Raw genomic sequence first — 72,089 nt, forward strand, 5'->3', positions numbered from 1 at the left:
CTAATAGAGGTACTGTCACAGAACAAAAGATAAATTACATAATTTTAAAAATTTTGTTTCATTATTTTCAAAAAGATACAATAACAAATTACAGTAACAGAGTTTTGGTACCCTTTTTAATACAAATGATTCGATTGATTAGGCAATTCTAATTACTATACCAGTCATGACTTTAAGGGTATCTAAAACATGGCCATTTTATGACAGGCTGAAAGAGCTCTGGAGACACAGCAGGTGTTTCGAAACTGGCACAAGGATCCAAGGGCTCCTGAATCCCAGCTTAGCACTCCAGGCTTATTCCATTTGTTATCTTTGAGAGTTACATACTCTCCAATGACGTTTATGTTATTAATTGATTTAATCAATTTTATTTAGATAGATTAATCACATACAAACCAGTGCCTACTCATCACAAATTCCAAACTGATGGGTCATTACTATATTCATATTTAATACACAGACTTTTACTGACACTCAGGAAAGTCCCCCTGGGTCAGTTTATATATGAAGATGCTGATATCATTCTGATCCTCACACACTGATCTCTTCTGAACACCCAAACATTGGTCTTCACCTCCTCTTCAGCCATTGTTTAATAGAAAAAGGTCTATCATAATAATAATATTGAGTGCCTAATATGAACCATCACTGAGGTCAACACTATTCATTGGCTCATGGGGCTTATGGTCTGGAGGGGGAAATCACTTCTCAGGGATGGCGATTTCAGTTTTCCTCTGTAGAACTGCTAGAGTCCTCATGACAGTTTTTCTTTATTCTTTGGGTTGTTCTTCCCCAGTGGGCTTAGGCAGGTGGCCCCAGCAAGGAAGGTAGTGTACAAGGTGTGGAGGCGTGATCAGGAAAGACTCACACTGCCCCTGCCAACATTTAGGTACCACCTTGCCTTGCCAGATCTGCCAGCCTTCATGACCTCCACCTCCCCTCCCCCATTCTTGGCTACTACAGGTACCCCCAGTACTTCAGACATAATGGAACCCCAATTGTGCACCAGGGTGAAGGCCTTTCCCAAAGGGGTTCTGGGATCCATGTGATCTGAGGAAAGTGGCTGGGTGTCAAAGTGTCCCCAAAATTTCTGCCAATTGGCAAGTTCCATGAAGGTTCTGTGATATTAGATATGGTTTTGTTCAAGGTTCCCAGGGGCTCAGTCAGCCTAAAAGTCTCATTTCTGACTTAGCCAAATACAGTTAATGACTAAAATCCATAACCGAACCAATCTAGGTTTAGCATTAATATCCATGGCTTGGAATACAGGTTCCACTGCTAAGATTATTTCTTACCTAATGCATGGAGAATAATCATTACCCAGTATGATGTTTAGTAAGCTTTTCTCACTAGAGGCTCAGTTCTGTTATCTGTTATAGGGCCAAGGTAGCCTAGATCTGAATCCCAACTATGTGAACCCCAACTATACCTGAAAATTTACTTACCCTCTTGGGAACACAGCTAGAAAAGGTGAAATACTGTGGATTAAAACAGATAAAAGTGTATTTTGACCACAAGTGGCAAAACAATGTCATCCATTATTATTCTATTATTGTATTTTTATGTTTAGAGTTAATATTGTTATAATTATAAATACTTTCAAATTCCTTAGAAGAAAAGTATCACCTCTGGCATGTTATCATGGATAATGGAAGTTTATATAGAAAGGACAATGGTTTATATAATCATCTGATCAATTGATTACTACTACCTTTCTCAAAATAGATAAAGTGAAAAAGAAAAATATGGTGCCCTGTGATTATGCATGTTTGAATATAACGCAGTCAATGTGTATCCCATACTCTACAACAAGTTTAACCTGGTCATTTTTTTAACCTCCCATTTATTCAACACTAAGATTTATGTGATTGAATTTTTGGACCACCACCTCCAGCATCATAGAAAGATTTTATTTCATATAGTATTTTAAATTTGGAAATAAACATTGGGATGGTCTTTTGATGAGTCAATTTGGCTAGACTATAGCCCCACCAAACACTAATCTAAGTGTTGCTGTGAAGGTATTTCGAAGATGTGATTAAAATCTATAATCAGTCCACATTAACTAAGATTAGCGTAGGTAATCTGAGTGGGCCTGATTCAATCCGTTGAAAAGCCTTAAGAGCAGAGCTGAGGCCTCCCTGAGGAAGAATAAATTATACCTGCGGACAACACCTGCAGTCTGGGCCTTAGAGTTCTCATCTTTCCTTCCTGAAAGCCTGCCCCAGATTTCAGACTTGCCTAGCCAGCCCTACAATCTTGTAAGCTAATTCTGTGCAATAAATGTCTCCTACTAATTCTGCTTCTCTGGCTAAACCTTGACTGATACTGCCATGAAATATTTATTTTTTTCTTTTTTGCATTAAATCTAATTGTGCCTTGATATTTAAGATAGAAATTGCTCCATAAGGGTTCTCTTTATTATGGATGAATTGAGTGGGGCTCATTATTTTCTTAGATGTGAATATGCTTTTAATTCAACATGTTACTCTATTTTGCTATATCTTTCTTACCTTTCCATTTCAGAAGGAAATATCAAGCACAGATTCAATGACAACCTTCTTTTGTAAATCAACCTTTTTTTGTAACCTAAAAAGAACTATATTTAGTTATTGCATATGTATGAAAAAGAAAACCCTCATGTTTAACTGGCACAAAATTGAAACTTATATATAAATAAAAGATGTTTCCTATGGATTTATAAGTGAATTTTAGAAGGCCTTAGATTTTAGAAATGGAATTGCAGTATGAAATCATTTTATCAAAGAGAAGCAGACATTGTCATAGCTTGGCCAACTAACAATCTAATTTTAAATGATTCAGTAGTAAAATTTTCAGAACTTTCCTAGATAGAATTTCTTAAAACTCTTTCTTAATACTAATAGTTTTTTGTCAAGTTTCATTTCATCTTGAACTAATCTGAGTACTTCTAAAACTAAATTATAGTTACATGCACATAGGCTTTGAGAGCTAATTTGAAAATATTTAATAAGAACCCAAAGGAAACAGGATTTGAAACTAACCTTGGATTTTAATTTAATAGAAATTATTATTCATGACAAACTTTTCTAAGATAAGATGCAATAGTCTCTTAAAAAAAGTCCACTTTAGAAATGTTAAACATTTATTCATTTTCTTATTGGGAGCTCAATTTGGTTGTAATAAGAATATGCACAAATAACCATACTTTTTGATATTTAATATTACAACCCAAAATTCAAGGTTGGTTTGTTTTCATTCAGGTCAGGTACTACTGTAAAATAAATTAATTTTAATTACAAAGGACTAGTACCAATAGATATCTAAGAAATTTTTTACCATTTACCTGCAATAACAAACATGTGCTTTGTTATTTTTAGTTATTATTATAAAAACTGAGTTTTCAATGAAGGCAGTTGAGCAGGACTATGGTTGTCAAAGTAAATTTGAATTTAGTAGCTTTTTAAACTTAAACTAAGAATCATAGTAGAATAAAATGTCAAGCAAGTGAAAACTTTTCTGTGACATATACATAAATATTTTCATGTAAACAAAAGCAAAGATCAAGAAAAAAATTAAATTAAATAGGTTTATCAGCAACAGAAATACATAGATTAAAAAGGTTCTTTTATTTTACTTCATGCTTCCATTGAACACAACTGGCATAAGCAGAGCAGTAGGAATTAGATGAATCTTTACATGTTCCTCATACTCTTCAGGGATTACATACAATATAGACATCTCTCTAGGTGAAAAGAAAATATTAGACTAATTAGACTTCTGAAAGTCATGACTTTCAATTAAGTCACTCTGTTTGCTCTACTGTGAAACTTTATGGTTTATAAGAATTTTGCCAGTTGAAAGAAAGCAGAGCTGACACTGGCAAGATCCAGCAGGAACACAGGTGGCAGCAAATGAGGCACAACGACATGTAGATTTCCTCTCAATGCAGACCACCCGTGCCTAGGAGATAATGGCCTCTAACCAAAACAAACATGTTGGGATAGAACACACAATATGTAAGTAGATGTATTTTCTACGCTTCTTGAAGTGTGTCCCAGCGACCACCTGAGCCAGAATCAGGCAGAGCACTTGACAAAATAAAAATGTGCATTCCTGGCCCCAGTGGAAGACCCTCTGGGGGCCCAGGAATCTGTACTGTTTAGCTCCCCTGGGGATAACTAAACACATGTTAAAGTTTAAATAACACTACTCCAAACTATTCATATTTGGGATTTCTCTTGACTCTTTCTTTTGACCACAAATATTCTATTATCTCTTCCATGCTTCCTACTTACTAGCCAGAAGGAAAAGCAAAAATTAACAACCAACCCATTTCTGATTATTTCAGTCAGCAGTGAGAATTAGTAGTGGTATTTTTTTCCCCTTAAGAGAATATGGGGATTAGGCAACACATGATTTTTGCACCTAATTTCTTGAAGGTGCACCATAGTACTTGTTTTTTAAAGCTTTCAAAATGTATATGCAATAAAAATGTCCAAAATGATGTGTAAACTGTCATCCCATCAAGATTATCCAGTGTAAAGAGAACTGCTGTTCGGCGCTGTTGCTGGATTCTCACAAAGGCCCCTCAGTTTTCTTTCACCAACATGGAGCACCTTAGCAGGCACTCGGAGCTCTCACCACGTGGAGCACTGCCTACTAAGCAGCGTAAAAGTACCTAAAGACTGCCCATAAAGTAACAAAGAAACGAAGCTCAGTTTCAACTCCAGCCACAACACGAGTCTTATGACCTACCAATGTGTAAGATGAATACAGATCATGCTGACTTTCCTCAGAGAAAGTCTAATCAAAAATATTCCTATTGAAATCCAGTTTATATTGAAAATGGAAAGCATAATACATTTCAACGTGCTACTACTATCTACTACAGTGCTTATGTCCTATAAAATCCCTATGGACAAAAACAATTTTACCTGTGAATAATATAAATTAGAAATTAAAGAGGTAGGTGACTATCATCTGAAGATGATCCCAAAACAACATGTTGAATAATATGCTTGAGTCCCAAAAGAGCTCTTTAACTGGACGATGAGTTCTAATACCGCTGCAACTTTCCTGGGTCTTTCATGATGTCATCAGTCTTACAACGTCCTAACTCCGGATACTGTGCCACGAGCTCTTCAGACATTCAATTTTAAAAAATAGCTAACGAAGTAAAATGTAAAGAAGTAATACTGGAGACCAAAGAATGATGCTGAAGCCAGCTGGGCTCTTCAAAAATCCATACTCTCATTTGGAAAAAAGCACATTAGAGTCATACAGGACCTTAGAGATTCATCTGATCCAACTCTCTGGGTTTACAACTAAAGAGAGAGTAGCTTATTTTTTCCACTGGTTCACAAAGCACTAAAATTCTGAAAAGATGCATAAATCCATAGCTAACTTACCTATTTAGCCCATGATGTAGCCAAGAGGCTACACTTTCAGCCCTTACAGCCTTAGTCTGCAGCCCTATCCCTATGGGCTGTTATGAAGTGGGCCAGTGGTGACCAGGCCCTGGATGCACTGGGGGTCAGATAGTCAGTAAGGAAAAATAATTTGAAACTGAAGACCTGCCCTATTGAAACTTGCTTTAGGCTCAGACCAGGGTTTATTTTCCCTTCTTTGTAGGAGACACACCTCTGAGCATGGTCACAAACTCTATCTCTTTTAGGACAAGCACTGGGGCAACAACGCTGTTCTTTCCAGAACATTTAGAACCAATGCAGATGGACAACTGGAAACCTCCAAACCCACAGGGGCAAGACCTAGATACAGCTGCAATTCTCAGTAATTGTCAGTCACTTGTTTTGCAAATCAGAAAATTGACCTTATTTCCTTTATAGCCTTATTTATCTAAGGTGTTTTAAGTTCCACTTTAAAAGGTGGTTGTGATCTTATTTTTTCTTTTCCATTTTCCAGACATTCTGTAATGATTTCATATTACTTTTGGTAATAAGAAAATAAAGGTATTTTTAAAAAGAAGGTTATAGTCTAAAAAAAGTTAAAGGATACAGACTTTCCTCTTGAATGTGAAACATCTAAACTGAATGAGGTGTCTGTGTGGCACAGTAGAACAGCACAGTCTCAGGATTCTGACAGATTTTTGGATCCCAGCTCTACCACTAACCTTAGGCAGGATTTTAGTCTCTCTGAGACCTGCATTCTTCATCTGTAAAAGGGAAAAATATAATACCGACCTCAAAGGATCCTGTGAGGGTAAAATGATGCGCAGTGCCTGGCACATGGTAGGTGTCCATAAATGGCAGCACCTTCTCCCTACACCAGGCGAGAGCCCTTGAGTAAAAGGAATTGCCACAGCCTGCCACAGCCACCCTGCTCACTGCATTCCCCTTTTAAATTTGCAAGAGTGTTGTCTCCTCCATTTTGCCCTGTTGCTCTGAAGAGTTGCTGTTGTGCTTAGAAAAATTTCTACATTTTTATGACCTCTCCTTTAAAACTGTAGGTGCAGATACATTTTTTTAAAAATTATCTTCCCAGAAATGATAATGCACATGTTTCCTAAAGCACATGTGCATGTATAAAAACATGAACACATTCTGAAAAATATGACTGAATTAATTTGTACATTGTTTCTTAAAGTGCACCAAAGTAAATAGTAATGACCTTTAAAATGTCACTAACCCCCTTGGGTTATTTTTTCTCAATAAAACTAAATATTTATCGACTGAGATGTATGGGTTTTTGGCTCCAATGTGATGGCAAAAAGCAGCAGTGTCTTCCAGAAAAAAAAAATTGATAAAATCAACTAAGCATATCTTAGCAGCATACAGAACACCTACAATTCAATGTAACTGCAGGCTCAATTAAGCATCATTCTGATTCCTACTAAAAAAAACAAAATCAATTAAAAAAATATCTCTCCACTTTTCTTGAACCCTGGAGGTAAAATTTGTGATCACTTTCCTATTGTGTATGCTTGGTAACAAAACCATAACTAATTACCATTCTTTCTTTACACTGCAGACACATACACAAACCCTATAAAAAACAATAAGTGTAAGTGGAGAAGCTATGTGAAAGAAAATTCAAAGTCAATAAACAACAACCATCACCCAAAATGTCAGATAGCTCCAATATTCACACCACTGTCCGATGTTCCCCACACACATATACGGCACTGGGGCGTATCCGTCGCTTCGTGTGGCCAGGGAGCTGCGGCAAAAACTTGAAGGACTTAGGCATCATGTCCAGGCAAGCGTCATGGAATTTCTTAATTCTCCAGTAGTAGATCAGTGGGTTCAATGCAGACTTGAGGTAGCAGAGCCAGAGTAGCCAGGTGCTAATCTCAAAAAAGTTGTGCTTATAGTAAAAGTGCTTACTGAACGTTGCCACAAGGCTGTAAGTGGTGAACGGGGCCCAGCAGACAATGAAGACAGCAAAGAGAATCAAAATGGTGGTGAAGGCACGTGTTTTAAAGCCCATGTCAATGCTCACCTGGAAGGGTCTCTGCAAACTCATGAGACCCAGTTTGCTGGCCTGCGTTAGGCATATACCTTCAGGGTAGCTATGGATCCTCAAGGCATTGTGCCGAAGGGTGTTGAGTATGCCCATAAACGAATACAGTATTACCAGGAAGGGTATGAAGAATGAAATGAGAGAAATCAAAATCACATAAGCCTGGTAGCCTGGATTGGTTGTGTACCCAAACACACATTGGGGGGCTCTGGAAGGTATCTGCAGGTCAGGGTTTCCTACAGCCAAAGGGAAAGCTACACAAAAGGAAGTTGCCCAAGAAACTGCAATCAGAACCTTAGCCCTATATGGATTCAGCTTATCCTGCCTCTGAACTATAATAAGAAACCTATCAATGCTAATGATGAGCAGGATGGCCACGCCCTCTATCACAAACAACCAGAAAAACATAGCAGATACTCTACAGAAGAATTTCCCAAAAATCCATCTGGTAGTAAGAATAGTTACCAGGGCAAAGGGCATGTTCAGCACTGCAAGCAGCATGTCTGCAAAAGCCAGGCTGGCAAGGAGGATGTTAATTGCGGATCGCATGGCAGCTTTTTGGTAAACCATGAGGCAAACTACCAAGTTCCCAAGAAAAGACACAAACAGAATAAATATCATTATAGCAGAAAGGATGATCTGGAGGGGGAGGTTTAGGCTCTCAAAAACTGCTGGTGTTGGGGTCATAGCTGTGCTATTTGCTGTCAAGGGACTCAAACCAGTGGGAGCCATGGTTTCAAAATTATATCGAAGCAGCGGACTGATGTCAGGATGCTGGAATGGTGGAGGCACAGTAATATTCATGTAGGTGTTTTCAAAGACTACAAACGTAGTGTTGGATGCCCCAGTATGGGACGCAGTCAACACTGCTGAGAAGACCATGGTTTCGGCAGGATGGAAGATGCAGGCAGAGATGCAGGCGTTCTTCAAGCTTTTCAACACAGAGCAGTATCAGGTTCCACTGATAGGCCTGGAAACACATTCTGGAAAATGGACAATGAGTTCCATCTTCCACAGGAGTCCTTTTGCCTGAAAACAAAATCAAACACAAAAAGGAAATGAGAAATGAGATTTATAAATAACAACATTTGACTTCTTACCTTTCATCATGAAGGATCAGTTTGCTCTTTTCAACCCTCCCTACCATACTTGTCTCTCTCTACACTCCTGTCTTTCTTGTCCAGGACTGGCTTTAAGAATAAAGAAAATACTGATCTATTTGTTCAAAATACCAATTTTACTAGTTACGCTAACTTTTATAGTTTAATTTCTTTGCCCCTACTAGATTTTATTCATCTTCACATATTCATTTTGCAATGCAACACCTACCTGGATAAGATGTCACACTAAGGCAGTGGCTCTCAAACATAACCACAAAGGGGCCAATGGGGAGGGAGCGGTAGTAGTTGGAAGGCTTTACACCATAATCACCATCAGCCTCTTTAGAACTACTCTGAATATATACATAATTCAGAATAAAGCCTGCACTGCTACATAAATCAGCCTCAATGCAAGTCTACCTCAAGAGAAAAATTAAATAGACAAATGTGTACCTTAAGCCTAATGTAACAGATAAAATTGTGTCTCACCAAGTAAACAAACGTATTTCCATACAGCAGTAGTATACACTTTAAAATATTTAGTTTCTTTGACCATGTTGAGGAACAAAAACAAAAATGGAATGGAGCCAAAGCACAATCATAATTTAAAACATGCTTTTTAAGTTGTTATATTTACAAATATAGTCATAATATCTTTTCTGTGATCAAAACCTCCCATTACTATAAAAAATTCTAACTCAATGCATTCAATTATTTACTCATCAAATATTTAACAACCTACTATGTGCCAGGCACTAAAGAGAAAAGGATGAACAAATGATTCCTTGATTTCTGGTTAAAAATGGCAGACTGACCATTGACACTGTAGCTTTGAAATCACACTGAAATGATGATAAAGGGATTTTTCTTTTAACAAAATGTGTAAATCCAAAAGGACAAGAAGTATGAATGAAAGACAGACACATCAGTAGATAAGGAATTTTTTCTTTAATGTTTTAAGGAAAAAAACAGCTGGTGTTATGTTAACTGACTTAAAGAAAGCAGAACAGAGAACAACTTAACCAGGGAAATATGCTTTAAGGAAACTGAAACACCCTGTAGATCCCCAAAGAAGCTCTGGATACCAGTAACCACAGAAAGTGTGGGAAGAGCTGAAAACTGGAAAACTGACTGCAAATCAGAGCCACTGGAACCCCACTCCGCACCTAGTTCTCCTCTCCTCTGAACAATCACATGAAAGCATACACCCCCATTCCAATAGCCCAAGTCTATGGCACAATCGAACCTGACAAGCACCAAACTCAAAAATATCAGTACAGGGCTGAAAACAAGGGGACTGAGTAAATGCACATTCACCTTGAGAACCTAGTTCCTTTTTCCAACCTGTTCCCAGGCTGCCAGAAGCTGGGCATATACTACCCATGCAGAAGACTGAAGGGCTCGTCTTTTTCAGTAACTAAACAGCCCCAAAGGAGAAAAACACTAGATACTAACATTTGATGGCAGCCCAAGAAAAATGCCAGCTTGGTGCTCAGTCACCCTGTATACTGAAGCCCACCCACTGCCAAGTGCAGCCCGTGAACACAGAGCTTCTAAACAACTTTTCAGTGCCTATTAAATATAAATGGTCAATTTCCCTAAGATATAAAGAGTCTACAAAGGGATTAAACAAAAGCAATTTTGTAGTTAAACATTAAGAAAAAGAACTTGAATTTAAAATATTAGGAAACTACTTAAAAGCATGCATAGACTTAATAATGCCTTTGCCCCTCTATCGGTACAGTGCTCTTCATTCATTGTACTTGTGGCTCACTGGAATGTAAATATTCCTTGGCCTTTGTTCTTTTCTTATTGAGAAGTGTAACAACCAAAGCAGTGTTTTTTTTATATTTCAGCATATTTTGGGGATACAAATGTTTAGGTTACTTATATTGCCTTTGCCCTACCCGAGTCAGAGCTTCAAGCATGTCCATCTCCCAGACACTGCACACTGCACTCATTAGATGTGAATATACCCATCCCCTCGTCTCCCCTCCCACCTACCTGACACCCAATGAATGTTACTACTATATGTGCACTTAAGTGTTGGTCAGTTAAGTCGGTTAATACCAATTTGATGGTGAGTATATATGGTGCTTGTTTTTCCATTCTTGTGATACTTCACTTAGTAGAATGGGCTCAGCTCTATTCAGGATAATACAAGAGGTGGTAGATCTCCACTGTTTTTTGTGGCTGAGCAGAACTCCATGGTATACATATATCACATTTTGTGCTTTTTGAATGCTCACAGTAACTAGGTTAAAAGAGTCTTTCCTCTCAGGACTTCTCCTCAAATACCATTGTGCCCTGAAGTTTCTTTGAATTATATACAAGATTAAATAAAAATTTTATACTTAAAATTTGTATTTCCAAAGGAATGAGACAGTAGCAGCAGGAGAAAAGCAGATAATTAGCTCAGGTTGGTATTAATAATAATTACACAACAGTCCTAACATTAAATCTAATCTAGACTAGTCTTTATCTGCCATTGTTGGAAATGCTTACCACATTTTCCAACTAAGAAAAACTTAAATTATATGTTATATGTAAATGTGTACATCAATGATATATTCACACATATACACTCACCCCAGAACTCATGCCACGGTTATTCTACCAGTTCTGAAAGGCAGAGTTAGAACAGACAAACTCAGCAGATTCCCTCGCTGGTTCCCCATCTACGGAGCAAGGGCTATAATGGTAGGAAAGGTCAAGTGCAAACTCTAGAACTACCTCTAACTATGAGAATAGTAAACCAAAAGCAACACTTCGTTCCTGCAGAGACTACAGAGATTAGGGTTAACATCAAGAACTTGGAGGATGAAGGTGATCATTCCTACCACATTCTCACTCAAGTTGCCTATTTGGCCTTGTAGAAAACAGATGGATTTTGGAGAGTGCAGTTGCTGTATCAGATGTGGTTTCTTTGCTGAGGCAAATCAACATATTCCCTGGCATCTGGTATACAACTATTGATCTGTCAAATTCTGTTTTTCTCTATATGTGCTACCTAAAGCAGTTTGCCTCTAGATGGCACCCTACTGTCCTACTTCAGGGCTCTATCAACCCTCCAGCACAGTGTCATAATCTAATCCACAGGAAACTTGGTTGTCCTTCCGTTCCATAGAATATCATGCTGTCCATTACATGCTGGCTGAACAGTAAGTAATAACTACCTTTATACACCTTTGTAAGGCACATGTGTGCCAGAGGGTGGGCATTCCTAGAAAAATTCACAGGCTGCCATCTTTGTAAATTTTCTAGGGGTCTAGCAGTATGTCAAGATATCCCTTCTACAGTGATAGCTGGCTCCTCTTACCACTAAAGAAGAGACATAGAACATAGTAGGCTTTTTTGGATTCTGGAGGCAATATACATCTCATTTTGGTGTGGTATTCTGACCCATTTACCAAGTAGCTTGAAAAGCTGCCAGGTTTGAGTAAAAAGTAATAATAAGGGAAGGCTCAGCAACATTTCCAGGCTGCTATGAAAGCTGCTCTGCCACTGGGGCTGTATGAGCCAAAAGATGTACTGGTGTTGTAAGTGTGGCAGGCAGGGATGCTATATGGCATTTGGCAGGCCCCTTAAAGGTGAATCATAGCACAGACCTTTAGGATCTTGGAACAAAGTTATACAGCATAAGTGTTCCACATAAACTCGGTACTGTCTGACCTTCTGAAGCTATAGAGCTGGGGTGTGTACAGAGCATTTCAACTTTAAGCAGAAGTGGTACACATGAAATCAGGCCTGGCAGGTACTCAGGGCACAGTTAGGCAACATGAACAAGCAGCACAGATTCCCATAGCTCCTACTCTTGCTATAATGATTCTTTAAACTTTACCTATGGTCTCACTGAGAGGAGTTTCTTATGACCAGTTAACCAAAGAAGAAAAAAATTAGGCCTGATTTATAGATGGTTCTACATGATATGTTGGTGCCACCCAAGGGTGAAGAGTTGTAGCACATCAGCCCCATTGAGGGGCCTGAAGGACAAGGGAAAACCTTCCGGTGAGCAAAACTTTGAACAGTATACCTGGTCATTTTGAAGAAGATATGCCAGAGTACAGAACTACATTCATTCCTGGACAGTGGCTCATGGTTTCACTGGCTGATCATGCAAATGCTCACCAAATAGCAACCTCAGAGAGAAGGAGCTTGATAATCAGGTAGATGACGAGATGAGCCACTCTAGGGAGATCAATCAACTTTTTTCTCCACTCCTGTCTTTCCTTAAAGGGCTTATGAACAAAGTGGCCATGGCAGAAGGGATGGAGGTTGTACACAGGCTCAGCAATATGGACTTCCACCCATCCAGACCAATCTGTCTATAGCCACTGAGCACTCAACTGGGCAACACAGAGACCAAAACCCAACTTATTGAATATATTAATAGCATCATCTCCTGGGAACATGACCTGGTGACAGGTTGATTACATGTATGACTTCCATGATTGGAGACTTTGTTCTGATTGGCATACATCCATATCCTGGACAATTTTATCAAAATAAACTGTTAAGTATAAAATCAATATGCTTTGTATCCTATGACTCCCTTCTTTCACACAATAGCCTACATATATCAGAGAAAAATAATCAGAAAGCTAATAATCACATGCACTGTAGTTACACATGTGGAATAAAAACAGTGGGAACTCAAAACACTTAGAATTTTGTTGTGTAGGTACCCAGAATCATAAAGGAACAGATGTAGCAAGATAGTAAGTACTCACAGGGGCAATGTGTATTCTTAAACAGAATAACCTCTTTTCTCCTGAGTTTTGTTAGGGAGTATAATATCAAAGAACTGTCTTAAGTTCTTTGAATATATGGTAGCTTTTTAAAATTTCACAGCAACTCTGTAAGATTATTACTGTTATAATCCCCATTTTAAGAATGATGAAACTCATGCACGGAAAGGTCAAATAACTTGCCCAAGGCCACACAACTAATAATGGGTAAAGCTGAGATTTAAACCTAGGAAGTCTGCTCTTAGCTGCTATACTATGTTATAAAATTGAGAATAATGTACAGAAATGTCACTGGTATGAGAAAAACATAACACCTAGTTTGTTTTCTTTTACATATCACACATATTTTCAAAAACATATTACTACATTTAAAAAGCAATCATAAGAAATATAGGAATGACTAGGAAATAAATCAGGATTATGTTTATATTTTTATGAGGATACTCATGGAAATGTAGGGCTCTATGCCTTGATTACAAAAGTCTAGGTCTGCCAAGAAACACATGACATACGGAATCCAAACATGCATGGAAAATTCAAATACTTTTTTTCCTCAAAAATGAGATTCAGTAAAAAGGAATCTTAACAGTGCTGAATTTGTTCAGTGTTTCCCAGTGCAGATGGTACCAATATCTGGTTTAAAAGAAAAAAAAATACAATAAAGCTCCAAAGTAATGAGATTAATTTTCACATATGGTCTCTAAAATCAGAATGACCACCTTGTAATCACAACCTCACGTAAAACAAACATACTGAGAAAGTGAAAATTCTAAAATCCTAATAGAAGTGAGTATTTAGTAAGTCAAATCAAAGATTTCTTCACACCAATTCTTTCAGTGCCCCAAAGGATTTCCTGAGGCTGCAGTAATATAAATGCTAGCTGTTTTTCAGAAGAGTTCACAGGCTGAAGTGTGGAAGGTTTCCATCAATCTCTGCAAAGCAGCCCTCCTCAAAACTGGAACTGCAGAGAAAAGGTGCAAAAAGTGGGACACCTGCATTGAACTCCAGTCAACTACACAGGGTCAGCTTCTTTATCTCTTCCTGCCACCTCGAGTTCTTCAAGATAGTTTTCTCCTCTTTCCTCTCCACTCCTTTTTTTTTCTTTTTCTTCTGTTTTCTTTTTGCTGAATCTCTCCCTAAAAATTTTCAAAACAAACGTCCATGTCCAGTCTCAGATAAGGGAACATCCTTGGATCCAACATCCATGCTGGAGTATACTGGCTTTGCCAGCCCATTAGGATCGTTGTCTCTCCTACGACTTCCATCTCTTTCCCCTCCCCTCTAGGAGAATCCTGCTATCCTTGCCTCACCAGTTCAGGGCCCCAAGTGGCCCAATATTCAGAGTGCGTGCTAACTACCTCTATGGCTCAGATTGCAAGTCCTACAAAAAAGACAGGAGCACCACACTATAGCCCATAGCCTTAGAAAGAAACTCATTATAAAAAACTCTGCCTGGATGTTAACACTCATTAGGCTGCTAAATGTATACATGTTATGTGTATGTATGATCAAAAATCCTTTCATGGCTCAATAAATATTTTCTTCTCTTTATATGCAGTTTGATTTGAATCATTTTCTGTATTTTTCTCTTCCTTTCAAATGCATAGTAACCTACATAAAACCTAGAAACTTCCACAAATGCTAAGAAAATGTCATCTAAGCATGGCCCACCTGAAGACTTTCCTGACTTCATCTCACTATAAAGATGTCAAAAGCAGAGAAAACATATCTGGGCAATAGTCTTGATCCTTCCATTTATTAAAAGAGATATTTAGGCAAGTCAATGAACTTTCCTGACTCTGGTATCTCAAAAATGCAGACATAAAACCCCACTATAGGGTAGTTATGAGAATTAAATAAGATAGGTGAAGTGAATTATATAATAAACTACAAAGCGCTATCAAAATGCAACATATTATAATCATAATGTTCTACAGACTTTCAACTATTTTATACAGTCAATATCTTTATTATATACTATTGGTAGGAGTGTAAACTAGTATAATATTTTGGAGGGTAAGCAAGCAGTGTTTTTCAATATTAAAAATAAACAATTTAGGCCAGGCGCGGTGGCTCATGCCTGTAATCCTAGCACTCGGAGGCCGAAGCAGGCGGATCGTTTGAGCTCAGGAGTTCGAGACCAGCCGGAGCAAGAGCGAGACCCCGTCTCTATTAAAACATAGAAAAGAAATTATACGGACAGCTAAAAACATATATATATAGAAAAAATTAGCCAGGCATGGTGGTACATGCCTGTAGTCCCAGGTACTTAGGAGGCTGAGGCAGGAGGATTGCTCGAGCCCAGGAGTGTGAGCTAGGCTGACGCCACGGCACTCACTCTAGCCCGGGCAACAGAGTGAGACTCTGTCTCAAAATAAATAAATAAATAAATAAAAATAAACAATTTAAAAATAGTCTAGAATTCTATATTATAAAAATAATAGGATAAACATGCAAATAAGGATGTGCATTGCAGCATTATTTCATAGTGAAAAACTAAACCCCTTCTAAATGCTCAATCAGATAACAGTTAAATGAGCACACATACTAGGAACACCATGCAGCTATCACAAACAGCTTAATCTATAGTGACATCAGAGAATGTTCATCATACACTGAATGAAAAAAAATTAACTTGCGGAATGACATACAACATGGTCCCATTGTTGTTTATAATGTAGATATGCATGTGCATGTATATATACATGTGTGTATGTATACATGTATGTATGTATATATGTATTGACAAACAGAATAATATACACCAAACTGACAAAAAGGATTTCTTTTCTGGTATGAAATTAAGGGAGTGAAATATATTCTCCTTATTCACTTCTGGTTTGGTAGAATTTTTTTCACATTGAACAAATACTGGTCTTTTATTATTGTCACACTTCTTCTGTTTCCTGTATAAAAGTCCTTGAGGAATGTGGGCTACAATCTGTCTTCTTTGTAACCTAACAGGCTTAACATGAAGCTGTGCATCCTAGTGATGCTTAAAATGCAATGACCATGTGTATCACCCTTTGACCATAGAGGAAAGGGTAAGAGGCAAACCATAGTCTGTAGATCTTCTCTACAACTGGGCCCAACAAAGGACCTAGGCTGAAGCTCCTCAGGGTTCCCAGCAAAGACCTCCCAACGCAACTGTCTAAAGTGCTGTGCTCACTGCATAAAGGTTGGCCTTGATTCCACTGATCCCAGCCTGCTAGAAAGAATCAAGTGGCACCACTTTGAAAAAACTGCTGCCTAGAATTCTTCTGTCCCTTAACAAGCGAAGTAAACACATAATTGACTGTTGGTAAAGCCCGGGAGAGGACTAAGGGAATAACCCAAGTGTTCCAGCAAATTCATTGCTGACATAGCATAACAAAACAGGCAGAAATTTGAAGCATTAGCATTGGCCGTACTCAGAATTTACAGTATTGGCCTTAATCAGACTGTCTGCTTTTGTCTTGAACAAAGTGAAGTCTAAAAGAAAGAAGAAAGCTTGAGAGAAAAAGAGAAAGGAGAATTCTTGGCTTACTGAGCATTTCTCTCCCATTCCAGGCCAGAGGATACACTTGAGGAAAAAAGGTGTCACATCATTGTCATTTGCTGTTATTTGCTACACTCTTAGCCAAGAAGAATTTCACTTGGTCCTCTCTGCACTCCTGTATTTCCTTTCATTTGGGAAAGAAATAAAATTGAAAACTAAGAGAGAAGATGTATCATATTAACACATAAATCTATATTCCTTGCCCACATTAGGCCCTTGCTACACAGCTAGAAATTCAAATTTAAAAGGGTATTGGTAGACAAAGGACACATCAGGATGGAAGCAAATATACTCTGAGCACACTCCTAAGCTCTTTTATGAAGAAGGAAGAACCAGAAATAAAGAATCAGCCATTTCACTTCAGAAACAACCCAAATTTCAACTTTATCTCATAAAAAAGGCAATCAATTTCATTGGGTAACCTGCTTTACTATGAAACAGAACAGTCCACAATAAATTTGTATCACTATAACAATGTCTACCTTTTTTTGGTTGAATTCTGTTATTCTCTGGTTTATCCATAAATAGAGTAAAAGGAAGTTTTGAGCAAACTAACCAAAAAAGAATATACAATAATCACCTGGAGTGTTATGGGGTAGGGGAGGGCTTACTTAAGGTTATTTTTCTATAGAACACATCACCATTGCATCAAAATTTCACTTATTTCCAAGGTATATCTAACTTAAAACCTATGCACAATAAAGATAAAGGGAAAAAATGCTGCATGCACATTTTAAATATGAACCACAAGCAGTGTTCTATTTATAACACTATTCCATTCCTAATATATTTCTAATACCAACCAGAATATTCACCACAAAGAAGAGAACTCTTCTCACCAATGTTCAAGAGAACATTTAGTTCTTCCACAAATATTTTTAAAATTATTATGCACAGGATTTATTTGGATTCCTATTACTTTTCCCTGTAAATACTAAGAAGAAATTAAACTAAATGTCAGCAAGCGCTCTGTTCACAGAATAACCCAAGTGACTTCTGATGACAATTAAAACCGAAATTCAAGTGGCAAGAAAGGTCAGCATTTAACAGAAAAGTAAATTAATTAATTATAACTGAAGACTAGGAAAATGTATTTTGTAAGTGGCCTACAGAAGATTAACCTTCTGGAACCTTTCTAGCAATACAAAAAGCAAAAGAAATGATGAGTCCCATGAGTGACAAGTTTTGTTCATATTCCCTTTGTCTCCTAGTTCTATTTCTTTTTTAAAAATTTTATTTTATTGATATAGAACATTTTACATATGTGAGTATTTGTTACATGTTAGAATGTATAATGATGAAGTTAGAGTATTTGGGGCATCCATCATATCTTGAATATTTATGATTTCTAAGTGTTAGGAACATTTCAAGTCTTCTAGCTACTTTGAAATATGTAATACATTGTTGCTAACTATAATCACCATACTGTACTACCGAACATTAGAACTTACTTCTTCTAGCTAACTGTATGTTGGTACCCATTAACCAACCTCTCCTCATTCCCCTCCCACATCCTTCCCGGCCTCTGGTATATATCATTATATTCTCTACCTCCATGAGATCAACTTTTTTAGCTCACATGTATGAGTGTGAACATGGGGCATTTGTCTTTCTGTGCCTGGCTAATTTCACTTAATAATGACTTCCAGTTTCATCTATGTTGCTGCCAATGACATGATTTCATACTTTTTTATGGCCAAATAGTATTCCATTATGTACATACCCCATGTTTTCTTTATCCATTTTCCACTGATGAACATTTAAGGTGATTTCATATCTTTGCTTTTGTGAATAGTGCTGTGATAAACAAACGAGTGCAAGCGTCCCTTTGATGTGCTGACTCCTTTCCTTTGGGTGTATACCTAGTAGTGGGATTGCTGGGTCAATTTTTCTATTTTTAGTTCTTTGAGAAATCTCCATACTGTCTTCCACAAAGATTGTACTAGTTTACATTCCTACCAACAGTATAAGATCGCCTTTTCTACATCCTTGCCAACATCTATTATTATTCTTTCTAATAACAGCCATTCTAACTGAGGTAAGATGATATCTCATTGTGGTTTTGATTTGCATATCCCTGATGATTAATGATGTTGAACATTTTTTTCATATACCTGTTAGCCATTTGTATGTCTTCTTTTGAGAAATGACTCAGTGGTCCTTCAGGAGCATGTTGTTTAGCTTTCTTGTATTTGTACAGTTCCCAAAGTTCCTCTTGTTATTGATTTCTAGTTTTATTCCATTATAACCTGAGAAGATACTTGATATGATTTCAATCTTTTAAAATTTGTTGAAATTCTTTTTGTGGCCTAACATCTGATCTATCCTGGAGAATTTTCATGTACTGATAAGATGAATGTGCATTCTGTAATTGTTGGATGAAATGTTCTGTAAATGTCTGTTAGGTCCATCTGGTCTAATGTGCAGTTTAAATCCAAAGTTTCTTTGTTTATTTCTGACTAGGTGATCTGTCTAATGCTGAGAGTGGGGTATTGAAGTCCACAACTATTATTGTGTTGGAGTCTATCTCTCCCTTTAAATCTAATATTTGCTTTACATATCTGGGTGTTCTGGTGTTGGGTGGATATACCCTCTTGTTGAATTGATCCCTTTATCATTACATAATGACCTTCTTTGTCTCTTTTTACTGTTTTTGACTTAAAGTCTATTTTGTCTGGTATAAGTATGGCTATTCCTGCTCACTTTAGGTTTCCATTTGCATGACATCTTTTTCCCTTCCTTTACTTTCAGTATACGTGTGTCTTTATAGGTGAGATTAGTTTGTGGGCATGATATAGTTGGTCATGTTTTTTAATCCATTCAGCCAGTCTATATCTTTTAAGTGAAAAGTTTAATCTGTTTACATTCAAGGTCATTATTGATATGTGAGGATTTATTCCTTTCATTTTATTAAATGATTTCTGGTTGATTTACATAGCCTTTGTTCATTTCTTTCTTTCTTATTGTTTATCATTGTGGTTTGTTGGTTTTCTGTAGTGATAACATTTGAGTCTCTTCCTTGTTTGTGTGTTTGCTCTGATTGTTTTTCATATTTTCATGTGTTTTCATGATGTTAAATAACAATCCAAGTGTAGGACTCCCTTTAGCATTTCTTGTAGGCCCAGTCTAGTGGTGATGAATTCTCTCATCTTACACTATTGGCTCTCCTGGGTCTCAGGCCATTGGACTCAGACTGAGTTACACCACTGGGTTCCTTGGTTCTCCAGAAGAAAACTTATCTTGGGATTTTTAGGCCTCCATAACAGAGTAAGCCAATTCCCACAATAAATCCCCTCTTATATATCTGTAGATAGATGGATAGATAGATATTCCCACTACCCCTCCACCAGAGTTCCCATGCTCAGGGACTGGATCACCACCCATTTGCTTATAGAAGCCACAAACCTGAGTCATCCTAGCATCTTTCCCCCTCAGCAATAATTCATTCCACCTGCCAAGGACTGTCCATTTTAACTCCTAAATATTGTTCAAGCCACTTCTCTCCAACCCCTCTCCATCATCTTGGTCCAAACTACCAACAATTCTCATGAGGGTAGGAATTTTTACAACTTTATTCCCAACACCTATGACTGTACCTGTGCCACACAGTCAGTGTTCAATAAATTTTTGCTAAATGAATAAACAGCTTCCTGTGAACTATCCACCCAACTCCATTCCCCTTTTACCTTGTAATTCTTACTCTTCCATTACTATTATTATATTTATTATTACTACTTCTCTGGCTTCTGCCAAGGCCAATCCCCACCCCAATTCTAGTCTACCATGTCAATATGTACTACTCTGTGACAATATTAAGTGAGCAGTCATTTTAGAGTTATCCATGTCATTAATTCACGCCCATGCCTTTCCCATCCTTGCTGGGGAGCAAACTCCAGGAAGGCAGAGATATGATATTTTTGTCCAGTACTGTATCCTTAAACCCAAGTGAGAGCCTGGCATATAGTATACAACAAAAAGCTACTGAGTCATTAACTTAAAAAAAAAATCTTATCATCATATTCATAATCCAAGGTCTCCTTCTTTTATTCCCATCCTTCCCCCTACCACTAAATCAGAAAGCATGGTCATTACTGATAGTGAGTCTAGCAGTAGAGACAGAGCCGTGAATATGTGTAGACTGACCACATCTGTGCTCTTGGAATAGTGTTTGTATATATCAAATATTCAGAAATTGGAGAAATTTAGGGGAAACACAGAGAAAGAAATATTTATTCATTGATTTATTCAGGGCCTCACCAGTGAGGTAAACACTGAAGAAATGCAAACAGCCTCTAATTCATGTTTCTATATGAATTGATTCTTCATATCATCAAACAACTTATCAGTGGATACACTAATTTTTAAATCAATTATGAAACCTTTTAGCTCCAACTTAAATATATCCTCTGCAGGATTTAGAATAACATCTATACTTATATTAGAATCTCAACCAGATACCAAATCAAGTAATATGTCTTTTATTTATTTTATTTTATTTTATTTTATTTTATTTTATTCTTTTTTTATTTCAGTTCATCATGGGGGTACATAAGTTTAGGTCATATACATTGTCCATGTCCTGCCCATCCCCCCGAGTCAGAGTCCCAAGCACGTCCGTTCTCATTCTCCAGACAGTGCGCCTGGCACTCATCATGTAGTCATACCTCCATCCCCTCCCCCCCCCCACCTCCCCGGGTCTGCACCTTCAAGCATGACCATTCCCCAGAGGGTGTGCAACACACTCGTCATGTAGGCATACACCCATCCCCTCCCCCCCCATCCCAGTCTGATATCCAATTGGTATCCTTCCCTGATGTACATTTAGGTGATGATCAGGGAAACCAGTTTTCTGGTGAGTACATATGATGCTTGTTTTTCCATTCTTTGGATACTTCACTTAGTATAATGGGTTCCAGCTCTCTCCAGGAGAACCAAAGAGATGTCGTATCATCGTTATTTCTTATAGCTGAGTAGTACTCCATGGTATACATATACTACAGTTTACTAATCCATTCGTGGATTGATGGGCACTTGGGTTGTTTCCACATCTTTGCGATTGTGAATTGTGCTGCTATAAACATTCGGGTACAGGTGTCTTTGTTAAAGAATGACTTTTGTTCTTCTGGGTATATGCCCAATAATGGGATTGCTGGATCAAATGGTAGGTCTACTTGAATCTGTTTAAGGTATCTCCATATTGCTTTCCATAGGGGTTGCACTAGTTTGCATTCCCACCAGCAGTGTATGAGTGTTCCTGTCTCTCCGCATCCACGCCAACATGTGTTGTTTTGGGATTTTTTGATAAAGGCCATTCTCACCGGAGTTAAGTGGTATCTCATTGTGGTTTTGATTTGCATTTCCCTGATGATTAGGGATGTTGAGCATTTTTTGATACGTTTTTTGGCCATTCTTATGTCTTCTTTTGAAAAACTTCTATTCATGTCCTTTGCCCATTTTTTGATAGGATTGTTTGATTTTTTCTTGCTGATTTTCCTGAGTTCTAAATCGATTCTTGTTATCAGTCTTTTATCTGACGTGTAGTATGCGAAAATTTTTTCCCATTCTGTAGGCTGTCTGTTTATTTTCGTGACTGTTTCTTTGGCTGTGCAGAAGCTTTTTAATTTAATCAGGTCCCATTCGTTTATTTTTGTTGTTGCTGCAATTGCCTTAGGGGTTTTCTTCATAAATTTTTTGCCTAGACCAATGTCTGTAAGAGTCTTTCCTACATTTTCTTCTAGAATTCTAATCGTTTCCCATTTAAGGTTTTCGAGTAATATGTCTTTTAAAAATTTTTAATTAAACTTTATTTTGAGATAATTGTGGAGATCCCATTTAGTCAGTTTCTGCCAGTTTCTTGCAAAACTATAAACAGTATCACAACCAGGATATTGACAATGATACAGTCAAGACACAGAACAGATCCATCACCACAAGGATCCCTCCTGCCCACATCCCCACCCTTCCTGACCCGTTAATCTGCTCTCCATGTCTATAACTTTGTCATTTCAACAATGTTATATGAACGGGATCATACAGTGTGTGATATTTGGGACTGGCTTTTTTTCACTCAGTGTAATTCTCTGGATATTCATCCAAGTAGTTCTGTGTACCAATGGTTTATTCCTATTTTTTGCTGAGTAGTATTTCATGAATCTACAACTTGTGTAACCATTCCCCCACTGAGGGACACCTGGGTTGTTCCTAGTTTTGTATATATTAAGCTTCTATGAACATTTGTGTACAAGTTTTTGTGTAGATACAAATTTAATTTCTCTGAGATAAATGCCCAAGAGTGCAACTGCTGGGTCATATGGTAGCTGCATGTTTAATTTTATAAGAAAATGCCAAACTGTTTTCCAAAGTAGCTATACCATTTTACATGCCCACCAGCAATGGATGAGTGATTTAGTTTCTCCACATCCTCATTAGCATTTGGTGTTGTCACTATTTTTTATTTTAGCCATTCTGGTAGGTGTGTCACAACATCTCATTGTGGTTTTACTTTGCATTTCCCTAGTGGCTAATCATGTTGCACATCTTTTCATGGGCTTATTTACCATCTGCATATCATCTGCAGTGAAATATATCTCCATATCTTTTGTCCATTTTCTAATTAGATTGTTTTATTTTTTATTATTGAGTTTTTGAGTTACTTATATATCTACACACCATCTTTCGTTGAATATATGGTTTGCAAATATTTTCTCCCGGTCCATAGCTTGCCCTGTCATCCCCTTAACAGAGTCTTTTGTGAGGCAAGTTTTTACCTTTGATGTGATCCAATTTATCAGTTTTTTCTTTTTATGAATGGTGCTTTTGGTATCAAGTTTAAGAAACCTTTGCCTAGCTCTAGATCCTAAAGATATTCTTCCCTCTTTTTTAAGAGGTTTATAGTTTATATATTTTACATTCAAGTTCATGATCCATTTGAGTTAATTTTATATAACTCAAATGTGAGATTTAGGTAAAAGTTCATTTTTTGTCTATGTATGCCCAATTACTCCAGTACTATTTGTTAACAAGGTTATCTTTCCTCCATCAAATTGGTTTTGTACTTTTGTCAAAAATCAGTTGAGCATACTTTATGGATATATTTCTGAGTTCTCTGTTCTGTTCCATTCATCTATGTGTTTATTCTTCTATGAATACTACACTGTCTTGATTATTGTAGCTACATAGTGTTGGGTAAAGTGATTTCTCCCACTTCTTTTTCAGGATTGTTTTGGCTATTTTAGGGCCTGTGCCTTTCCACTTAGATTTTAGAATAAAATCTATGTGTGTCTGCAAAACCACAGGAATAGGGAAGTATTGATAAAAGGTTTTATGTTGTACAACCACCCTTTTCCTTCGGTTAGGGGAAGCAGGCTTTTTTGGAGATACACATATATATATATATATATATATTTTTTTTTTTTCCCCCCTTTGGGCTGCACCCAGGCTGAAGGCCTCTGCTGCAGCACCATGTCTGGGACATAAGAAGACACAGGGAACTCACTGCTGTGTTGTTCCCAAGGTCCCTGGGCAGCCTGCTTTCTTTCCACTTTCCAAGGATGTCTTCTGCTTATTTGTGGAATAATGTCCAAAGGGAGGGACATGGGAAGAACAGGATTATTTCTCTCAATGGAAGCATAAGTTCTGATGTGCATTTTTAATGCTATTTCTGGAGCAAGGAGACAAGGAAAGAGGGAAGAAAACCATGGATATATGTAGAAATGAACTTCTAGACACCTTCTACTATTTATAAAATGTCATCTTGTGGTCATTTCCAAAAGACAAGTAAAACAAAAACAAAACAAAACAGGAACTATGTTGGTAGTGACATTTGGTAAAACTATTTTGTATGTTCATTGGATAGAAAATATATATGTATTCCAGTTCTAGCCAGTGAAAGGGTCTAGAAGTCAGAATACTCCACATACAATGAGCACTCAGGTCTTGGTTTCTAACCACCATTCACCATCAAAAGGAACCAAGGCTCCTTAGAAAAATGTCTAACTCCAGGTCTGGGATAGGAAAAAGTCTGGTATGAGGCTGGACTACCTTATTGTACCAGAAGTACTCAAAGACAAACGGGGACTTGACAATCTTTCTTCTCTCGATACTTTTGGGATTTTTTTTTTTAATATTTAGTGTTCTTAAATTTCACAAGAATTAAACTGAGTTTAAAGTTGTCTTCATTCATTTTGCTGAACCCTCAAAACTCTTCAATCTAAAGATTCAGACTATTTCCCACAGCACAAGAAGAACTTCTGTTATTTACTTGATATTTTCAACTGTTCATTTACTCAAATGTATCTTCTGGAATTCCAAGTATTTAGATATTAGACCAACTTAACTGAGTCTATCTCTGCTCTTCATTTACATTTTCTGCCTCGCTTTTAACAATGTGTTGTAGATTTCCTTATAGTCATGTTTTAAATTTTCCATTGAATTGTGTTGATTTCAGCAAACAAATGTCTAATTTTCAAGAGTTCCTCCTTATTCTTTGATTGTTCCTATTTTTCTCCATCCTGTTCTTATTTTCCAGATGCCACTTCCTGAAACTCCCCTAAAGTTTTCTTTTTCTTTTATAGTCTCTTCTATTGCTTAAGTTCTGTTTCTTCCCGGGACATTAGTTCTATTTATTTTGTTCTCACTCTTTTGTGATACTGTTTGTTGCCTGTCATATACTCAGTGCATATTTCTAAATAAAGGGCAGGGTGGCTTTTTCCTCTAAGGCTGCTGTGGGTTTCTTCTGCCAGGGGATGCATGGCTCTGCTCCTCTGTTAGTCTCTCCTGTAATAAGGCAGCTGGCAGGGATCTCTGCATGTGGAGATGTTGGACTTGTCAAAAGACAGGCTTAATTTGAGAATAAGCAGACGGTGAGCCTACAAATATCAGAAAGAGGAGGGCTTTGTTTGGGGTATACAGACTCCTCTCATCAACCCCAATTGTCCCCAGGTAGTTTCTATTGTTCCTTTCATTTTTTGAGAAAAGAAGTCTCTAGTTTTTAACTCAGGGGTGAAATGCCAAGCTGCTCTATTCTACAAGCTAGGGCTGCAGGCAGAGGGAAAACAGCGCAGGTATGGGGTGCAGCTTAGCTATTCAAACTCCTCCATTCATTATACTTGTGAATCTTTCTCTTAACTTAAAATAGCTATTATGGTAATAGAAATCTGTGGAAAATAAGATGTGGTGAACTTTTATAAAATCCTCAGTAATGAAGGCACTCTCAAAATTCATTCTAAGAAATTGCTGAACCCATCTGTTTTTATACTTTCTCTTTCTAAAAGTCTCTGTAAAACTTGAGATGGAGAAAAATCACTCTGCCATAAAAAGCACTTTCTCTCTCATTTTAGAGACTTGTACATATTCTTGAGTCTCCCACTCTGATATTCCTGCTTACCAATATCACCCATCTGAATTTGTGCCAGCTTCATAGTTGCCAATTTTTCTCATTAAATTTTGTGATGCCTATTTCTCCTACCTGCAGCCCATCATTTAACATGCAGCAATGCTGCCTCTAGTGCCTCTAATCCCATAGTTTTATGAATAACAATAACCAATGAAAGCTGGCTCTGAGTGTTTACTTTTATTTATCAAATACTTACCTAGTGCTTACATATTAGCTGGACACTATTCTCAGTTCTTTATAAATATTAATACAATTAACATCTCTAGAAGGTAGTCATCATAAACATCTCCATTTATACATAAGGAAGCTGAATCACAAGGAAACTAAGTAACTTGCCCGAGGTAACACAGTAAACAGTAGAGCTCAGATTAGAACTCAGGTAACCTGGCTCTCATCTGTGAATCATCACATTAAGGGGTGGGGGGAACTCTTATTCCAGAATAAGAGAAAAAATTTAAGATGTGCAATTATAGCTACAATTTCTTAAACACCCACCAGGTACCAGACCTTAAAATATATTATTGCTAATCCTGACAAACCACCTCAAAAGCAGAAGTTATCTTCCCTACTTTGAAGAGAATTAAACCTTTGCTCAAAGGTAACATGCCTGTAATCACACAGATGGTGGAAAAGCTGGAATTGGAACCCTGGCAGCCTGGCTCCAAAGTTCCTTCTCTTTCCAAAATGCTTTACTGCCTTTCATCCTAGCAAAGAGAAAGGGATTTTATTCCATTTAATATCGCAGGTTGCAATGTTAAAAATGTCTGCAGATCTGGCCTACACCCCTGGTCTAATACCTTGAGGGTTTTATTTTTAGACCAGCCTTCCCCAAAGGCTTCAATTTTTCTTTAGAACACCATTCCCTGAGGGCCTGAGGCAGCATGAGAACAGACATTGTGTTTTATGCAGAGTCAATGAAATGACCAAAAAATGTAGGGCAGTGACTAAAACAAGGACATTTCTGTGAGTTATATCATACTTCCACAATTAAAAGAGCCAAAGTATGGATGAGGAAAATTCCACTGTCTCTCATTGTTAGACACTATTTTCACACTGCTGACTAAATATTAAACTGTTTGGATGATTTCTTGAAATCCAAACAGAGTTGGATAAACTATGTGAATGAAGAATGGTTCAGGTTTTCTAAATTTTTATGTGCATACTTTAGAACTTTGACTTTAGTTTAAAACTATCATACTCTTAAACTCCTTCAAAATGCAACTGGTAAGGTTGCCACTCAACATTTATATGATGCTTCCAGGAATGAGAGTAACTTAATTTCATGTGAGGAAGTTAAAACATATAATTCCCCTTATACATTTGTGGATATTTATGAATTAGGTATTTATATTCAACAAATGTGGTATATCACAAAGGAGAATCTGATCTTAAGTTAGCAATTTGTATGGATGTGAGAAAGAAGATAACGACTCAAAATTGGTATGCCTCTGATTCCACTTATATGACGTATCTCAAATAGTCAAACTCATAGAAGCAGAGAATAGAATGGCAATTGCCAGGAACTGGGGGAGGGAGAAATGGGGAACTGTTCTTCAATGGGTATAAAGTTTATTATGCCAGATGAGTAAGTTCTAGAGACCTGCTGTACGACATAGTACCTACAGGTGACAATACAATACTGTGAACTTTACGTTAAGAGGACAGATCTGATGTTAAGTAAGTGTTCTTAAAAACACACACACACAAAACAATACAGGAAATTTTTGCAGGTGATTAGTACCTTGATTGTAATGACAGCATCATGGGTGTATGCATATGACATAACTCATCAAGATGTATACATTAAATGTGTGCAATTTTCTGTATATCAATTATACCTCAATAAAGCTAAAAAAAATTGGAATGCCTCATGACCTTAGACTTGAGGCCAGCCTCCTAATGATATAATATAAATCAATAACTACACTAACTTTTCATACAGACTAATCACTGAACATAGCATGACATAAGGAAACATTCTTCAAGGGCTTCCTGCTCCTAACTCTACACTAGTTTTTAAATGCAATCTGCTTCATGTTCATATGAACTATACCATACACCAGATACAAAAAAAGAATACAAAAGAAAAGAAGACACAACCCTTGCTTGTAAAAGTCTTGAAACATGAAGATCAATGGAAAAGCTAATTATTTTGAAGTCCATCAATATAATAACTGCTTATCTTCAGATGCATGAATCCTTGTTTTTGTTTGTTTTTTTTTTTTTTTTGAGACAGCGTCTCGCTTTGTTGCCCGGGCTAGAGTGAGTGCCGTGGCGTTAGCCTAGCTCACAGCAACCTTAAACTCCTGGGCTTAAGCGATTCTACTGCTTCAGCCTCCCGAGTAGCTGGGACTACAGGCATGCGCCACCATGCCCAGCTAATTTTTGCTATATATATTTCAGTTGGCCAGATAATTTCTTTCTATTTTTAGTAGAGACAGGGTCTCGCTCTTGCTCAGGCTGGTCTCGAACTCCTGACCTTGAGCGATCCACCCGCCTCGGCCTCCCAGAGTGCTAGGATTACAGGCGTGAGCCACTGCGCCCGGCCTGAATCCTTACTTGTTAATACAGACAATAATACACATTAAAAATTCTTAAAAATCAATGAATGCTAACAAGTAAATCATAAATTAAAGATGCAACATATCCAACCATTGTTTGAAACAGTGTTCAGTTTCACTAGAATAAAAATTAAAATTAAAATAACAATGCAATTTTACTTTTTGCCTAGCAAATTTTCAAAGGTTTAAACAAAATGAAAATAATTCTAGCAAATAGATATTCCACTAATGAAAATGCAACCTTATAGTAATTCAGAAAGCTATAGCAACAGCCTTAAAAACATTCCAGGGACTTTGTCTTCTGGCAAAGAAAGATAAGCTTGTGGCAGACCAACACTCCCACCAAGAACAACCAAATAAGCTGGGTAATATTTTTAAACCTCTTTGAAGACATTAAGGGCCACCAAAGCAGGGAGGACTTGAGAGGCCAAAATCTCAGAGAGAAGGGAAGTATGGAAAGGTGAGGTAGCTCTGCAATTGGTGACACTTTTCCCCTGAAGGCAGGAACCAATTCTAAAATGCCATCTCAGAGGTGGTCTCAAGGCAGCTGAGAAGCTGAGAGCCTGAAAAGTAGCAGCTGAATGGCTTAAAAGCAGCAGAGAGGCTTAAAAGTTGAGTAAAAGAGGCAGCAGAAAAGTTGAGCAGAGCAGAGTCTCAAGCAGCTGGAAGCTGGTGTTCGGGGCTCACACCACTCATCAGGAAAATGCAAATAAAAATCACAATAAAACAAAACTCCAAAAGAATGGCTACAGTTAAAAAAAAAATACCATGTGTTGATCAGGATGTGGTGCATGTGGAACTTTACACATTATTATTGGAGGTGGAAATTGGTAACTGTGGAGAACAGTTTACGGTAAATTTGTATTATAGTTACGCCTGCTCTGTCACCCAGCAATCCCACTCTTGAGTATATACTGAACAGAAATGCTTACATTTGTATACCCAAAGCCAAGTACAAGTATATTCCTACCAGCACTATTTCAAATAACCAAATATTACAACAGCAAAAATATCCATCAGTAGAAGTGATAAATATGATATATTCGTATTATGAAATACTGCAGGCTGGGCGCGGTAGCTCACACCTGTAATCCCAGCACTCTGAAAGGCCGAGGCCGGAAGATAGCTTGAGCTCAGGAGACCAGCCTGAGCAAGAGCGAGACCCCATCTCTACTAAAAATAGAAAAACTTGCTCAGGCGTGGTTGTACGTGCCTATAGTCCCAGCTACTCGGGAGGCTCAGGCAGGAGGATTGCTTGAGCCCAGGAGTTTGAAATTGCTGTGAGCTAGGCTGACACCATGGAACTCGCCCAGGGAACAGAGTGAGACTCTGTCTCAAAAAAAAAAAAAAAAAAAGAAAGAAAGAAATACTTCACAGCCATGATGGAAATGAGCAAACTGCCATAACACAACACATAGAACATATGGATGAATCTCACAAATATAATATTGAATAAAAGACACAGATACAAAAATGTATATATTTGTATACATTTGTATAACATTATATGTCATTCAATTTATATAAAGTTCAAACAGATAAAATTAATCTATGGTGTTACTAACTATTGATTACCTTTGGGAAGAGTATGAGTAATGTCTGGGAAAGGGCTTCTGGGAGGTTCATGTATTCATTTTTTAAAATTTCATTGAGCTATGCCTTTGTGATTTGTGCATCTTCCTGTTTGTACCTGAAACTTCAAAAAAAGTTTATTAAAAATAAATATTTTAAAACTTTCTAGAAATTTTACTTTTCAGTATCTACCCTTAAGAAATATTTTTAAATATTCTTCAAAAGTTCAAAAATTAAAATATATATATAAAACCTTCAAGACCTTGGGTCAAGCAAAGAATTTATAAATATGATACCAAAAAACAGTCCATAAAAAAATTGATAAATTGGACTACATCAATATTCAAAGTTTTGGGACTTCAAAACATGAAAAGAAAACTTAAAAAATGAAAAGCCAAGCAACAGACTTAAGCATTTGCAAAACACACAAGACTTGTACTCAGAACTTATAAAGAATACCTATAACGCAATAATACTCAAAAACCATCCAATGGAAGGAAAAGAAGACAAAAGCTCTAAATAGATATTCCAACAAAGAAGATATTAAATGGCTAATAAACACATGAAAAGATGTTTAATACCATTGTCATTAGGGAAATTCATATTAAAACCACAATGAGACACTATACCCATTAGAATGGCTATGATAAATAAGACAGACAATAACAGATGTTGGTGAGGATATGGTGGGGATGTAAAATGGTATAACCACTCTGGAAAACAGTTTGGCAGTTTCTTAAAAAAATAAACATAAAACTCCCAGACAACCCCGAAATTCCATTCCTAGGTACACAAGAAAAGTGAAAATGTATGCCCACACAAAGACTTGCACATGAATGTTCATAGCAGTATCATTCATAATAAGCCCAAAGATGGAAACAACCTAAATGTCCATCAACTGGTGAATGGATAGGCAAAATATAGTGTATCTACATACAATGTAATATTGTTCAATAAAAGGGAATAAAGAACTTATGTAATGCTATGTCACGGATGAACCTCAAAAATATTATGCTAAGCAAGAAGAAATCAGTCACAAGCAACCACATATAATTCCATTTATATGAAATCTTCAGAAAAGGCAACCGTATTGAGACAGAAAGTAGATTAGTGGTTCCCTGGACTACGGATGGGAATGAGGATCAACTATAAGTGGGCATGAGAGATCTTATGGGGGTAAGAAAATGTTCTAAAATTGATTATGGTGATGGTTGCACCATTCGGTCAAATTACTTAACACTATTGAACTGTACACTTGAAATGGCTAAATTGTATGAAATGTAAAATGTATCTCAATAAAGTTGTTAAAAAATTTCATGTATATGATAATAAGAAATCTTAACCAATCTAAAGGTTCACATTTAAGGAAATAAATTGAATTATATGATTTATACAACAGAATGTTATATAGATACTAAAACTATTTTTAAAGAGTATTTAATGGCACATGAAAACATTACACTAGAATGTTGAGTGAAAAAAGCTATTTATATAAAATATGGTCTCAGCATGGTTTTTAAAATTTTAAAAGGAACCAGAAGGAAACATGTCAAAATATTATTTCTGACCAGTAGGATTATCAGTGATATATATTTTTGAACTTTTCTTTCCAAATCCTACAGAATGAGTGCTTAGTTTTCTTATATTCAGAAAAAAGTTCTTGAACATCTCATATATTACTACAAATATATATTATTATTTCCTTTCAGTGATCATAAGACATATTCCTTTAGAAAAATCACTCTGTTCCTTAGGAAATACAGTAAGAAAGTAAAATAAGCATTCTCCTGTCTATTTCATTATATCTGTTGTCCACAGGTAGAACAAAATACAATATTTAAACATTTGGAAACTGGTGAAAGGAGGAATTACTCAAACATACCTTGTCAGTTAAGCAAGTGTTACGGTTATTACTCAAGACTTATGAGAAAAATAGGACTTTGTTAGCCCCAAAAGGATAAAATTTAAATATGGTACTTTATCTAGTCACTACTTTTAAAAGTACCTCATATTTTCTGCAATTATTTACCACCTAGTAATTTAAAAAACAGTCCCTATCGTTTCATATTAATCTCTAGTTTAGCTTTCTGGTTCCCATATATCCCAAATATCCCTTCAGAATCAATGCAATTTTAAAGAAAACAAAAAAAAACTGCTTATTTTTGTTATTTTCATGCTATTCCACTAGAGTTTTTAGGATTTTTTTTTTATCTAGCTTTAGAGTCAATCTGAATTTCTGGGTACAGCTCAGCTTGCCACTCACTTTTTTTAACCTGTTTCCTTAGCAACTCTGTACCCATCTGATCCCATATGCCTATCTACATGATTAAATGTTTAATTTTTCTTTAATAGTCATAAATTTAGCACAAGTTTTCAAGGCCTTAAAAGTAGTTTATCTAATCAAAACTAAATGTTTCTACCATCAACTGTTATTTCTTCTAAAAATGTTGGCACTCTCTTCTCCATTTCATCTCACTTTTGACAAGTTCTTTGGAGGGAATAAAAGGTCAGTCAGGGCCACAGTAATCTGTCTATTGAGCACTCCCATGTTCTTCCTCCAGAGGCCCGCTGTGGCCACCTGGGCAGTGGTCACAGTGCCTGCTCGCCATTTACAAAGTGTGTCATTGGGCAGTTTACTTAACCTCTTGGTTCCTCGGTTCCTCATCAGAAAGACAGAGATGATCAATCACAGTGCACCTACCTCATGAAGCTTTGTAAGCACCAAATGAGACAGCAAATGTAAAGTACTAGCACACAAACATGGCAATAATAGTAATATTGCCAATAAATATGAACTAGTTACACAGTGGCATGTCACTAAAAAGAAAAAAATATATATATGAGCTAGCAGTTTTACTTAGGCCAGAAAAGAAAATCACATCCTCTACCACACCAACCCTTCGGTCACCTTTAGGCTTCCACTCCTTCACCCTTGCAAATGACTATTTTTCCATACCTCACTCCAAACTGAATTTAAACCTATTTCTCATTTCAAGATTCTACACTGTGACATGATACCTTTGTTTCTCTTCCTCTAATCCCCTTTAGTTCAGAATAGTGACTTTCAAACATCCCTTTTCAGAACAAAGAAGATGCAGCTTCTTTTGCCCTTTCATTGCTTTAAACATGGTGGAAGTCTATATATTCCTTACCAGACTTTCTAAAATGGTCTACTACAACCATGCCCAGTTTACTCCTGTATTTCCAAATGCAACTGTAGTACAGTTTACCTGTTTTTCATACCATGCTTTTTGTTGCTGACTATGGTTATCCCTGACTGCTCAAGCCAAGTCAACTCAACAAATATGTCTCAGGCATCAGCCATGTACCAAGCACTATGCTAGTTGTTTGAGATTCATATAGAGCATGTTGTCTACTAAAAACAAGTGAGAGACACATATGCATACACCATGGTCTCCCCTTTCTTCCTGCATAGCAAGACGTCACTGCCTGAGATGGTTCAAGCATAATCTCTTAGTGTAACACAGACACATCTCGCAGACTTCCTACCCCAACACCCCACCTCACCCCATCAACCAGCACATCTTCTGCTCTTGGTATAACAGAAATTTCACAGAACATACAAGCAGAAAACCTTCATGACATCACCAGACTCTTCAAATAGCACCCCCACACAAATATACACGCTTTAAAAAAAAGAATCAAAGGATGGATCCTCAGTCCTTTGGGCCTGCAGTATGTAAATGTTAACTCATTACCATAGGAAATTCCTATAATAAACACAAGGGAAAATATGGAATTACAACATTTTTTATGAGTGGGAAGCTAGAAAATAAGGTAAGAGAAACATCACAGACATAAAGATCATTCTGCTCTTAGTACACAACTTCAAAATAGGATCGCTGAAGAGCAGCATTGACTCATCCTCAGAAATAATGGCAAATTTGTTTTGACCTTGATTCACTGCCATGATCAAAATAATTCTGGTTAACTTGAGAAGGTTCTGAAAAATCTAAAAGTCACATTTAACATACTTAGAGTTTTAAAATCCATAAAATAAGACTTTAGTTTTAGGATTCAAAGTGGCCACCAGATAAAGACAAAAGGAAACGTCAACAGAGTCATCATACGTTAACTGATTTTTTTTTTTTTTTTTTTTTTTTTGAGACAGAGTCTCACTCTGTTGCCCAGGCTAGAGTGAGTGCCGTGGCATCAGCCTAGCTCACAGCAACCTCAAACTCCTGGGCTCAAGCAATCTTCCTGCCTCAGCCTCCCAAGTAGCTGGGACTACAGGCAGGCGCCACCATGCCCGGCTAATTTTTTCTATATATATTTTTAGTTGTCCATATAATTTCTTTCTATTTTAGTAGAGATGGGGTCTCGCTCTTGCTCAGGCTGGTCTCAAACTTCTGAGCTCAAATGATCCACCCGCCTCGGCCTCCCAGAATGCTAGGATTACAGGCGTGAGCCACCGTGCCGGGCCCCAGCTGATATTAACTTCACTTGCATATCTTACTCTGATACTCAGTATCACCATGCTAATGTTATCCATGTATACTATACGAATCTTTGACAGATACTTTTCCACTTGACTTATACACTTAAGTTCACTTCCTTCTTTCCTTTTTTTTAAAACAAATAGTTATTAACCATCTGCTCCACATCAGCTACTAAGCACTACATATAATGAAGAACAAAACAGATGCATCTCCTGATCTTATGTAACTTAAAAGTCTACTGGGGAGACACATACTAAACATACAATAACCACTGGGTTACACTAGGTTGTATGTGTTGTGAAGAAAAACCCAGGATGCTCCAAGAGTGAAAAACAGGGAACACATAATTCCTCATTTACAGTCATGCACCACTTAATGACATTTTGTTCAAGGACAGACCACAAATAGGACAGCAGTCCCATAAAGTTATAATGGAGCTAAAAAAATTGCTATTGCTTAGTGAGCAACAGAAACTTTTTTGCTTAGCCATCGTGACTTCGTAGTGCAATACAATACTCGTGTTTGCAGTGATGCTGATGTAAACAAACCTACTGTGCTGCTAGTCATATAAAAGTCTAGCACATACAATTACATACAATATATAATACTTAATAAAGATAATAACTATGTTACTGGTTTATGTATTTACTATACTATACTTTTTATCATTATTTGAGGTTGCACTCCTACTTATTAAAAAAAAAAGTTAACTATAAAACAGCTTCAAGCAGGTCCTTTAAGAGGTATTCCAGAAGAAGGCACTGTTACCATAGGAGATGACAGCTCCATGTGTGTTACTGCCCCTGAAGACCTTCCAATGGGACAAGCTGCGGAGGTGGAAGACAGTGATATTTATGATCCTGATCCTGTGTAGGCTTAAGTTAATGTGTGTGTTTATGTCTTACTTTATAACAAAAAAGTTTAAAAGTAAAAAAAAAATTAAAAATTTAAAAACAGAAAAAAGCTTATAGACTAAGTATATAAAGAAAATATTTTTGTACAGCTGTACAATGTGTGTTTTAAGCTAAGTGTTACTACAAAAGAGTCAAAATTTTTTTTTAAATTTAGAAGTTTATAAAGTAAAATATACAGTAAGCTAAGGTTAATTAATTATTGAAGAAAGAAAATTTTTTTATAAATTTAGTATTGCCTAACTGTACAGTGTTTAGAAAGTCTACAGTAGTGTACAGTGATGTTCTAGGCCTTCACATTCACTCACCACTCACTGACTTACCCAGAGTCAATTCTAGTCCTGCAAGCTCCACTCATGGTAAATATCCTATGCAAGTGTATCATTTTTTATCTTTTATACCATATTTTTACTGCACCTTTTCTATGTTTAGATATGTTTAGATACACAAATACTTACCATTGTGTTGCAATTGCCTATAGTATTCAGCACAGTAATACGCCATACAGGTTTGTAACCTAGGAGCAATAGGCTATACCATATAGCCTAGGCATGTAGTAGGCTATAATACACAAGGTCTGTCTGGAAAGTATGCAGCCATATAATATGAAAAATAGAGACATTTATTGAAAAAGAAACAAGATACAAGATACAAGAAACATTGTACACAAGACAACAAGGCCTCCATCTTCTTCAAAGTAGGCACCTTGGGACCCCACACAGTTCTCCCAGTGTCTCTTAACCTAACACGTTCAACATTCTTAGGTGTTCTGCTTGTTGCAGGCCTTCCAGAACATGGATCGCTTTCAACTGATTCTCAACCATCTTTGAAGTGTTTGTGCCACATTTTTATTTGCACAGCACTCATTGCACAGTCTCCGAAAGTCTTCTGAATCATCTGAATAATCTCCACAGAGGAATGTTCAAGCTTAACGCAAAATGTGATGCAGCTTCATTGCTCTACTCACTTGATCATTTTGAATCTGATGGCCACACCATACACATGACTAGTGACTAAGTATGGTGAAGTCGTCACTGCTTATGGGTGTGTATTACAGTCTACTGTCCTGGCTGCCAGGTTACATCGATGTGGTGCAAACAATTCTGGTTTTATTAACAGTGGTTGGATACTTTCTGGACAGACCTCGTACAGGTTTGTGCTAAGTATACTCTCCGATGTTCACATAATCAGACATGCACCTAAAGACACATTTCTCAAAACACATATGTGTTCATATTTTCTTGTGACATTCTCTAAATCTCATGCTGTACAAAAATATGACATTACTCCCTAAGATGAACCTATAAGTACCAGGCTGAAGGCTAGTATATTTTGTTTTTGACATTACAGTTTATTTTTTATTCCATTTAACTTTTTGGTAGGGAAGGAGTGGGAAAGAGTAGGTCATGGGGAATAGAGGAGAAAAAATAAGTAAATAAATACCAAAAGTAGTAGTCTTTCACTGCAAGAATAGATAAAATTTTACAAAATGCAAGCAGACCTCAAGAAAAGTCTTCTAAAACCAAATTGTTGACAAATAATTTTAAATTCAAGAATATTTAATGTTTCTTGAAACTTCACTAGCTTATGGAGTCTACTAAATCCTGTCATAAAGCAGAGTTCTCCCATAAAAATGATTATCTCCTCTAAAACAACCCCATTTCTACCATTTCTAAATTTTAATATTCAATCAGGTTTGCTGTGCATCCAACAATTGGGAAGAATTGCTCCAAGTAAAGAGGGATACATAATTGTCATTCTAAATGCAAAGTACTGCATATCACCTCCCAACATAAACCCTGCTCACCTCCCCCCAAAAAATGCCTTAGCAAAAAAAATTTTTTTAAGAAAATCTACAATATTTACCTTGAACCTTTAGAAATTAAAAATAAAAACCCAAGGAGATAAAATGGCTGTATTCTCAACACCAAAGAATAATTTCTCATCATGCATCACAAAATCACAGTGGAAAAACAGTCCGGAGTAAGTTGTGGCTTGGTTGTTACTGGGTTTCCTATGGATAGTGTCACAAGTGATGTCACTGTACAGTAAGACACCTGCCGCTCATCTTCTAGTTCTCTGCTCAAAGATGAAAGCATCAGTAAAAGCTTTGCAAGTTCACAAAGTGCTAATACAACTGGTAAGATGAATGATCCACAGGGAATTCACTGGCCCAATATCAACTGTATACACAATAGTCAAAATTGCAATTCCTGGATTCTCTCTTAAACAAAAGAAGGGGAAAGAAAAGCACTAAATAATGCTGTATAAACTTATGTGGAGTTTCTCCACTTTTATTATACCTCACTCTTTCCCATTTCTCATGTTATTTCTTCTAGCAGATATGGCCTATGACAGAGTGACTGACAACAGAAAGTGGTGTGTATATATACATAAATATGTGCATTCAATATGTATTTAATAATGGTAAGAACCATTGTAACAACATGGCCCAAATGCAGAGTTTGCCTAATGGCTTATGAAACAAATGTGAAAATTCTTCTTATATGTAGAGTATTTATTATGCTGGAATTGAGTAGGAAAAAAATAGACTTTAACAAAGGTTCTAGGAGGAACAACATTTAGTGAAATGATCAAGTCTCAAGTTTATAGTGGATAAAAAAGAAAATTCCCCTTCCTATAACAGCCACAAACTAAATAGATGCTTTATGAAATGTAGCTTTTGATATGAGTGTCCCCTGTTTATCCACTTTAAAAAAAGTGGATCTACTAGAGGGATCTATTTCTGGAACTTTATTCCAACCTAGAATCTAGATATGAGCCAAGATTTACCAGAGTAAGATTCTAATGTGTATGTTTCAGAGATCATTTCTATTCTGGTGCCTCTTTACGCAAGATGAGGAAAATTAGAAAGACAAAAAGATGGACTTTAAAACTGAGAATGCAAAAGTAAAACTGTTTCTTAAAAAGAACACAGAAAATAGTAAAAGTTTAATTTTACGACATGGATAATCATTACCTGATGAATGGCATCATTGTCCAAATGTAATCAAGGTAATCACTTCAGTCTTTTTTTGTTTTTGTATTTGGCTTCATTTTACCACTGTGTTTTTATTGCTAATCCACAGTAACTGAGTGGTAAGAAACATAAATGATAAGGTTCTTGAACTTTTTCTATTTCACTATTCATCGCAACCAAAGCTATACCCACATCACTATCTCATGTAGGGTTATAAAAAATTTTGAGGATGCTGTAATACTCAAAGAAGAAAACTAAACATTTCTTAAATGTTCACCAAGATGTAACCATTTGAAATAAACACAAAATAATTGTTCCTTTTCAAAAGTTAACTACTGAGAAGAACTCCCCAGTCTGCCATCTTTAACTTGTTTTTGCAAATATAAATAAGGGCAATGCAGATGGTGGGTGGCTTTTTAATTTTCCTTAATATTGTAAAGGCAAAGCCCAAAAATCTGAAGCAATAGAAAGATAAAAGTGACTAGCAGTGCCTTTCTAGCTAGAAGATGAAACCAAATAGTTTAAAATAAGGAGCTGGCATGAACTTCCTAAAGAACAAAATATAAAATTAAATAATGAATGACAGCAAACAAAATGAAATGTGGGACTTAGGAAGAGAAAGGGCTGATACCAACATCCTAGACGTAAATTACAAATTTATCAAGGGAAGAAATTATAGTTCAAATTATAAATTTCATAATTAGGAAATTATAAAATTGGAATAAAAAGAAAAAAGTAAGCATTTTGCTATCATATCTTGATACATTAACGTCTGCTTTTTCTTTTCAAAAGCAAATACCCTATAGTGATGTTAAGGTTTGCTTATTAACATGAATAACAAAGATATCTCATTTTATACATGCTTATAATCTCAGAAACAAAATAGTTTCTTGACAAAAGTCAAATTTAAAGGATTTGAGTTGGGATTAGAGAATTATATTTGTCAGAAGACCCCAACAGCAACCAGGGACTTCAGAGGGCCACAGTCATTATTTTAAATAAGAAATAAACACCATGCTGAAAGAGACAGAAATAAAAATTGCATTTCACTGGATGAGGGAAATGCATCATGGATAAAAGAAAATAATCCCCCCAGAAGATTTGTAACCACGAGCTACCACTGAGATATAAAAGGAAAAAAAATCGTCAAACAGAAATCTGATTTAACATATTAACTGTCATATGAGTTATATTTAACTCATGGTAGTTTTGAGCCCAGGGCCTCGTGAAGCACATGTAACTCACATGTCTCTTCACCATGGGAACTATGAGAACCATTTTTCAAGCTGCATATAACTTGTGCACAGAAAACAAGAAAAAATAACAAATTTTTCATTAACTTAGAAAGGGTCGTTTTGTTTTTGAAGTTTTTATTCTATATTAATAATAAAACACTGTGGTCCCGAAGGAAAAAAATTTTTTTTCCAGTGTGGCAGTCAATGTGTTAAAAATGTGCCCAGGTCAGTACAGCACTCAAGCTAGTAGGCAAAAGCAAATATATTTACCATCAGTAGGAACTCACTTTCAACATACACCTGAAAGAATTATCATAAAGTTCCAAGGTAAGTGAACAGTTCACAGTCAAAAAAATCACAAAAACCTCAAAACAATCAAAGCAACATAAGTGATTAGGAGCAAGGGGAAAAACAGAGAGAAACAAATCCACAAAAAGACCTCAGTTATAAAAATTATTAGACAAAGATACAAAATAAAATTTGGCTGAAATGAACAGGATACAAGCAGATTTGAAAAGGAACAAATAAAGTTCTAGGTATAAAAAATATAATAATTGATATTAAAAACTAAATCAAAGTGACATATTAGACACAGCTGAAGTGAATTAATAAAATGCAAGTTACAACATCAGAAATTTCTACAGATATAATTAAAAGAATACAATGAAAGATAAGAGATAAAAGATATGAAAGAAGAAAGATAAACATAGAAGGTCTAATAAACATGCAATTGGAGTTCCAAAAGAAAATCATAAAATTAAGAAGAAAAGAAAATATTCAAAAAGATTATTAATAAAAGTTTCCAGAATTCCTGAAAAATGCTAGTCCTTAATGTAGCCCATCTAATGCCAAATAGGATTTTTTCATTTCATACCCAGAAACATTAGATTGAAAATTCAGAATAGAAAGAGACGGTATTTTTAAGGAGAATATCTTTGAAAGATCTCAGAAGGAACCAGAGTTTGGAAAAGATACATTCCCTGACAAAGGAAAAAAAAAATGGGCTTGACTGCTTAATTCTCAATGGTAATAATAAAATTCAGAAGACAATGGAATAATATTTTTTGATGTGCTGATGAAAGTAATTGTCAAAATAGAATTCAATACTCAGAAAATCTTTCTTTCAAGGAAGAAGGTGAATTAAAATGATTGTCACAAACAAGAATATCTTTTCTCTCCCCCACTCTTTCTCTCTCTCTCTCTCAGACACACACACATACACTCAATAAAGGAAAAGTAAAGGATATACATCAGGTACATCAGACAAAAGAAAAATAATCACAGATAGGTCTGATACACAAGAAGGAATGGTAAGAAAAGATATTGATAAATATTGATGAATACATGGTGAAACATAACAGACACTATACACAACAATAAAAGTAAAATCTAACTTATGAGAGAAAGAAAAGACTAGAAATAAAACACTCGGCATCAATGACATATAAATTCAAAGAGAGTATCACAGGAGTTAACAAATTCTTAGGAATTTGCATTTTTTAAAAAGGAATGTATATTAGCTAGGGTTGTCTCCTGGTGACAGGCATACTAAAAGCCCTGACTTCAGCGTTATATAATTCACCTATGTAACAAAAACACTTGTACTCCCTTAATATTTTTAAATAAAAATTACTAAATAAAAAAATACCACAGACTGGGTGGCTTAAACAACAGAAATTTACTTTCTCACAGTTCTGGAGGCTGGAAGTCTAAGATTAAGGTGCCATCAGGATTAGTTTCTGGTGAGGGCTCTCTTCTGCCTTGTAGACACCTATGTCTTCACATGGCCTTTCCGTGCACGCAGACAGGGAGAGGGATCTCTGTATCTCCACAGAGATTTTACTGGATCAGCACCCCACTTTTATGATCTCATTTAACCTCAACTACCTCCTGATACGCCCTATCTCCAAATACAGCTACATTGGGGATTAGAGGGGAACACACTTCAATTCCATAACAGAGGACAAAGGTACCACTTAACTTTGTATTACATAAAGATGAGTATTATTAAAAGTGGCTGGGTAACCACTGAAAAATAGATATACAGCTTATAGCCAGTCCCCTAAATAAATAGAATAGTAAAAAAGGGGAGGAAGGGCAATCAATCTATCCAAAAGAAGGCAAGAAAGGAGAGACAAAAAGATACAGATAAAGCAGAAGAGAAATACATAGTAATATGATAATATTAAATAAGCAAATCCAAATATATCAGTCTTCATTCTAAATACAGAGACTAAACTCTCCAGTTAAAAGCAAAGATCCAGCTACATGCTATTTATAAGAGACACATCTAAAATCATAAGGACACAGACATAACCTTAAGGCCAAAGAGTAAGGAAAGGTATATCAAGCCAATCATAATCTACAAGCAACCCTATATTGTTTTATTAATATCAAGGAAAAATACTTTAACCAAAACAACACTATTAGAGATGTAGAAACTCATTACATATGATATAAGGTTTAACTGACCACAAAGATTTAAAAATGTAAACTTGTATGCATCTAATAACAAACCTCAAAATATTACAGTAAAAGGTGAATTATCCAGATGAAAATAATAAAGCCATCATTATAATGTCTCAGTAATTGAATGATCAAGCAGACAAAAGCATGAAAAGGATAAAGATTTAAACAGCACAATTATTAATGCAATTTTCATCTTATGGATACAGATGAAACACTGCACCCAGAAACTAGAGAATATACATTGTTTTGAAGCTACGTATGGTACATTTATTAGGAGAGAACACTTGCCACTGTCTAGAAAGCTAACCCCAAGAAGCAACGAAGAACTGGTATGGTACAGCCCACCTCCTCTGATCATATCACCAATAGGTTAGAGATCATCTACAACAACAAAATATGTTTGAAAATTAGGAAACACCATTTTCAAGAAATCACAGAAAATACTTAGAACTGTATGGTAACATAAAAAATTGTAATAAACAGCTAAAGTTGTGATTCCAGGGAAATGCATAGTCTTTGAATGAAGCAAGAGTAACAATTAACAAGCTAAGCGCTCAACCAAAGAAATTAAAATAAGGGCAGAATAAACCTACAAGCATGACAGAAAGAGAATAAAAGAGTAAAAATGGATACACTAGAAACAAATACATAATAGAGATGATCAGCAAAGGCAAAAGTTGGTTCTTTGACAAGATTAAGAGAAATAATATATCTCAAGATTGAAGAAGGAAAGAGTGAGTACACAAATTAGCAGCATCAGGTGGAAAACATAGGACATATCACAGACACAACAGTAACTAAATAGATAAAAAGATATCATGGAAAACTTTATGCTTATGCTTTTTAAAATGTAGTTACAATGACAAATGCCCCTTAACAACAGAATGGATAAACTGTAGAATTCAATACAATACAATACAATAAACAAAGAAAAACAAACTACAGCTACATACATTGATGAATCCCAAAAATATAACAGTGAGCAAATGAAGCAAGCATAAAAGTATATATAATATATATACAGCAGTAGGATTCCCTTTAGGTAAAGTCCAAAATAACCAAAACCAAAGAATATACTGCTTCAAGGATAAAGCAAGATTTAACCCTAGGTGAGGAATTAGTAGACAGAGGGACTCCAGTGTGTTGTATTTTTTAACTTTGGTAGTAGGTCCATGGGTATTCAATTTTTTTTAACTTACGAATATGTTTCACGCACTTTTATATGTACAAGGTACTTCACAATAAATATTCTTAAAAGAAAAATTGTGCAGTAAAATTGGTTTCAAAAGGATATTCTGAACTTTCCTATAAAGAGTAAACATCTACAAGACCTCGTGAAAAAAATTTACCTGTTCAATCTACCCATGCCTGTTATATTCCATACCAAAATATAAAGATATGGTTCCTATTCTTTGAGATATTAAAGAGAGAAATGATATTCATCTAAAGAAAAAACTTATTTTGAAGTGCTAAAACAGAGGTAAACACTAGGTATTAAGGGAGCAGAGAACCTAAGTCTCACTTAGAGAAAGGAGGAAAGGAGACTGTTTCACAGTGAAGAAGACAATGTCTGAAAATGAATAACTGGCCCAGAAAATATGTCCGTGTGTGTGTGTGTGTGTGTGTGTGTGTGTGTGTGTGTGTGTGTGTATTTACTTTCTCTTACCTTTTACAGCCAAGAACCAAATTTTAAAAATGAAAAATGAACATGAAAAATACAAATAAGACTACATTCATTAGGATCATGTTTAATGGCTAAAGATACTTTTATTTCTAAAAATGAAAGGAGAATTTTTCTCTATATTTAGCTATCAGTCTTTACATTTTTATAGATATCCTTTTCCTGGTTTTTGCTTAGTTTATATCTCTAATTCTGTTCCTGGAAGTGACCACATGTTTTTAGGGTAGCCAGAGTGATATTCAACTGGTTTCAAAAGGTAATTTCTGGCTAAAGTGAACTTTTGTATTATTGACAGAAAGGAAGAAAGATATAGATAAATATATAAATAAAATATAGATATAGACATACACAGGCACATACACACACACACTCACACACAGAGCTCAAAGCTAAATTCTGTAAATATAAGTAAGACTATGATTAGGTCTACAGATTTTATATTGGGAATAATAAAGTGCCTTGAGGTCAAAGAAAAATGTTAATGCCTTTTATTCCAGAAGTAGAAGAAATTCTACTTGTAGAGCTTTACCCAAAGGGAATAACCATAGATATGTATAAAAATGGAGCTGTAAGATATTCACTGCTATAAAGTAGCAAAAAAAAAAAAAAAATAGAGAGAGAGAGAGCCTAATCCAATGGCATATCCCCAAGAAGTTACAATATATCCATAGAATACTACTACTCCACATTCAAAATGTCACAGATCATTCCATGACAAGGAAAGCGGTTTATCTTTGCGTGAAAATTACAAGACAACATATATAAAGTGTCATTTTTAGAAATTAAATTATAATAGTATTTTTCTATATGTATATAAAATATATTCTAAAATGTTAACAATAGTTATCTCTGGGCATAATTCTTTTTCCCTTTTGTTTTATATTTGCTTATCTGGATTTTCTAAATTATCTACAATGAACATGTATCACTTTCATAATAATAAAAAAACTATTATAGCTTAAGAATAAAGACTTGAAACCTTACAACAGCAACTATGCATGAACTACAGAAACAAAAATAAGTTCCCAATATCATTAAATCTTTAAGTGAGAGCAAATTTACCCAATTTATAGAAAATAGAGAAACTTTATATTCAAAACTCCTATCATTAGAGAACTATATAATGCAAAAAAAGGAAGTATGTCTGAAAAAGTGAGAACAAGCTGAGAGAATTCAAGAACAGACTTTCTGCTAGTGCTGGACAGTATGAAACTTTAGAAGTCATGACAGTTTAAGCAGCGTTAATCAAAATAGAGTAGGAAGCTGTGTGCTTCATATACAACCTGGAGGAAATGAAAAAATTAAGCTACAATCAAAAGAATGGATTTTATTATAAGTACACACTTATGAAAACATTTTCCCTCTGGAAGGCAATGGATACTAGGTCTACACAATTCCCTTTGTGTCTGCATCCTTCCAGGACCAACCTAGAACAAAAAAACCTGCAGCAGACACCCTCTGCCAGATACCATACCGAACACCTGGCACAGATGTTAACTGATTTTTAGGTAATTTTCAGTTGAAACCTTTATTCTGATCCAAACTTCAGGCATCTTTAAATGCCCACACTAACGTTCTTTCTCTAAAATTACCTACACATTTGTTTTTGTTTAAAAACAATAGGAAAGAATAAAGAAGCCTCTCTTTGGAAAGTAACAGCTAGAGTATAAAATCATGTCCCTTTTGCACCCAACCTCCCCAAGGCAGATCCTTAGAAGTTTCCACAGAAAAGAATTTGCCTAAAATACTTTTCAAATGCTTTAATATAGACTGAGCTAAGTGAATTGAGAGAAAGAAGTTAACCAAGAAGCTCTTTGCTCAAAAACCCTAAAACGTATTTAAAGTTTATGACTGTAATATCGCATAAGGGTTTCAGTTGAAAATTATCTAAGAATCAATTAACATGTATGCCCGGTGATTGGTATAGTATCTGGCTGGTGATGTTTTTAATCTAAATTGGACCTGAGAGGATGTAATTTCTTCAGTATTATCACTCAAAAGAAATACTGATAATAACCATTCTATTATTAATTTCAATAGTTGACCACTAGATTATCCCAACTGCAAATGTACACTCTTTTGCCCAAGACTTGACAGCTGTGCTAAAACCCAGCCCTTCTAACTCTTCATTACATTTATAACAAACATGAATGAGCTTTCTTGTGTATCAAGCTAGAATTTCTTCAGTTTCTGAATCTTCTGTAATACAAACAGAAATGGGCACAAATTACTTTTACCAATGCTGTCCATATTTTCTGGTGTAGAGGCTAAAAGGCATTTTATTCTATGTGTCGAACTCAAAGACTGAAACAGCTTTGCTGTCAGCTTCAGAAACCATTTTTACAAGCATGGCACACTGCCTCAAGCCAACCAAACGCTAAAGCATGTTGGGCTGCCCACACAGCAAATTATTTGGGATGTTCTCCATGTTTTGTGGTTACAAAAGAATCTATTTTGCAGATCATCCAGTTCACATTAAGGACACGTCTGACCTTAAGCAGAAAATTACCACAAAACTGGAACTACAATTGACCAAGATCCTTTCAGCTCTAGAAGTCTATGATCTCAGGCTCATAGTTACACATCTCAAATGTTATGTTTTGAAAGCCGAAGAGACGCAACATAAACTCTGTGAAACTCATTAATGTGTTTTCAAGTAAACACTAAGAATTCACCCTAAATATACATATGTCATAGGGGTGTGTGTGTATATATATATATATGTATGTATATATATATATATATATCCATATGCAATAAAGCAAAGGGCATATGTAGCAAATATAAACACATTTCTGGTAAATAACTAGCAAATTAAAGGAAAGTCTCACAGATCATTTCATTTTGAATTTTCATACATATGCAGAAATGCATCAGCTTCAGCTGTGAAATGTGATAAGAAATATTCCAAAGGTGAGTGACAGTTTTGCTTGTAGTGAATGGAGCATTGTATTATAGGTATTATTTTCCCAAGCATTAATGGATCCTTCTTTCAAATCAAACGCTTAAGACATCCTTTCACAAATTGGAGTACCAGAACTTCCCCAAGGTTTGCCTCTCATGCCTTTTTGGTATAGTATCTAAGTCCCTGTGGAAAATGTCCTGAAGGTGATTTTTGAAGTGTTAAAAGAAGAAAACACTACATTGACCAGCTAAATTTTACCTAGAATTTGCCTACTGAAGATAAATTACAGAAGCTTAAGAAATGCCTGACTGAATCATAACATTGAATGGGGCAATTCAGTCCATTTTAATAGATAAATATATGGTTAGGATCATTGGCATATAGCTCCCTGGTGCAAGCCTTATAAGAGTTCAGGAACATACTGGAAAACAGTATTTTTTAACTTACCTGATATCTACTAAAATTCTGAAAAGATGACAAGCCCTAACAAGAACTATTTTTAGCTGCTGATCTTTTAGACCTGCTGTTCTTAGGGCATATGTATTATCAAATCCAATGGTTCTCCCTGCTATAGAAATACACACACACAGCGTAGATTTATAGATGTAGATATATGTGTGATATGGACATATACATATGTAAATCCATATGTATGTGTGTGCAGATACATACATAGATATATAGTTTCAAAAAGAATCATTCACACAACAATCATCCCAAATCAAATAAACCATATACAAAATCTCAAGGTACTCATATTAATCAATACAATTCTAAGAACTAAGTTACATCCACTTTAGAACCCTAAATTCTTACTTTCTTGCCTAGAGTACAGTAAATTTAAGGTAAAATGGTAACTGCAGTTAGGGTTTTCAGTATGTGACTTTTCTAAGCAAATTTTTCTCCAAGAATGTTCAGTTTGCTGCGAATTTTCAGAAAATGCTAGAGTTGTTGGGTTCTTCTTTTAATTTTTAAATTCATTCATTTATCTATTTATTTATTTTGAGACAGAGTCTTGCTCTGTCTCCTGGGCTAGAGTGACATGGCATCAGCCTAGCTCACAAGAACCTCAAACTCCTGGATTCAAGTGATCCTTGTGCCTCAGCCTCCCAAGTATCTGGGAATACAGGCATGCACCACCATGCCCAACTAATTTTTTCTATTTTTAGTAGAGACAGGGTCTCACTCTTGCTCAGGCTGGTCTCAAACTCCTGACCCCAAGCGATCATCTGGCCTCAGCCTCCCAGAGTGCTAGGATTACAGGTGTGAGCCACTGCACCCCACAAGTTCTTTTTTTTAAAGTTTCAGTTCTGGTATATTTGACAGCAAAGTGACAAAATTGTAATCAGAGATGAAAATCTATATCCCAAACAAAATTTCGCAATATTAATGATTATTCTGGAATGATTTTCTTTCAAAACTTCCTCACTGCAAATAAGATGTTTCCTACACTATCCCGTCTATCTCTGCAGTATATTTTTCACACATAAAAATTACATGTTAAGCATATACCTGAGAATTTAAATACTTCTTGACATTCTTTCCTTTAAATAAGCTCCCACATTCTATTTTTATTGTTCAAAATGATCTGGATGATGTAACGAATTATGTCACTAAAATCTGGGCTATGCAACACTTAACAAAATGAAGGGACTTTTCATCAGCACCTTCCAATTTGCAGTGGACATCAGATGTATGCAGTGTGAGTGGAGACGACAGAAACAGGCATAGACATGGGGTGGCAGAGAACTGGGGAGTGTGAGAAAATGAGTCTCCACCCACAGGACACATGGAAAAAAAACTTACCCATTTGTGCAATAAATGTACTTATACATCAGGTTTCATCAAATGACTACACGTATTACATACCTCATCCATGGATAAAAATGCCTGAAGCAAAGTCAGATTATGCAAGAAACACCAGGTTTTATTTGATTCTTAAATATATTACTCCTAAAATTAGTTGGAGCCTTCTTAATCTAAGACATAATGAAAAACAAATTCACCAAAAAACAATGAGAAAAACGTATTTTTTAAAAATATGGCTAAAACCTCATCCTACCTCACTAAAAAAACATCATACTACAGAAATACCTGTATTTCATAAGTGTCAAGACTGAGTCTAAATATTTCATTAAAGACTAAAACGATCACTTCAAAAACTTGAGCAAGCCCTGGGGGGAATCTTTCATAAGGATATGTTGTTGGGGTTTTTTAAGTACCCAGAGCCTCCAGGATATTGTGTCTTAAAAAAAAAAAAATGTTCCTAAAAGGGGCGGAAGAGGGAGAACTAACATCAGGGCGACGAGGAGAAGCCAGCACGGCAAAGACAGACGCAGCGCCGCCAGCCCGGCTGCACGAGGGACGCTCTCAGCTGTCGGAGCCCGAGAGGAGCCTCCTCCTGGGCAAAAGGCGCGAGCATCAGCCCTTGAGAGCGGCGGGACCACGGTGTAAAAGTTCGGGATTCCCTTCCTCCCTCTCACCCCCCCGCACCCAGCTTGCCGGGGGGAACAGCCCGGCGGGGCAGAAGCCCGCACGGGGTGCCCGTCTGCAGCCGCCCCGTCTCCCCGGAGGCCTGCAGCTCGGGCGGGCGGGCGGCGGGGCCGGGGCGTCCGGAGGCGAGGCGGCACCGCAGGAACCGGGTCCCCGCCGGGCGGCGCCGGCCGAAATAACTCCAGCCCGGCTGCAAAAGCCTTCCCGAAAACCCAGGCTTCTCCGGCACAACTTGGGTCTCACCGGCCTCGTCTCACCCACGCACTCCGCCGAGCGCACACCCCTGCCAAGAGCCGCGGACCGAAGCGCTCCCCGCCCCCGGCGGCCACCTGGCCCGGGGCGCGGAGCCCGCGTCTCACCTCGTACAAAGGGCGGCGCGCGGGCGCCCGCACGAGAGCCCGGGGAGCATGGCCCCACGCAGTCCCTCCCGGAACTTTCCTGACATAGCACTTCGCTCCTCCGCCGCGGAGAACAACGCTTCCAGGCCGAGGAGGAGGAGGATGGCGAGGACGAGGCGGCGGCGGCGGGAGCAGGAGCGGAGAGTGGAGCATCGCGGACGAGCGCCGCCGCCCCGCGGGCCGCCGAGGGCTTCCCGCCCCCAGGGTAACCAACGCTCCCTCTTAAAGGCGCCGTCCCCGCTGTAGGCGGGAAGGTGAGGGGGAGGCGGGGAGCGAGGAGGAGGAGGCAAGCCAAGAGGGAGCAGGCGAGTCGAGACGGAGAGCTCCCGGAGGCCACCGCCTGAGCCGCCCCGGGGCGCACCCCTTTCCCGCGGCCCAGATTCCCAGGGCCCCCCCAACTCAGGTCGGGTCGGCCGTCCTTCTGCGCAAAGGCACCGAGGGTAGGGCGAGCGCTCAGACCCGGCACGGGAGCCCTCCTCGCCGTTGGCCTAAGCCCCAGACGGCTCAGGGACCCTCGCCCCCACCCTAACCGCCTGCACTGCTCTTTTAGGGTCTTGGCTTTCCGCCCCACCCCCCTCAAAGTCCGTGTACGCCACTAGCCACTGCCCCGTGGAATTGAGTTTCCAAGGCGGGTCACATTTCTTTCCTGGTTATTCTTCCTCTGCTCCAACACAGTGAAGAGGGTCTCACCAAGGCGCACAGGAGACTGAAGTAACAGCTGGGGTCCCTGAAGGTGTCAGTGCTGTGTGGCATGGGAGATTTGCCAGACGCCCTGCGGTACCCGGTGCTGTGTTCTCTTCCAGTGGACAATGGCCAGGTGGTCTCCTGTTGGATTTCTGGAACCACTGACTTTCATCAACAAATACTGGCTGTAGGGCCGGGCATGGTGGCTCACACCTGTAATCCTAGCACTTTGGGAGGCCGAGGCTGGAAGACCCCTTGAGCCCAGGAGTTTGAGGTTGCAGTGAGCTATGATGATGCCACTGCACTCTAGCCCAGTCAACAGAGTGAGACCCTGTCAAGGAAGGAGGGAAGAAGGGAAGGAAAGAGGGAGGGAAGGAAGGAAATAAAGACGGAAAGAAAGAGAGGAAAGAAAGGGAGGAGAGAGAGAGGAAGGATGGAGGAAAAGAAAGATAAAAGAAAGAAAAATATACTGAGTGTAAAGATTGACAAACTGAACTTAGGAAGTTCCTCCAGGAAAGATACCACCTTAAGATCTAAATGATAGTGGGAAATGTTGCTTTCCAGTGACAATGATACTGTTTTTCCAGCTGTCATCAACATTTGTGATAATTGCTGAGACCACAGCCTTGATGCCCAGGAGGCTCACAGCATCAGCAGCTATCATCATTCTAGGAATAGGACACGTAACAGTGAGTGTGAGCAACAGAGGGTCTGCTACAGTCCACGGGTTTGTTTTTCTACCTCATGGCTACAACCCTTGCTTCTTAGTACCGTGGGGCCTCAACATAGTGTTGTGCCATTTGCATCCTACACTGTGTCCTCTGGCTGAGGTGCAGGTGGGCAGGCAATCTGAAGGTGAGATCCAGGCTGGTCTCCAAAGCACTGGTCCTAGCACCGGGCTCAGAGGGAGTGACATTTTTTAATTCATAAAAAGGCACTTGCATGGACCATCACTGGCCTGAGACTGGACCTGAACGTCTCAGTTCTTCCCCTCCTGCCACCTGCAGCTGTGAAACAAGCACTTGTGTTGCACTTGTAGAGGAAGAGGGCAGGGAGATAATATGCAAAAAGTTGGAGCAATTTGAGTTACCAGATGGAGAGGAAATAAGCCCTGGGCTCTATAAAAAGCAGGAGACTTGGTCCTGTGTGAACTGAACTTTAAGATAGGAAAAGAGGTTAGCAGTGAGTTAGGGTAAAGTCAGGATAGTTGAATGTGACAGGCACACAACTCCAACTGACTTAACAAAACCTACAGCTGAAGGGATTGGAATTTATTGGCCCACATGTTTATAAATCCCAAGAGTAGAGCTGACAAAAAAAACATGCTTTTAAAAATATTTTTTTCTGTCTAGATGCTCAAAGAGTGTCAAGACTCAATTTTTCTCTCTCTCTTCACTATGCTTTCATTGCCCTGGTTCTATTTTCTCTAAGCAGGAACAAGACCTACATCTCCAGGCATATATCCAACTTCCTTAGCAGTTGATACTGTCAGTAAGAGAGCAAGCCAAAGAATGAGTCTCACTGGACCCACTTGGATCCTGTGCTCATTTCTGAACTAACCATTGTAACCAAGGGATGGAATGCACATTGCCAGGCCAGGGTCATTTGCCTGTATCTGAAAAAGGCTTCATATACACCCAAATCATAGAGACTGAGTGGAAGGGAAGAGGTTTCCCAAGGGGAAATTACAGTGTTGTTAACAAAGGGAAAGGAATGTTGAGTAGATGAAGACTACAGATGCCCACTGCAACACATACCCTGTCCCCAATACACACGGACGCACACCACCATCACCACCACCACAGAGACTGACTACTTTTCTCACCCCTTCACCAGTAGCCTCCCAGGATCAGAATGAGAATGCTGATGGTTATGGAGATGCAAGTAATTAAACCAGCCAGCCACATCCTTTGGCCCTCAGGAGCAACTGGGAAGATCCTCAGTGATGTTTAACAAGCCACTTGTACACAAACAATATCTAAACTATAATTGTATTCAGTGATTTTTTTCCCTAAATTGTGATAACTCTGCCTCCATATAGTCCAACCCCACACTCATTGTTAGGCCTTGTATTATTATGTAATCAATTTAATTTGATAAGGGTTCATAATATTTGTTACATAAATATTCATTCAACTTGAAAATGTAGCCCATGAATAATCACATTTCAGTATCCAAGTGCCACAGGGCCCAACTTCTTTTTAAACTTCAGTAACTTCTGTATCATTTCAGAGATAGCATGGAGGAGTTTATAGTTTTCCTACCAAAAATGCCACACAGTTTCAGCCCCTTTTAATTCTAACCTAACAATTTTTCTTGTACAGTATTTTTTAATAAAATTTTTTTCCTTCATTTGTGCATTTTATAGAAGTCCTTATATATCATAGAAAAATACACTTATAAACCTGGAAGAGACTTTAGAATCCCCTTCATTTCAGAGATGAAGAAATAAAAGCTTAGAGGTTGACTTGGGTAGGGTCACATAACTTTTTGTTGTTGAAACCATAAGGGGGTTTCAGTCTAGGTCCAGTTGCTCATCCCACAAAAATCCAATTATTGAAACAATGATTGCCAAGGAAGAAAGGAATTTTTAATATGGCAGACTTCTTGTCAGGAGAACCAGAGAAGCTGCCTCAAATCCATCTCCTGGAACAAGGGAGGTCATGTACTTTTTAAGGAGGGGCCATGTGCCTTGGGGCAGGTCACGGTGTAACTAGCAGGGGGCTATGAGCACTGGGGCAGTTCATGGGGAATGGTGATTCTTGGCATCAGGAATCTTGCTCAGGGGCCTTTGGAAGCTCAACTCCTTTGTCTTGTAGAAAATCCACCATTTCTAGAAAACAACTCAAAAAGTTCAAGTAATTAATTCAAGGAAGAGATTATTATAAAACATATAGAGGTTTATAGAACCGGTTACATTTTTAGCGTCTGTAATGTGCCTAATGTGCTAGACCTTTTGAAGAGTACAGAAACAAAGCATAGAATGTGGTCTCTGTCACCAAAGAGATTAAATTTAGTCAATGAGACATAACCATCTAAGATGTAAGATGATTATAGAGCATCGCAATATATCATATAATTTAGTGTAAAAAAATGTGTGATGAGCTCTGTGTGTTAAAAATAGGCATCAGAATAAGAGGCACTATGAACTGGAGTAGCCTTGGAAACACTTTTTAGCAAGGAAGCAACTTGATGCTCTTTAAAAAATGTAGCGAAAAAAGGAAAGAGCTTTCCAGGTGAGAAAATAAAATGAGAAGGCACTGAGGGGGAAAAGATCTTGCCATTTGTAAGAACAGAAAGGAAACCTTTACTGTTATGGTTTAGAAGAGTGATCCCAACTGCAAGTCATTAAATCACATTACTGGGTTTGAAACAAAATTAAGTATTATTTGTTAAAATTGTGTCTTATTACCATGTGTGTTCTGAGTTATGATGTAGATTCCATGACCCTTATTTTTCATGCTCAAAATAAGTTCAAAAGCTTCTGGTTTGAAGCTAAATTGACTAGGTGAGAAACTGTTTTGTGGCAAGACATTGAGCAAATAACATCTCTCCAAGCATCAGTTTATGTGTAGAGATTTTCCACACAACCCTGTACACACAGTGACCTGTAAATGGTACCTCTTATTTGCTGACTAGATTGGAGATTTTCAACCCTGACTGCACATTAGAATGATCTGAAAGCTTTGTTAAAATTACCAATACCTGGGCCCATCCTCAGAGACCCAGATTCAATTGGGGGTTGGCTCTGGACATTAGGGAGATTAAATGCTCCAGGTCAGGGGAGGAGAAACTTTTCATGTTGGAAGTTTACATTAATTTAGCTGTAATCAAAGATGGCTGTATTCAAGAATCTTCAAGTAGATATACTTAAAATGTACATTATTTTGTAAAAATGTAACTCCTCTGTACTTAGTAATTTCAAAAAATGAAAACTATTTGTTAATTTTAAAGTTAACCAACCTTTTAATGACTTTGTTGTGTCTGCTTTTTGTTGGACAGCATTTGCAGCATGGAGGTCCACAGTTTTAGTTGACCCTCTAGGTGTGTACCAGTCATTTGTGACCTTAAGGATGTCTTGATTTGGGTTAGGTTCGAGAATGTAGATTCACAGCAATAAGTGGTTGAAAAGCAAGAAAGCATTTTGGGGGTATGTTGCTGAAGTCATGGGTATTGTACTGCATTTTTCCACATTTCAATTGGATCTTTCTTAGCATCAAACAATGACTTTAAAATATCATCTACTGAGAGCTCAGTCAATTCCATTGGTAGTTCTTTAGGTGCCTTGGTGATATCAACTACGTGAGGCTAAAATGCTAATTTGAGTGTGATGTCATGATTCTCAAAGTCAGTGAAGCTTTCATTGTGTTCTCCAATTAAAAGGTCTATAACAGCTGTGTACTCTTCAAATGATTCACATATGTCACCCTGTTCATTAATGACCTTTGCTAAATGGTGAAAATGTTCACCTGAAATTTCCTTTTGAAGAAGTGTTTTGAAAAAAAGTAGCTTTTTTTGAAATGCATGGATTTTTTTTTTGCCACATACCATATATAGACTTAGTTTTATCTTGCAAAGAAATATTCAAGTCATTTTGATTTGACATGATATCACACCGAAATGCTACATTCCTGTAGAAATATTCTTTCAATAATTCACATTGGTGATTCTGTTCTTCATAAAATTTAACTATCTGTTCTCACAGAGATAAAATTTTGCCTAACATCTGTCCCTGCAATAGCCAATACACTTTAGAATAAGGCAAATCCACACTGACTACCTCATCATTCAACTTCAGCATGTTATGAAACTGGTGGTGTGTGTTGCATTTGCATGAATATAATTAACAATACTTATAACTTGTTGCAAAGTGTCACTTAAAATAGCAGCTTTAGCACACAGACTTTGCTGATGCAAGATACAATGAAAAGAAATGAGAGCATTTGGATCTGTTAATAATTTATCTGTGCAATAAACCCCTTATGTTTTCCTGTCATGGAAGGTGCACCATCTGTACATACACTCACTAAATTTACCAAATTCAGTTGCACATTTATCTTGAAAGTTGCTGAAGATATCTATTCCCTGTGTTCTGTTCGCAAGAGTGCCTAAAGCGAGTAACTCTTCATAGCAAAGAAAATCTTCTGTTATAACCCAAATAAAGGATAAAACCTACACCGAGGCAGTAGTACCAGTTGATTCATCCAAAGCGATTGAATAATATATGTATTTCCTTTTGAAGCGTTGCATGAAGTTGAAGGCAAATTCATACTGCTGATCAGTTATGGTTCTCCTTGAAAGAGGCAGTCATTTGTACTTTGAAACGTTATCCATGTCTAAGCATCCTACAATTTTTACAACGTATACTTTCACAATTTCTATATCACTGAATAGCTTCCCTTTTCCCCCAACTATATAAGCTACTTTATAAGTTGCTTCAGTGGTATTATTTCCAGGTCTTATTGCTGCTTGAAAGAACTGCCTTTGCTTTTGCTTTTCTTCTTTTAATTTCTTCAGTACAAACTTTCACGCCTCTCCCTCTAATTTAAAATATTTGTGGTCCTCACGCGTGTTGTAATGCTGATGAGCACTGAATTTCTTTAATGTTGATATTGCAGTATCACAAAGCAAGCAAATCATCTTATCTTTAGCAGAAACAAGATAATATTGCAATTCCCAATCCTCATTAAAAAAATGTTTTCTTCCTTCAGCACTCTCTTGGTCTTTTTTGACATGATGGGCTGTTAAGCAGACAGAATTAAAAAATATTGTCAAGCTGTGCAACCATTCACAAATTCCACTTCAAACAGAAACGCAGTGCACTGCTGTCAAAAGCTGATAACAGACGGACATACTTGACCCCCATAAACTCTCGCCAACCAGCCTCGTGCAGTAGTGGCAACAGTCAGGCAGCAAAAGTTAGAACTAAATCATGAGCATAGCAGACATCGATTTAGCCCTTATGGATTACTAATGTTCTAATTGTGCTGGTCAATCTGGGAGGATTATTTCATTGAAACTTATTTTATTCTTTGGTATTTTAAATATGTTCCATTTAAAAATAAAATAAAAATATAAAGGATGAGCAAAAATGTATTAATAAAAATAAAAAGATTTGTTCTGTAAAATTTGGATTCAGTCTAAAGGCCACACTTAAGGATCTAGAAGCTAATATGTGGCCTTAAGGCTGCAGGTTCCCCACCCTGCTCCAGGTGATTCCAAAGTGCAGTCATCACTGAGAACTCCTGGGCTGGACCAATATCAGAACACATTCAGCACTCTTCCTTCAGTGGGCACATTGAACTTCATGATTTATGTTTCTACTTCTTCACCAAGCCATAGATAGCATGTTAGATATTCAGTAGAATTCTAACCACTTTCTACTCTGCATTGCCCCTGAAAAATCTTCAACTGTGGTGCAAAGTGATCATGGTTTATCTCAGTAACACAGCATGAATTCTTGAGTCATAATCTCTTACCTGTCTTTCCACATGTACATTTTATGGTCACTCATCAGCATACAGTAGTTTCTGGAAGTGTTAAAAGGCAATAAAATGCCACCAAAAACTCCCTAAGGAAGAGGAGAAGGGCTGGAAGCAAATGGCATTGGAAATCCATATGTTGAATAATTAGCAAATGACTCATTAAATTTCAGCGATTTTCATCCTGAATTTTAATAGTGTAGCTTCTAATATAATAATCAGTGATGTGCTTTTTAAAGTTTTACATTGAGTAATTCCTCTTTAAGTGTTCATAACTTACACATTTTTTTCCCTATCTACTCAATCAATTTGTGTATGAAGCAGAAGAAACTTTTTTTTTTTTTTTTTTGAGGCAGAGTCCCGCTCTGTCACCCTGGCTAGGCCATGGCGTCAGCCTAGCTCACAGCAACCTCAAACTCCTGGGCTCAGGCGATCCTTCTGCCTCAGCCTCCCGAGTAGCTGGGACTACAGGCATGCACCACCATGCCCAGCTAATTTTTTCTATATATTTTTAGTTGTCCAGCTAATTTCTTTCCATTTTTTTAGTAGAGACGGGGTCTCACTCTTGCTCAGGCTGGTTTCAAACTCCTGAGCTCAAACGATCTGCCCACCTCGGCCTCCCAAGTGCTAGGATCACAGGTGTGAGCCACCACGCCCAGCCAGAAGAAACTTTTTGAAATACAACTTGTCCAAGAGACTCAGAATCCAAACCACTAGTCTTTTGCCTGGTTATTTTGTCTGTGTAAATATATGTATTTTTGAACTTTGGTTGGGGAAAGATAATAAAGGTAATATAATTTTGAATCTCCCCAAAATGACATAGCAACAAAGATAGGGTGAAAAAAACCCTAAAACTTACAAGTCTGATAACCAAATATTATGTGCTTCATGATATGACAAAATCAGAATTACCCAGAACCACTATGAGGTCTTCTTGCCTAACCAACTGAATAACAACTGAATCTGAATCTAATCAAGCCTTTAGACCTAACAGGAACAGAGGACAAGGGACAGAGGAGCAAGTTAAAAATCATCCGAAGGAAGCAGTCAATCAAATCCAGAATGTAGAACATTCAATAAGTGAACTGGTTTCTATACCAAATCAATGACATGAAAAAAACAGAGACAGGGATCAGACCATAAAAGAGTAAGAAATTTAGGTATTATAATAATTAAATGCAATGTGTGGACTTTGTATCCTGTTTTGTGTAAACCATCTGTGAAAAGAACCTTTGAAATAACCAGGAAAATCAGATTATGGACTAACTACTAGATATTGTAAATGGATTATTATTCATTTTGTTAGATATGATAATGGTATGACAGTTATATATAAAACAAAAATGTCATCAGAGATGCATACTGAAGAATTTTATAATCCTGCAAAAAAAAAAGGAAAGAGAAATAGTTGGAAAAAACTGATTGATAATTTTCGAAGTTGCCAGATGGATACATGGAGATTTATTATACTATATTTGCTATTATTGTTTGTGAAGTTTTTTAAATAAGGTTTTCTTTTTTTTTTTTTTTTTTTTTTTTTTTTTTTTTTTGAGACAGAGTGTCACTTTGTTGCCCGGGCTAGAGTGAGTGCCGTGGCATCAGCCTAGCTCACAGCAACCTCAAACTCCTGGGCTTAAGCGATCCTACTGCCTCAGCCTCCCGAGTAGCTGGGACTACAGGCATGAGCCACCATGCCCGGCTAATTTTTTTGTATATATATTTTTTAGTTGGCCAGATAATTTCTTTCTATTTTTAGTAGAGACGGGGTCTCACTCTTGCTCAGGCTGGTCTCGAACTCCTGACCTCGAGCGATCCACCCGCCTCGGCCTCCCAGAGCTAGGATTACAGGCGTGAGCCACCGCGCCCGGCCAGGTTTTCTTAAAAACACTGCTATTTTATGTTGAGCTAACTTTTTATTAAAATCTTTCTCTTGGTTTTGCCAATAGGACAGTGATAAATATGTGAGTCTAGGTCTGGTTGCATGTCAAGTATCTTTAGAAACAAGATTTTAGATTCAGAAGTCTTTTATTATAATATTTTTGGCTAATATTTACTAATCACATTCAGGTATCTTTCGACTCCCTCTACATCACACTGTTTTCTACCCCCAAGAGTGCACACACGTGCACACACACACTGTTACACACACACACACACACACACGCCAAATAAACACTGCAATGGTAAATAAGATCCAGCAGACCAATGACAGGAGATGAAGGGCAGCCACTCAGCCTCCTTTTAGTCCATTCCTTAGTCTTGTTTCTCCAGCACTGGTATCTGGACCATCATTGGCACATGATTCCTTTTTAGGAGGGGGTAACCCTTCATATGTCTATTTAATTTATTATAGATTAGAAAATATAACATGCCAATCTCATTATTTCATAGATATTACTTCTTAGGATGAGGCTAGGTATTTTTTTAAATGAGTCAATTTTTTAAAACTAATAAGTGAATAAAAGTGCAGATATTTTGAGGATATGCAAAATTCACGAAGGTGTTTCCTACATGACTAAGGTTTTGGAACTCTGCCTTTATCTATAGAAGCAGAAGGAGGTTTCATAGCTCACACACTGCTAGGCCAATTCAGCAGCAGCTTAACTAGAAACACAAAATAATTAAGTAAATGCTTTAGCATTTGATAATCACAAGTTCTACTTCTAGCTCCACCATGACACAGGAATATTATGCAGTTACTTAACTTCTCCAACCTTTAGTTTCTTCATCTGTAAAACAGGAATAGGAATGAGGTGTTATAAGGATTAAATAAGACATTCATCTAAAACACTTAACACAGTCCCTGACACAAAGTTAATATTAATGCATGTTACAGCCATCGCTAATGACACCGAGTTTGTATTTTTTCTGGTGTTCTTTTGATCTCATTCCCTTTTAGAAAGTTATGAAATGGTAAGCAACTGATTTGAAAATTTTCCATTAAGAAATACAGCTAACAATATTCAATAACAGTGTCACAAATGTGAGTATTTTTCAGTATGAATTTTTTTCGCAAGTGGTGTGGTTCTTACCCTACTGGTAGTAAGTTTTAGCACTTTTAATCTCATTTAAAATCACTCATTTTTCATATAATTGAAATTTTTAAAAACAATGAAAACAAGCCCTTACAGAAAATATTACTTCAAGAACCTTTAAAGAATATTTAGCAGTTATAAGAGTTCAGTATTTTGTCATTTTTTAAAAAAGATAATGGATAAACATTCATTTGAATTGAAAGGAATTTCATTCAAATTGTTTGATTTTCCTAGAAGTCATAAGTTAAAATCCTTTTTTAAAAAATAAAAATCACTAAGAGAAAGTAATTTTTCTCCAAATTACTATATAAAATAATTTTTTAAATTCCTTATTATACATAATTATTTGACTTATAATATTCACTTTCTAAAGATTTTCTGCTGGTGTTAGATATAAAATTTAGAGATAATGGAAAAAATAAATCAATATACCAGTAGAAGGAAAGTGTTTGAATATCCCAATGCCCAATGTGGTGGCCATTAAAATGCACCACTCAGGAAAACAAACACCATATGTTTTCTGTAGTAAGTGGGAGCTAAACGGTGGGTATGCGGGCACAAAGGGATATAAAGGACATTAGAAACCAAGATGAGGGGAGCGGGGAGAGGAAAGGGGGCAACGGATAAAAAGTTACCTATTGGATACAATAAACACTATTCTGGTGACAGGCAGACCAAAAGCCCTGATTTAAGCATTATACAAGGTATCCGTGTAAGAAAAACATTTGTACGGCCCTTAATATTTTGAAATAAAAAATAAAATATTCCACTCAGATGTCCTGCTGCAGAGATTCCAGATCACAGCCCCCCTGCCGTCCTAAAGATCCACTACCACTTTCACCAAGACCACACTTCCTCAGCCTACCCCAGCCAATGATAGAGTGGCTGGGGCACAAGTGCTGGCCCGTTCCTGCAGACATGGACTCCTCTAACATACAACTTCACCTCGAGGACTCCCCATTGACCTGGCCAAAACTTTCTTAGAACTTTTCTGTTTGTCTAAGACTCCTCTTACCTGATCCCCTCCCCTTCCCTCTATCCTTCCACAGGTGTGATACCGGGCATTGTGGTCTCAAGGCTCTCCCTACTTACTGCATACTCCCATTTGTCTTTCACAGACCTATCTATCCATAATTCTCTGGCATGGCTAATCCCATCTTAGTGCCTGCTTCATGGTGAGCACAAACAGAGTGAGACTCTATCTCAAAAAAAAAAAAAAAAAAGAAGAAGAATGTTGGAGGAGAATTTAACAATAAAATCACCATAGAGTGGTCAGAGAAATTTCTTGGGGAAAGTGTCCCTGCCAGGACTAACATTGAGGACAAAGCCTCTGGGCTACAAGCCTGGAATAAAGAACAACGAGGAGACCCTGGTGGCTGGGGAAACGGGAAGAGGAGTAGATGAGGGCAATGTTTCCTCAAGTGGATTCCAAGGGGACATTAGTCCCTTCGTCAGTTTGGGAAATGCAATACTCTCTGTTGCCCTTGGAGAATCACAATGTCATTCACATATTAAATGCTCTAAGAAATCTTGCCCAAAGCAACCTGTTTTGTGTGGATATCCCAGCATTTACCAGACTTTCCCAGTCACAGATCTCTTCTGCATAAAACACCTGTTTTTTTGGAATGCATGGTTTGAGAAAGATGCTTCTAGTCTGTGAATTCTTAGAAGAGAGATCAAGTGTGGTCTTCTTCTTTACAGCTGGTTAAATACATTCCCAGTAAATATCTGTTGAATGGATCAACCCTCATTAGGCCACAATTATTTAATGCACAAAGATATTTACCTTAAAGGAAGAAGTCAAACTAATTGTTTTTTGTAGGTCCTGTTTCTATGGCAGTGGGAAAGTTTTCAGTCCCTGTGTAAACCCAGATGTCCTCCTGTGCTCACTTCTCTGTACTCTACTGGGTAAGTTAGGAGGCCCCGCAGCCTGGATATACTAAATTCAAGGGCTTAGCAGATCCCTCTCTAGCTCAGGCAATTCTGTTTTTACTGCAATGTTGACCTGAAGTATCCTTATTATAGTAAGTATGTTACTTATTAATAAATGAACCTAGTCATCATTTCCCAGTTGGCTTAGTCCCTATTTATACCACTCTATCAGCAAGGGAACTCCAGAGGCGAGAGGGCTGAGTACTGGAATTTGGGGAAACCTCATAGGAACAACCGTCATTCCTCATTCTTGCCCTTAAAACATGGGTAATAGAGAGTTAACTTATGTGTACAAGATATCCACATTTTTAATGATTTGTAATAAAAAAAAGGTCTGTGGTATATATAGGCTGTCTTCATTTCTAAAGACATTACAATGGCATTTGTTTCTGAATATTTAAGAAATTCACAAAATAACAGTTACTAACATAAATCCTGAAGAATGATCTGTTGTTAAGATAGTGCTATGGCTTGGATAGGGTTTGTCCCCACCAAAAAGCATGCTGAAATTTGATCCCCAAAGTGTTGGGAGGGGAGCCTTGTGGGAGGTTTGGGGCATGGAGGTGGATCCCTCATGAATGGCTTGGTGCCCTTCTGGCAGTAGTGAATTCCCACGCTGGGGAGACTGGATTAGTTCTCATAGGAATGGATTAGTCACAAGAGCAGGTTGTTATAAAGCGAGGTCACCCCTCGGATTTTGCCTCTTCCTATGTGTCTACTTTCCCTTTGACCTTCTGCCACATTGTGAGGCAGCACAAAAGCCCTCACCAGAAGCTGAGCAGATGCCGGCACCATGCCCTTTGAACTTCCCAGCCTGCAGAACTGTGAGCTAAATAATAAACCTTTTTTCTTTATAAATCATCCAGTATCAGGTATTCTGCTATAGCAACACAAAACTGTCTAAAGACAGATAGCAATTAACTCCATAAATATTCTTAAAGCATCTAATACTGGCCCACAGCTTCTTCACTGACACCTGGTAATATATTTACAAAGATTAAGCTATTGTCAACCATCTAGGGAATTCACATTCCCACAGGGAACTGCACTCTTTAGCTGGTGTCATGTACATAGTTTATAGGAAAAGCATCAATTAGTACAGACTTCAGTAGAAAATATCATAGCTATTAACAACTACTCAGTTGTGCGACTTTTTAAATTATATTTGTTTCAACTCCAAACCCTAAAATATGAAGAATAAAAAGAAGTTGAGACAGAAGAATAATCAAAATGGTAGAGGAAAATTTTCCCTTTTTAATTTTCACACACACCCCAAATAAATTTTGTTTTTCCACTCCTCAAGAATACAGCAGACTCATAACCCAATGACAGTTCTTTGTTAACTCTCTAACTTTTGATCCTAATATCTGTTCAACTGAGAATATACTCAACCTTACCAGGTAAATTTGAAAATTTCAAGAATTTTAGTGTTTATGAAATGGAAACTGGAGATAATTGATGGAGAAGGAAGTTTGCTTAATTTCTAAAGGAAATTGCTACAAGAAAACAGATTATGTGATTGTATTTTAATAAATTTATACCATTATTATGCTACTGTTTTTAGATTTATACTTTAAATATTAATAATATTTTTTATTGCATCATGATGAAAGAAGACTAAATTTCAGAACTTCAGGCCTAGTATTGGTTACACATAATTTTTATCTGATACTGTGTATTTGTGCATATATGCATGCATGTGTGTGTGTGTGTGTGTGTGTGTGTGTGTAAAAGAGAGACAGAGATTGAGACAGAGAGATTCAGGAAAATTTACAATTTTAAAGACAAAAGAATATTTTCAAAAATTAACTATTCATTAATGTTTGTATTCTGGTAAGATTAAGAATCCTATTTTAAGTACACCTATATATGTTTATACATTTATAAAAAAAAAAAGTTCCTACAATATACTCTGAGAACTCTAAATGCCCAGAAATTATACTTCTTACACCATTATGCAGTCTACTGGAAGCTTATGGGCATAATTTTTAATACTTCAGAAAAGTATGTGTAGGTAAATCACCAGCCTCTTTTCTCATATCAGCCACTGCTAGACTGCTGACTTTCAGAAGATACAGTGCAAGAATCATTGAATATCAAGCTTTTCACTTAATGAAGTAGAAAGGAAGTGAGAGACTTCTTTATTTGGAATGAGTAGACCCACTCAGAAGGTAAACTTTTAAAATTCTAACCATGAAATGAATAAGAATGTAAAAATAAATTCCAAATGGACTAAAAATCTTAAAATTAAAAAACACTATAGAAATTTTTGGGCAATGTTTATATAGCTTTGGTGGGAAAGGCCTCCTTAATAAAGAAAACATCAAAGCCTACAAGAAAAGGTTAACAGTCTGTTTACATAATATAAAAACCATGGGAAGCATCACTCCCCATTCCTTATGTGTGGGCTGTACATAGTGACTTGCTTTCAAAGAGTACAGGATACAAAGGGTTGGGAAAAAGAGTAACTTTACATTGAAGAAATCTGACCAACACTATTGTAGTTAGATGATCAGGGTTAATATCAACAGTGATAAGTCATGTTGATAACATGTACCCTTGATATGTTGTGGTGAGAATGGCATTTTACCTCTGTGGTAAACATCAGACAAATTCCAATTTGGAAAACCTGACTAATATTCTTCAAAACTGTCAAGGGCATCAAAAACAAGGAAAGTATGAGAAACTCTCACAGGCAGGAGGAGACACGATGGCTACATATAATGAGGTACTATGTATGGGGCCCTGGGATAGAAAAAGGACATTAGATAAAAACTAAGGTGATCTGAATAAAGTATGAACTTTAGTTAGTTAATACACTGTATCAATATTTGTTCATGAGTGTGTCAAATGTACCATACTAATCTAAGGTGCTGTTAATAGGGAAAATAGATGTGGGGTATTATAAACTCTCTGTTTCATTATCTTAATATTTCTGTAAATCTAAAACTGCTCTAAAAAATAAATCATATTAAAAATATCCTTTGTATGGAAAATGTCTTAGTCCATTTCTGATGCCATACAGACTACCACAGACTGGGTAATTTATAAAGAAAAGAAATTTATCTCTCACAGTTCTGGGGGATGAGAAGTCCAAGAGCATGGCACAAGGATCTGGAGAGGACCCTTGTGTTGCACCATAACTTGGCCACAGTGTGGATGTACAAGCAGGCACTCGAGACACAGAGGGGTGATCAGGCTGAATCCATCTTTTCTATCAAGAACCCATTGTTGCAATAGCTAAACCACTCCCACAATAATGGCATTAATTCATTCATGAGAGTGGAGCCTACATGACCTAATCACCTCTTATTAGACCCCACTTCCCAGCACTATTTTGCATTGGGGATTAAGTTTCCAACACATGAAATTTAGGGGGACATGTTCAAACCATAGCAATAAACAAAGTCACATGACAGACAAAATACTTGAATTTGGGAGAAAATACTTGAATACATATGAAAGAAAATGTATCAATATTATTAATGTTCCAGTTATCTATTGCTATATAACAATCCACCCCAAGATGAGGTGGCTTAAAACAATAACATTTTTATTTTATTTTCACTCACAGCTATGTGGATAGAGTGGGCGCAGCAAGGTATTCTCTCATGCTTGGGTCTCTCTTATGCTTGGTTCACACTCCTATCTGGTGGACTAGCAAGCCTCAACCAGGCTGGAACATCTGGGGATCCTCAGGCATCTCTCTCTTTCTGTCTGTCTCTCTGTATGTCTGTGTGTGTATTCTCTGTATTCAGTCTCTCTAGCCTGCCAGGTCCCGAGGAGCTGGACTTCCCACATGGTGAGTTGGAGCTCCAAAGGCACATGTCCCAAAATTACCTTCTATGATCTGGAACACCTTTTGAGCTAACCTAAAATCATATATCATCACTTTCCTTGCATTCTGTGCATCACGGCAGTGTTCAAGGCAAAAGAAAGGGAAATAGGTTCAAGGACAGTGGCAAGGCCCTAGAAGAGCAAGTGGGTCCAGAAATATTGCCATGGCCATTTTTGAAAAATACAATTTGCCCCAATTAATATACTTAAAACCTCCTACAAAATGAAAAGGAGTAGATACATCTTTCTCTATATCTATGTAGTCTCTCCACATGGTCCTTCTAGTGTGGTAACATCAAGATGGCTGGACTTCTTACACAGTGTGCTTTCAGAGGCTTCCTCTCTCTCCCGTCATAGTAATCATCATTTGATTAGTCGGAGAATCAATGTCGAGATGCTACCATTTTCTAAGTGTATGGTAGTACCCCCTAATCCGAGGTTTTGCACTGCATGGTAATTCATTGAGGTTTCAGTTACCCAAAGTCAAATGCAGTTTAAAAATATTAAATGGAAAATTTCAGAAATAAACAATTTATGAGTTCTAAATTATGCGCTGTTTTGAGCAGTCTGATGAAATCTCGCACCATCCCACTTTGTCCCACCCAGGACATGAATCATCCCTTTGTTCAGCGTGTCCACGCTATGAACACTACCTGTCTATTAGTCACTTAGTATCTGTCTTGGTTGTCAGATCAACTGTTGCAGTATCATAGTGCTTATGTTCAAATAAGCCTTATCTTATTTAATAATGGCCCCAAAAGGCAAGAGTAGTGATGCCGATAATTTAGACATGCCAAAGAGAAGCCATAAAGTGCTTCCTTAAAGTAAAAAGGCAAAGTTCTTGACTTAACAAGTAAAGAAAAAATAATTGTATGCTGAGGTTACAAAGATCTACAGTACAATATTTTGAGAAGAGAAACCACGTTCATGTAATTTTTATTGCAGTATATTGTTATAATTGTTGTATTTTATTAGTTATTGTTGTTAATCTCTGACTGTGCCTAATTTATAAATTAAACTTTATCATAGGTATGTTTGTATAGGAAACATATAGGGTTTGGTGCTATCTGTGGCTTCAGGCATCCATTTGCCATCTTGGAACATTCCCCCGCCACAGGTAAGGGGGACTACTGTACCTGCTCTCACTACACTTCCTAAGACTGGGAAAATAAACACAGAATGGATCCACAGGCCTCCTGAATGCTTTTGAAATGAGATGTACTTGGGCCACGATTTTATCTATTATCTGGTCTTCATAAATACCTCCTCTTACTGGTGGATCACTCTGGCATTTAGGGTCTCCAGGAATTAAGAACCACTATGCAATAACCCCCAACAGGACTTAATACTTTCCTTTCCTCATTGTACAGTCCCACTTCTAAGTGGACAAATTCCTTTAGGGAAGGTTTTGAGGAAGGTTCATAGCACTCACCTGTGACCATCCATGGGTGCAGTGTCTTTAAGACCTGGTTTCTCCTTAGCAAAGGCTAAAGCTATAAAACTAGCTTAAATCTAGACACTGGGAATGAGATCATGTAGCTCCAACACAGTGAATGAAATTAGATTTCTGCCACTAACCCTGCAATTTTTCTGCCTATATTTTTCAAGTAGTGCCTTAGAAGCTGTCCATTTATTTTATTTCTAGAAAACCCATGATCAATTAGCTCCTAAGACCACCAATGACAGCATCACCTGGGCACCTGTTAGAAATTCAAATTCTTGGACCCCGTTTGACCTACTGAATCAGAAACTCTGCAATGAATTCCAGAAATTTGTACTTTAAAAAGCCCTCTCATGATTCTGTTGAATGCCAAAGTTTGAGAACCGGTATTATACAGCATGTCAGGGAAGATCATCTGTCATTTACACCTCATTAACAGTAGGCTTTTGTTGAATATAAGCTTTAATTAGCCAACATAGCAGGCTATCAATGCCATCACAAGCACTTGAACCAACAAATTAAATTCAGAATTCCATGTGATCACACCGGTGGTAGTGAATTCAGTCCAATCAAGCCTTATGGTTCATCCTTCTTGAATGAGACCATTAGAATTCTCTCCCATACATGCTCCTCACACTTCTGACAATATTTGGTGAGGTCTTATAATTCTTTTAGGTAAAGACTAAGTCCTGATATTTAAAAATTCTAGATCACATTGGGATATATATGAACCTGAGGGCAATAAAAAATAGTGAGGGGATGGGACTTGAGAAGAATGGTGTCTACATGTGAAATAGCTGCCCAAAGTGAAGTCACTGAAAGACTTTGATTCAGAGAAAAGCTGATTTCCTGAGGGCAGGAGAAGGAAGACTCCTTGGCCAAGAGATATTTTCAAAGATTTGGGGTTTCAAATTTATCAGCTTCATGCCTGTCTGCCCAAATATCCTCAACCACTACTTTCCACTAGCACCCTTACTTCAGTGAGAAATCTGTTTCTCATTGAAAGGGAGCATTTCACTGATGGTGCAACTCTGCAGGCCTTCCAGTTGGGCCCTGGGATTGGGGCTCCGCCACATCTACCTGCAGCCTATAGAAGAGGGGGACTCTTCCAAAGCTGCCATGGAGGCTTTTGGATTTCCCATGCACGTTCTCAGCTAGACATTCAAAGTCTTCATTTCTTATTTTCCTTGTTGTAGACCATCTAAATCAGAGGAAGCCAGCTGATGCCACTCTTTATTATCATTATTGATCATACATGATAACACCATCTTCAAGTGACTAATCACCACAATATTCATAGCGGGAGAAAAACAAAAACAAAGGAAACAACAAACATCCATGGAGACAGCAGGAGAATGGATAGAGAAATTGCAGTACATTCACACAATGGAATATCACACAAATGTTAAAATGAACTCAACAACACAATTGATTATTCTTGGAAACATAATATTGAGTAAAGAAAGCAAGCCCAAGAAGACTACTTACAAAATGATACTATAGATATTCTATAGCTCAAAAACAAGCAAAACTGAACAATATATATTTAAGCATCACAGAGGACTTGAAACTGTATTAAGAAGTATATAATTCGCATACACTTACATATCAAACAACATATTTTTAGAAACAATATAGGGAAAAGGCTCATAACAATGATCCATGGAGATCTGTGATGGTTCCCAAGTAGCTGGGAAGGTAAAGAAAATTGGTGGAATAAATGGTGATGGATTGCATGGGAGGTGGAAGAAAGGGAGGTGGGTGAGTGTAATGAACTAAATTCTGTCTCTCAAGTCCATAAGTAAAATATAAAATTGATAAATTACTAGTGGTCCCCAACCTTTTTAGCACCAGGGACCAGTTTCATGGAAGACAATTTTTCCATGAGCTGGGGCAGGGTGGGTGGCTGAGCTTAGGCAATGATGTGACCTGGTTCTTACCAGGCTGTAGACTGGTACTGGGGTTTGGGAACTGTAGCATTAAGCAATAAACATACAGTATTTTATTTGGGGAGAAGGACCAAAAGGATACAAGAGAAACAGCTCAAAGAGTTAACATAGCAGTATTTGTAGAGTGAGTTAGAAGAAACCTGGAGCAAAGGCTTTTTAATTTCCTTCTGTGTTTTTTGTTTTTTATAACTTTGTTTATAATGTACCTTAATAAAATATTTTAATTATGTAAAAAAATTATAAAATGCAGAACTATAAAAGAAATGCTCAGGCTCAGAGTTTAGAGACTCTTGGACAATTGGGGGTTACTAGCACATTAACTGCCATGTGCATTGTATATAACTCACGCTAGTTTTGAGCACAGGGTCTCGTGAAACACGTAACTCACATGTCTCTTCACCTTGGGAGCCACGTGAACTATTTTTCAAGTTGCATATAACTCACACACTGAAAACAATACAAAATAAAATTCCCATTAAGTTAGAAAGGATTGTTTGCTTTTGAAGTTTTTGTTTTCGTAATAAAATACTGTGGCCCCAAAGAAAAAAAAAATTCTAGTATAGCTGTCAATGTGCTAGAAATAGAAGGATCTAGGAAATAGAAGGCTTAGGTGTTAATATAATCAACTCTGTCACCAACGAGCTGGGTTACTTTGAATAAGTAATTAAACCATCTGATCAGACCACCTCATCTGGAGTTTGAATAGGTCATCATAAAGTACATTTCAGTTCTAAAATTTGAATTTTCTATTATTCCAGTGTAGTTTCTAACTTTTGATCATAATTATTATTATATCTTAGCATTCACTTGGGCCCATCATGCCTTTGCTGCCATCTGTTAGATTTCCATGCCTAGTGGCACTGAGACGTCTGCTGGGGAGAAGTTCCCTTTACATTGAGATCTCACAAAAGTAATGGGGAAGGACTGCCCTGTGTCCCCTGCTCTATCCCCCATCACAAAAACTTTATTCCTGAGAGAGAGAGTGAAGACGGGAAGGAGAGAGGCCTGGAGAGGCAGCATGCTGCACATACCTCTACTTCTCTTTCATCTCTATGACTCAACATTAAAACTCTTTTATCTTGTCGGCAGAACAATTTGTGTGGCTGTTTTCAGACCTCTTCTGCTTCATGCTGAGATTGTACACTTTAAACTTCAAAGCTTAAAAAAAAAAATAACACGTTCTACATGAAAAATTTCCTTCTTTTTGGCTTCCAAGTTCTGGGGCAGCTGCTTACTCTGAAGTCATTTCCCCTACAAAATCCATAGTACCAGCCTCTCAGAGGGTGGATTTTGACAGCCTGGATGAGTTGGCACACACAGACACTGGGTGAATCCTCACTGAACCAAAGGCACTGAGACACAAGTTATCCTCCTAGTAGACCTACACTCATGAATTTTCCTAAAAATTAGTACATCAACTCTTCTCAAGAAAAACTGAGGGCTTGAGTTTTAAATTGAGCAAAGCCTTTTACATCTGTATGCCTGATGAATAGCCTGCCATTAAACCATGTACTGTCCTGTTTATTGGTTATGTTTATCATTCTGTTCTGTATCCTTAAAGGCCCTGGGTACCAATAAAACAAAATTATACCATTCATAATCACTCCTGGCTATTTTAACTCAGCACTCTTGGATGTTTTGTTGTTTTGGTAGTTGTTTTCATATTTTTAATCCCATTAGAGGTTGTGATTAAGTGTGCCTGTCTAGATTCTATTTCTCTTTTTTATAACTGTGTCACATAGAACTGTTTTACTGGTATATTTCTCCCAGTGAAATTTAATTATATGGGCTCAAGGTTACAGTTTAGAAAAAGCTCATATGAGTGACTAACTTTGCCAAACTGTTATACCTATGGGAATCATAAGTCCCTACAGCCTGTGGTTAAAAACCTTGGGTTATAAGGGGGAAAAAATCATTGTTTTTTTTTTGTTTGTTTGTTTGTTTTTTGATTCATGCAGTTGTGGCTTATTTTGTCTACCACACTTGTAATTGCAAGATGATAGGGATCTATTGTCTTTGAAAGTTAAGCTATAATGATTTTGATTTCATTACATTCAACACAAGAAACATTTATTGGACACTTGTACTGTAAAAGATACTATCAAAGTGAGCAAAACAAGATGGCTGCTTTTCCAAGAGGGAGCTTTCTTCTAAAGCAGATGGAGGAAAGTTCTCTAGAGTAATAAAAAGACCAAATATGGTGGCAGTGTGGAAGAAAAGCTTCATTTTACCTCAAGGATCTTAGAAAGCGTTTAGGAGTAAAGAAGATTTGACTTGCCCCTTGAAGAATGGACAAGAACTTCACAGGATGATATGGATCCGAGACAAATGTATACTTCAACAAAGACAAAGAATTAATATTCTCAGTATAGAAGCACATATATGCCAGACAATTCATAATGTATATCACACACCTATATACTTTCAATATATAGTAAGGTTCAATATATAGTGTTAAGAAAACTTACTAAAACCCCCAATAGAAAAGCAAGTAAAAGGCATTTACAGAAGAGGAAATGTATGTGAGTATCAAATATATGAAAGATGATCAAGCTCACTAATAATCAAAGAAATGCAAATTTAGTTTCTAACCATTTCAAGTTGCATAGACTTTTAGAAGGTACTACTTAGGACCTTCAAGGTATAACAAAATGGGTATTCTTTTATAAACTGATATGACCGGTTTAGCAAATCATTTGATAATATAAATTAAGAGCCACAAAAAAGTTCTTTGGTGCCCCCAAGTAATTTCACATCTAGGAATCTGTAAGGAGGAAATAATCTAAGGTTTGTGTATAATGATTTTCACTATGAAAATATACT

The 72,089-nt window shown here is 37.2% G+C and overlaps 1 protein-coding gene across 1 annotated transcript; it reads right to left on the minus strand.

The window, feature by feature from the left end:
- Positions 1-6,618: 6,618 nt before the first annotated feature.
- Positions 6,619-50,052, minus strand: GPR63 (G protein-coupled receptor 63). Its single transcript, XM_045542281.1, has 2 exons — positions 49,868-50,052; positions 6,619-8,490 (listed from the first exon to the last, which is right to left on the minus strand). Exon 2 carries the CDS (start codon positions 8,341-8,343, stop codon positions 7,084-7,086), a length of 1,260 nt encoding a protein of 419 aa, XP_045398237.1. The 5' UTR covers positions 8,344-8,490; positions 49,868-50,052; the 3' UTR covers positions 6,619-7,083.
- Between the last annotated feature and the right edge of the window lie 22,037 nt (positions 50,053-72,089).

The sequence above is a fragment of the Lemur catta genome, chromosome 2, assembly GCF_020740605.2.
Source record: "Lemur catta isolate mLemCat1 chromosome 2, mLemCat1.pri, whole genome shotgun sequence".
NCBI lineage: Eukaryota > Metazoa > Chordata > Mammalia > Primates > Lemuridae > Lemur > Lemur catta.

Bases quoted from the DNA above. Each gene is read 5' to 3' on its own strand.
- GPR63 (XM_045542281.1), bottom strand. From the start codon at position 8,343: ATGGTCTTCTCAGCAGTGTTGACTGCGTCCCATACTGGGGCATCCAAC.